Source organism: Scyliorhinus torazame, chromosome 6, assembly GCF_047496885.1.
Source record: "Scyliorhinus torazame isolate Kashiwa2021f chromosome 6, sScyTor2.1, whole genome shotgun sequence".
In the NCBI taxonomy this organism is placed as follows: domain Eukaryota; kingdom Metazoa; phylum Chordata; class Chondrichthyes; order Carcharhiniformes; family Scyliorhinidae; genus Scyliorhinus; species Scyliorhinus torazame.
The window spans coordinates 257,467,889-257,539,977 of NC_092712.1; the positions used below are offsets into that span (position 1 = coordinate 257,467,889).

At 48.1% G+C, this 72,089-nt stretch overlaps 1 protein-coding gene across 1 annotated transcript; it reads right to left on the reverse strand.

The window, feature by feature from the left end:
• Positions 1 to 10,396: 10,396 nt before the first annotated feature.
• smim13 (small integral membrane protein 13) lies at positions 10,397 to 55,100 on the reverse strand. Its single transcript, XM_072509583.1, has 2 exons — positions 54,811 to 55,100; positions 10,397 to 15,086 (listed from the first exon to the last, which is right to left on the reverse strand). The coding sequence occupies exons 1-2, from the start codon at positions 54,884 to 54,886 to the stop codon at positions 14,893 to 14,895; spliced, it is 270 nt and encodes an 89-aa protein (XP_072365684.1). The 5' UTR covers positions 54,887 to 55,100; the 3' UTR covers positions 10,397 to 14,892.
• Between the last annotated feature and the right edge of the window lie 16,989 nt (positions 55,101 to 72,089).

Here is a 72,089-nt window from a genome sequence, read left to right on the forward strand (position 1 = left end):
GCTCCGCCCCCTCTGGCGCAGCTCCTGTCGCGGCCTTGTCTCTCTCCCCCAGCCCCATGTAACATTTCCTGCGCGTGATTGACCCCTTATATACAACAACCATCACACATCAAACCCCAAAACATCCCCCCATCCTCACAAACCCTCAGTTAGAGTCCAACTTTTCGGCTTGTACAAAGGTCCATGCCTCTTCAGGCGTTTCGAATAGTGTTGGCCCTTGTATGTGAACCACAGTCGCGCTGGCTGCAGCATTCCGATTTCACTTCTTTCCGGTACAACGCCGCTTTGGCCCGGTTGAAACCCGCTCTCCGCTTTGCAACCTCCGTGCTCCAGTCCGGGTATATTCGGATCTCTGCATTGTCCCACTTACTGCTCCGCTCCTTCTTGGTCCATCTCAGGACCCACTCTCTGTCCGTGAACCGGTGGAACCTCACCACCATCGCCCTTGGCGGCTCATTTGCCTGGGGCTTCGTCGCCAGCACCCGATGTGCCCCGTCCAACTCCAGCGGCCTCGAAGGGGCCTTTGTGTCCATCATCGCCTCGAGCATCGTGCTCGCGTATGCTCCGGCATCAGCCCCCTCCACTCCCTCAGGGAGACCCAGCATTCGCAGATTCTTTCTCCTCGACCTGTTCTCCAGGTCTTCGAGTCTTCCCGCCCACCTCTTGTGTAGCGCCTCGTTCTGCTCCACTCTCACCGCCAGGCCCACGAGCTCGTTCTCGTTCTGACTGACTCTTTTCTGTACCTCCTGGATCTTAGCTTCGTGGGCCTTCTGGGTGATCCGAGTCCTTCAATTGCCGAAAGCATAGGCGCCAACATCTCCTTGCGCATCCCCTCGTGCTGCTCCTCGAAGCAGCGCTTGATGAACTCCTGCAGCTCCCCTTTGTCCCTGGCCGCCGCCATTTGTTTTCTTTCCCTCGCTTCTCCCGTTGCTCCAGTACCGCTCCTTTGGCCGTTACACTTCTGGTCCGTTTCATAGAAGTTGGAGGGGGACCTCTCTCTTCCCTTCCCCACGGGCTGCGTCCACAAAAAAAGAAAAAAAAAGTTCAGTTGGGTCTCCTCTAACGAGCCCGAAAAGTCCGTGGTAGCGGGAGCTGCTGAATCGTGCGGCTTAGCTCCGCATAGCCGCAACCGGAAGTCGAGAGGGAATCCTTTTGGCAGTGTTCGCTTCACCAGTCTGCCCAAAACGTCTATGGAAAACTCCTGAAAAAGGTCTGAGAGTCCGTTCCAGACGGGAGCTGCCGAATGCGCGACCTACACCTCCATGGCCGCAACCGGAAGCCTCGTCCCTGCTTCTTCAAAGGCCTTGGTAGATCTTTTCACAGTTGTTCCCTCTGCTGCTAGAATTCACCTTTGATAGAGTCAAGTTAGATTGCAGCTGTAAGCTTGCCCTTCCCCCACCTGCATGCTGGAAGAGGCCTTTGTCTATTCCTGCAGCTCAAGCCAAATCTTTTACTGTTTCTGCCGGGGTCTGGTAGCCAAAAGACATAACATTCCTGGGGGACACTATCAGGGGAATGCTGCTTCTTCCCACACCGGGAAATGTCAAACAAATGCCGTGGGGCCCCTGTAAAGAGCTCAAAAGTCCGTTCCAAGCGGGAGCTACCGAATATGCGACCTAGGCTCTGCATAGCCGCACCCGGAAGTCCCATGGCAGCATCTTCAAGACGTACCTGTAGCACTTGTGCCTTCCACTCCTTCAGGCAGGCCGACGATGCGCAGGTTTGCCTTCTCGATCTAGTCTCTTGTTCGCAGCATCGTGCAATGGTTTTCTAAGAGCCCCACCTCCTCCTCAATGCCACCACTCGATTGCTGTGGTCTCACGTCACCCTCTCAATCTCTCGATCTGCGACCCTGTGCCTCCAGACACATAGAACATACAGTGCAGAAGGAGGCCATTTGGCCCATCGAGTCTGCACTGACCCACTTAAGCACTCACTTCCATCCTATCCCTGTAACCCAATAACCCTCCTGACCTATTTTTTTGGACGCCAAGAGCAATTTAGCATGGCCAATTCCACCTAACCTGCACGTCTTTGGACTGTGGAAACCGGAGCACCCGGAGGAAACCCACGCAGATAGGGGGGAACGTGCGGACTCCACACAGACAGTGACCCAGCAGGGAATCGAACCTGGGACCCTGGCACTGTGGAGCCACAGTGCTATCCACTTGTGCTACCGTGCTGCCCACTTTTCGGCCCTTTCCATCAAAACCCTTCAGGGGTGCCACAGACCCTTCGATGGCCTTCGACTGGTCCTCCTGCAGCTCTTTCCTTTGTTGAGGAAACCCTTCCCTGATGAAAGCCATCAACTGTACCATCTGGGGCTTTCCCCCTCAGTCTTCCTTTCAATAACTACTGGGCCGCAGGTCTCTCCCAACTCCTTGGCCAGATCTTTCACCTTCATGTGCCAGGTTTGGTAATCTGCAGACATGCCACACCTGGGGGGAACTTCTCTTCCAAATTTTAACTATACTTTTCATCAAAGTATCTCCCGTTTTCAGGTAAAAGGAGCTCTTTTCTATGCCTTCGAGCAGGAGCTGCCCTGTGTGTGACCACTCACACCATTTCCGCCACTGGAAGTCCACGGGAGATGTTGAACGATTCACTGTCTAAGGGGGCCCTACCGCCCATGCCTCGGCATCGATAAGACCCGTCGGAGTGCGGTTCATACAGACCCATCTCTCTCCTGAAAACTAACGCTAAAGTGCTGGCGAGGCGACTGGAGAGCTGCCTGCCAGAAATGATCACGGAAGATCAGACCGGGTTTGTCAAGGGCAGAGAGCTAACAGCGAACATCAGGCGACTGCTGAACATAATTATGACATCCATCCAGGGAGGAGACACCAGAGGTAATCGTCCTTCCTGGACACTGAGAAAGCCTTTGACCGAGTGGAATGGAGGTTCCTCATGGAGGTGCTTGAATGGTCTGGGTTTGGACCAGGGTTCAACATGTGGATGAAACTTCTGTACTAAGGGAGTTGAGAGCCTTCTAAGGTTACAAATGCAACCTGGAAGAGTGAAATCTTCATGGTGAACCCCCGAGGGAGAATAGAGCTGGACCAAGTTTAAGTACCGGGAGAATACAGGTAGCTCACAACTGAACGAGACTCCACAAGTAGAACCTGTCCAGCCTGGTGAAGGAGGTGAAGAGGGACCTAGAAAGGTGGGAGTCACTCCCACTATCACTAACGGGAAGGGTGCAGCCAATTAAAATGAACGTACTGCCCAGGTTCCCCTTCTTATTCAGAACACTCCCGATCTTTGACCCCAAATCCTTCTTCACCAGGGCTGATAAGCTAATCAGGGGCTTTGTCTGGGTGGGTGGGGGGGGGGGGGGGGGGGGGGGGGGCGGAATCTCAGGGTACGGAAAGGCATCCCACAGAGAGGGTGACATGTGGGAGGCCTGGCCCTGCTGAACCTCCTATTTTACCACAGGGCGACAAATGCAGAGAGGGTGAGGGGGGTGGGTGGGAGAGCCAGAGGCGGAATGGGTCCAAATGGAGGCCTCCTCTATGGGGACGTCTCTCTGGCCACTAGTCACCGCCTCGACAGTAGATTAGTGACCCTGGGGGAGCTATGAGAGAAGTTCCAACTCCCGAAAGGGAATGAACTTCAACACCTGCAGCTGCGAGACATTCTTTGCAAGGGGAACAAGACATTCCCAGATTACCGGACACATCCTGCTGGACAGAATGCTAGAATGGGACTGGCTGGGGGGAGACAAATGTTGCAAAATATACAGACATCTTTTGGAAGAGGTCAGGACCCCACTGGATGAAACGTGACAGAAATAGGGGGAGGAGCTAGGAGCAGGACTCTGGATCGAGGTGCTGCACAGGATGAATGTCTGCGAAGAATGTCTTGCAGCTGCATTAGGCTACGGCTAATGCAACTCAAGGTGGTGCACAGAGCGCACCTCACCAAGGTGCGGATGAGTGGATTCTTCCTTGGAGGTGGAGGGCCAGTGCGAGTGGTGTCAGGTCAGCCCGGTCAACCACTCGCACATGTTCTGGTCCTGCCCGAAACTCAATGGGTTCTGGACAGCCTTCTTCGAGGCCATGTCCAGAGTGGTGGGAGTGAAGGTGGAGCCATGCCCATTTGTGGAGGTCGTCAGGGTTCCAGAGCATCCAGAGTTCTACATGGGAAGAGGGGCAGACGCCCTGGCCTTCACCTCCCTGATCGCCCAACAGACGTCTGCTTGGATGGTACCACCAGGACCTCAGACAGGCTCTGCGGCCTAGCCGATTTCCCGAAGCTGGAAAAAGTAAAATTCACAATCAGGGGATCTGATGAGAGATTCTACTACACGTGGAAGAAATTTACCAGCCTCTTCAAAGACCTGTTTGCAACCAGCGACTGGGTGAGGGAGCAGATAGATGGGGAGTGCGGATGGGGGGAGGGATTTGGGGGGGGGGGGGGGGGGAGAAGAAGGAACAAGGGGGGAGAGGGAGCACACACGCCGTAGAGGAAACAAAAGGAAATAGACCCTACCCTCTGAGAGGTGCAGGCCCCCCCCCACACATAAAAGACCGGGGAAAGAGAGGTACAGTAGGTTGGCCCAGGAAACACTAAGAAATGAAAGAGGACTCAGAGAATAAAGCCATCTGCCTAGCCTGCACCATAGCCAATCAAGGGAAAGTAAATAGTCCACAGGTCAACCATGGCTTTAGTAGAAGCACCAATATTTGTATAATAACTTATTAGCCTGTCCCATGTGTATTCTATTTCGCGTTTTCCATCCTCTGTATTCGATGATCAGTATTGTTATGTTTCTCTCCGTTAAATATTATATGCAGGATTCTCCGTCGGCCGACACCGAAATCGGGAAAGGTGAACGGGCGGGGAATCGTTTTTGATGCTAAAATCGTGGTCGGTGCCGGGTTCACATCAAATTGCGATTCTCCGGTGCCTTGACAGAAGTGTCAATGTGTTCCACTCCGCACGTACAGTAAACGCCATTTACATATCATTAGCGGGTCTGACCCGGTATTCTCCAGGGCCTCCGCGAGTCGCTGCCTTCACTGGGGGGAATTCCCGGGTGCAAGTTTCACTTGTGCTTTTAAAAATCGACAACAGACGCCGTGGCTGATGAGGGAGAGAGGCGTGACCGTGGGCTGCTGGTCCTAACACTGGCCGGGGCTGGCTGGGAGGGATGATGGGGGACAGGCCGTGAGACCAGGGTGACCCCCCACAGGACTGGGGCGGTGTCCAGGCACGGACTCTTGCCGTGCACCCCTCTGACCACCCAACATGGCCTATGGTCCTGCAGAGTGCCACCGACCGTATGGGTGCCCCCATCCCCGCATCCCACCCTCTGCAATACCACGCCCCCCCCCCAACCGCTGCTACCCGCCAGCGGGGCACCATGCGGTCCACCCAAGGGCAACGCTCATAGTAGCCCCCTACAAAGGGCGGAAGACGGGGGCGGCAGAGTGTACCGCTGGCAAGGACCTCGCCAGCTGTACTCTTTGCAGCAGGGACAGGCGCTAAGGCCAGAGATCCCCATGGTGCCGGGCACCAACCGGGTCAGGAATGCGGAGATGGGGGGCAGGGGAGGGGGACATGTGGGAGCAGGGTCCGCTGTGCCAACAGGGCCACCATGTAGCCCATTGGGACCTGGTTGGGCAGGGGGGTATGCACCATGCTAAAATGTCGGCCTAACACCCCCTGCAGACAATGGATATTGGAATACAACCAGCAATGGTGGCCTTCCCCCTAGTTGCCGCAGCCCTGGGGGATGCATTGCGGCTTTACGAGCTGGAAGTGCCCCAGAGGAACTGGGGATGCAGCAGCTACATGAGCGGGGGGGGGGGGGGGGGGGGGGGGCGGTAGGGATCTGAGGTGCTGCAGTGGTCCAGCACCTACCCTGTGGGAGTCACCACCACAGGCCCCATCATCTTTTCCTTCCCCTGAGTGTCTGGTGGCCCCCGGGCTCCTCCATGGGATGAGGGCGTTGCGCAGACCACCATTCGCTCTCAACGGCAGCATTCGACAGCCAACAACAACTGTGACCCCTTCACCAGCAGGAGGGAGACCATCCACAGAGAGACCACTGCTGAGGACACAGACAACCAGCAACATATTTTCAGCACTACCAGGCGACGGATTTGAGGTAAAGCCATACCTGTTCTGTACTTGCCAGTCACCTGGAAGTTAAGGTGTTTCTTGTGTATTACCTTAGAGTTCAACTTGCATGCGTGTGTGATTGATTAACATTAACTTTGTGTGTATTAGGACAGCACGGTGGCGCCGAGGTCCCAGGTTCGATCCCAGCTCTGGATCACTGTGTGTGGAGTTTGCAAATTCTCCCCGTGTTTGGCTGGGTTTTGCCCCCACAACCCAAAGATGTGCAGGGTAGGTGGATTGGCCACGCTAAATTTCCCTTCAATTGGAAAATATGAATTGGGCACTCTAATATATTTTTAAAAAACACTTTTGTGTATGAAATAAAGTATTCTTGCATTAAACAACTTGTGGCCATTTGTCCATCGCGTATACGGGTTAAAGACACACTGTGGTTTAGAAGGTACAACATTTTCAACAGTCTTCCAAATGAGGAATAGGATACTAATCTGATTTCAAACTGCATTGAGTTCCCTATAGTCCACACAAAAACTGTGCGTTCCATCTGGTTTGGTACTGTTACACTAGGTGGTCCATGTGGAGTTTGCACATTCTCCCAGTGTCTGCATGGGTCTCACCCCCACAAGCCAAAGATGTGCATTGGAAAAAATGATTTGGGTATTATAATTTTTTTATTTTTAAAACTGTTACACTAGGTGAGCTCCAATCACTACAGCTCACTTCAATAAATTCTTACGCATGCTTTCAATCTCCTTTTGAACCAGTGAACTTTAGTGGATTGAGTCTATACACATTTGTTTAATTGGAATAGAATTTTCTACATCTCCATCTTGTATAATCACCTTTGTACTTCCTTGTTTGTTCCCACATATAGCACTATGTGACCAATAACTCTTTCAGGTCACTTTGATTTTTCCACCGAAAGGTAACTCAATAATTTATCCCAATTTCCTATTACTTCCTCATTGATTGATCTAATTTGAGGAATGTCAAATTCAGAATAGTCAGGGTGTATCTCTTCTCTGAGTTATAACTACTAACACATCCACCTTCTTTCCTTCCCTATCAAAATACCTTTTGAGCATATTAACATGACGTACTGAGTTTTCCATCTATCTGGCATTCTTATCAAATGCCAGTTTACCTCACTCAATTTCCTTTCAATTTAATAAGGCCCATTAAGTCTTGCTTTCAATGGTTTATCTACCACTGGTAATATTAATACTTTCTCCCCACTAACAAAATTGATTTTTTGATTTCTTATCTGCTTCTTTTTTTCATCATATGCTGTGACAATGTTCTTTCCTACTTAATCTCTCCCTAAAGTTTGACATATAGTCCAACAAGGTAGCCTCAGACAGTTGACTCGTCAATTTCTCCTTAATTAATTTAAGCGGTCTCCTTGGACTGAATTTAGTTGATTCATTAGGTGCATCCCTAATTGCAAATACAACAAATGGAATTCCTTTATCCCAATCCTCTGGATAATCCTGACTATAGGCCCTCCACATGGTCTTTAAAGTTTAGTGCCACATTTCGAATGCTCCCTGTGATTCTGGACGATATGCAATTGATTTAAATTGCTTTACCTCGAAGTAATCCATAAATTCCCTGAATAACTTCAACATAAAATTGGCTTCTCGATCTGATTGAAAATGAAAAATGAAAATCGCTTATTGTCACAAGTAGGCTTCAAATGAAGTTACTGTGAAAAGCCCCTAGTTGTCACATTCCGGCGCCTGTTCGGGGAGGCTGTTACAGGAATTGAACCATGCTGCTGGCCTGCCTGGGTCTGCTTTCAAAGCCAGTGATTTAGCCCTGTGCTAAACAGCCCCTAGGCTTTTTGTTTTCTTTTGGTAGTCCGTATTTCTTTTTTCTTTTGGAAGTCCGTATCTGGTATTCTCTACAACCCTGAGCTGTAATATTTCGTAATGGAATGGTCTCCAGAAATCTAGTAGACATGTCCATTATGGTCAACAAATACCAATTCCCACTTCTCACCTTAAGAAGAATCATAGAATCCCTACAGTGCAGGAGGAGGACATTTGGCTCACTGAGTCAGTCAGTCCCCGTCCCCTCCCCATAACCCAGCTGAACATTTAGACATAAGGGGCAATTTATCAGTGGACATCGGAATGTCTGGAGGCATTTGACAATCTGAAAACTGTTAACCACCGCGCCAGTTTTGACAACACCGAATTATGACAAGCAATTAAAGGTGGCCATTGACGCGAGCTATGTGGACATTGGTGCTGTCCCGTTACAAGACAACAAATGTATAGAAAGACCTGTTGGTTATTTTTCCAATGTGTCAAGTGAATTAAACATGGTTGTCCCGTAGGAAATCAGTGGTGGCTTTCCTTCATTAATAATAATAATAATAATAATAATAATAATAATAATAATCGCTTATTGTCACAAGTAGGCTTCAATGAAGTTACTGTGAAAAGCCCCCAGTCGCCACATTCCGGCACCTGTTCGGGGAGGCCAGTACGGAAATTGAACCCATGCTGCTGGCCTTGTTCTGCATTACAAGCCACGTTTAGCCCACTGTGCTAATTAACGCACATTTCCTCAAGTGACAATTTTGTCTCAAATTATACTTTCCTTTTTAGTCTTTCACGAGACACGGGCGACTGTGGCTCAGCCAACATTTTTATTGCTCATTCCTAATTATGCTCGAGAAGATGATGGTGAGCTATCTTCCTGAAGTGCTGGAGCCCGTGTCTGGAACATCTTGAAATTTTCCCATCGCCGAGATCAAATTGGCTGGCTTGTAGTTGCTGGGTATCTTTACACCTTTTCTCCAGTCCTCTAGCACCACCCTAGAGTCCATGGAAAAATGAGCTAATGTTAGGGTAGATGTTCGCCGAGTGTCAAACAGCATTGCATCCTGAAAGTTGTTTTCTAAAACTAACAGGATCTTGGATGGCATGACTGGCATAAAAATACTGCCATGACAAATAAAAGGTTAAAGAACATCTAAGAACAATTACTACCTTCTGGAATGAATCTTCAGAACTTTATTTATTTTTTGGGCCTCCATGTTGAAGTATCATAAATGTGGTTACTTACAGGATCCTTAGAACTTGAATTACCAGCCTTAAATGGCAGAGTTGAGATGAATTGGCATTTGTGGCACAAAGCCAGCAATTTCATACATGTAATTCATTTCAACAAGGAGGTTTCAATTTTTGGGGTCTTGCCAAGGATAATGCCGGAATGGCACAAAACAGCCAGCAATTTGTGAAGAGGTAGAATTCATGGTCTGGTTCCACTTTGCCACAAATTACTTTTTTTTGGCAAACTAATGTTAAATTTGCCATTATTTTTCCAGCAATTTCCGGTCATTATTTTCAGAAAATCTGACCAATTTGAATTTGAAGCATCTCCCAAGTACATCTGTTCCACAGATTTACCACTCATAAATTGAAATGTTTCCACTCATTAGTTTTTGAATTTAACCCTTTAATAACACATTCTGTTAAGTGAAAGTCGCCATTACGTCTGTGACATGTGAACATAGCTATGTGTGAACATAGATTTTAGAACATATCTAATGTCCTAACTCCGTGACATGCCAAATAAAATGATATTGTAGTCAGTTGAAATCAAATTAACAAATGCTAGAAGCATAATTAATAAAGTCAAAATCAAACAAAATCAAAAACTTCAAACTAATATGCCTGGTTTTGACTGTACATTCCAGTCCCTTTGCACTAATGGTATTCAGGTAAATTAAATGCAAGATGGAATCAACCTAACATTTAATGTTAACCAGAAATGTTCAATTTGTAACTATGATGCTTTTGCTCTTTAGCACATTACTCCGCATTTATAAAAAATATTTTGAACAAGGTTTTTGCAATGAAAGTACAGCACTTACCTTTGAGTATCTTAAAATAACGTGACATTTTTGTACTATTACAAATGTTTTCTTTAAATGTGCATGGCTGGCTATATAAGAACAGCCATTACTAGAAAAGTTAAAAATCTTAGCATTTGTTTCATTGCTGTTGGGCAATTTGCTGATTCCTGATCAATAGTGGTCGTCTTTCCTACCTCTCTTCTGAGCCAGACTTAGGAGCACATCAGTGTAGTTAAATTAGCATAGTTTTCATAGATGCAAGATCATTTCCGACCAGGATTATGCAAAAGAGTTTAGAATTGATAAATGTGCAAAAAGAAATGTTTCACTGCCTCAATGATTTAGAGCATGTATCCCAGAAAATGGGGAAGGGGTGTTGGAGGAAGGAAGGAGGTGAAAAGAAAGTTGAAAGGAAGGCACCAATAAAAACTTGCACAATCACAGTGGTGTTCTCAACTTTTAATTTTATTCCATTGTTTCAATCACAGCAGTCAGTTTAAGAACCAGAAAACATATTAAGGGTTTTAATAACACTCATCTGCACTGTTAAGTGAAAGCAGCACCTATCTCTTGTCTATAATACTGTATCTGAGCATGACCATACAATCTAATGTACTCAGAGATTTCTGCAGTCAAATAAACAGTCCAACTTGCATTCTAATAACTTAATGTAAAAGCGATGTTCAAAAGTAACCAGAAACATGAAATCTGTAACAATTTATTCATTTTTATATTATAACCATTATATTTTTCAACCTAAAGCAAACATCCAAGAGTGGCATAATGCCCTGTATTTATGACAAATGTATTTTGAGTATAAAGTTATTACCATGAAAGAACAAGCACCTACCTATTACAATGTTTGAGGTAGCCTATTTGATTCAGGTTCGGTAAGATGAGGAAACAGCTCTCCCCATTACAATTGTTGATACAATGGCCTTGATATGAACCCACCGCATACGCCACTCCAAAATTGATGGGAAAAGGGGATTAAAAACTTTGAAGCAAGAAATTCACCCCCAACTCACTGCATATGCAAGAGGCTGGACAATTCAGTAACATATTCAAATCAGGTTCTCATTATACAATTGGGCATCTGAGTTAAATTTAACAGGAACCTTGCCGGTTCCCTGGGCTAAGGGAGATGGGAGCTCAAAAAAGGTGAATGCCTTTTAAAGTACACCTTGTGGACAAGGATACCCCCCACTCCCAAGGGAAGCCGCTGGCCTCCTCTTGGTCGATCATGGCCACTTTTGTCCCACTGCTGTGATCGCAGACCCCACTTCAAGGCCTGATGTTTAATTTTCTCCCTCTTGCAACCGTCCACCCACTCATCCACAAATCCATTCCATCATTCTGTCCCCTCCACAAGTTTCCTGTTAAAGCCTTCTTCTCGTGGTCTTCCTGCCTGGCATGGCTAGCCTGTCAATTTGACCAGTGCTAGGCGGGGCATGGAAGAAAATAATAATGAGGCCCTGCCATTAAATTGAGCAAGACATCCACATCCCCAGCCTTGCCAGGTTTTCCCCATGCCCCTCCGCAAAATATCAGGCCAAATACCTTTTGAAACTAAAGTCGAAGGTATGCAAAATCATGAGTGCACATCAACAAGGATGGAAGTGTTTGGAATGTAGCAGATGTTAAAGAAACCAAGCTGAAAAGTTACAATCATTTGGAGATTTAAGTGATTGTGCACTTTAGCTAGAGATGTAAACCAAAGATGCTGTAATGGTAAAGTAGGCAGAGTTGGTGAATGGTCTGGATGTTGGATCTGAAGTTCAGTTCGGAGGTTCAAAGAGGATTGAGTGCTTAGGTTCAGCCGAAGTGAACTGCTGGATGGAGGTTGGAATTGCTAACTGGGAAATATGATTCTGGTGAAAGCCAAACAAGTCTCATTTTTAGAACTGAGAGAGGGCAACACGGTGATGCACTGGTTAGCGCTGCTGCATCACGGCGTCGCGGGCCCGGGTTCAATCCCAGCCCCGAGTCACTGTCCATGTGGAGTTTTCACATTCTCCCTGTGTCTGCGTGGGTCTCACCCCCATAACCCAAAGGTGTGCAGGTTAGGTGGACTGGCCACGCTAAATTGCCTCTTCATTGGATGGAAAAAAAATGAATTGGGTACTCTAAATTTTTTTTAAAACGTTTAGAACCAAGAAGAACAGGAGGTTTACAGCACAAAACGAAGTCATTTGGGGTCTTTGCCAGCTCTATACAGTGGCAATACAAAGCAATTCTACTGCCCTGCTCAGTATATTTTTCTCCTTCCAATGCATTATATGCAATGGTTTCTGCCTCAGCTGCACTGCCGGAAAATATTTCACATTCCAACAAAACGTTCTGCAGAAATAAATTTCTCGAGCTCTCTCCTTAAACTGTTAGTAATGATTTCAATAGTTACTGTTACTGTTCCTACAATGAGACAAGATAGTCTTTTCCTTTTCATTCTATCAAGGCAATAATAATTATGACACTGTTCAGCTGTCGAAAACTTTAGCTAATTGAGCATTTGATTTTGAATACCGCCATGACAGTTGTGGGGTTATAGACTGTAGATAGGTGTCCTCTTTTTACATACGAGAGCTGATCCAGTGTTCACAGATAACAGATCACCAAGAACCACCATCTAAATGAAAGATAGAAGGTGGCAGGGGATTGAGCCTTTAGACAAGCTAGAGATAATGCTGAAAACGGGGGCAATCATTGCAGTGTTGGGGTTGTAGGAATGGAGCCTTGATATGGTGGTGCAACAGATAGACCATGGATGTGACTATGGATGTGAGCTGATGGAGCAGCATCCATAGGAGATTAAGTATTAGCTGTGTTAGAATGGTGGAAAGTGGGACCCTGATACAATGCAGAAAACAATGTACAGAAAATAACTCGTATAGGTAAATGGAATGACTGATTGTGCCAATGACCACAGAGATTGCGATGAGGGAAAACAGGCTATGGTCACAAATACACTGGATATCAAAGATAAGTGCCTGATCATTTTTACGGTTAGTGCAATATGATCAGTCGAGACCATATATTTATTACGTGTGTGACACATGCCTAAAGACGTCAATAGTATATGATCACATATATACATCATTAAAGCCCTCTTTGTAATTGTTCAGTCTTTACAATTACATTTCTGCTGCATCATCTGAGATACCATGCAATCACAATATTCTTCTGGTGATAGAATAAAAGTAAAATGCCACATAAGTCAACATTATTTTTTGGTATAGTCAATTCAAGAAATAAAACATTTATTTCCTGCTATGATGCTTCAGAGAGGTAATTTGCGGATGTTTGAAAGACGATACAGCATATAGAAGAAAAACAGAAAAAAACACCCAAATATCCTGGCCCCAAAGGACATTTACAAACTGAAACTCAAACTGACTGCTGCAAACTCAGTGGAAAAGTCAGCTCTTAGCAAGACCTGCTTGATTTTGTCATTTTAAAATCAACAGTCCCAATTATCTTTCCGCACCAACCCACCATACATCTGCCTGATCCCACCTTTTATTCTTTAGTTTTCAGATGAACTCCTAAAATATTATTTTCATGCACAGATCTGTAACAGCAGCCCAGTCAATAGCACAACCTTATAATGCCTGGAAGAAACACAGTAGTTTATGACAATTGGGGGTCATTCCAACATTCTTTTTTTTTTCATTAAGGGGAAAGAAAAAAAGTGAATCTCTGCACTCATCACAAAGAATGTCAGTGCTGTGGAATGGAATATTTCCATTATAAGCAGCCAGAATTAACACTAAATATTCTAAGTCAGTGTTGCAAAGCCCAATCCCAAATAAAACTCTCTGTTACTCTAGTTTAGTGTGAATCAACGTCAAAGATGTTTAACTTCCACCAGAGTTCAAACTGTTTCTGTTTTCCACAACAGTTATTCCTGCTGGCAGCTCATGTTCCCAGGAAATGGCCAAACATTATTTCACTTAACACCTTTGTTACTGACACAGTGACGTGCCTGCCATCCTACCACTCTGGCTGCTATTTGAATGAACCTTGCTCTCAAAGGTGAAAATGACAGTGTCTTAACCGACTGTGCTGCCCAAATAAAGCAGGACACAAATAAATCAGCCTCAATCTGCATAATTGTTATGAAACTCCCCTATACAATTTACAAGGAACATCATTTTGTTCAGAAGCGGGTAGGTGGGGCGATGCAGGTTTTGTCAAAAATAGGTGAAGATTGCAAAAAGTTCAGAATCTATAAAAAAATAGCCATAGTGCAATTGGTGAAACCAGGAGGGAAACTAATTATAAAATATGTCAGTTACAGGGTAGTAGAAATTAGAATCCTATCATTAAACTCTAAATAATCTCTCATGAGATCTTCACTATTTTGATATGGCGAAGTTTGTAGTCCTTATACAAGAATCTACATGAAAGTAAGTCAGGTTGTTTCTATTGACATGTTAGAACAGGAGAGATGCAGTAGAAAATGACTTTGTATAATGTAAACATGTTTAATATGTGTCTTCATAATTATGCGACAAGTTTTTTAAAATGAGCAAGATCAAATAATAAAAAATATTACAAAGTGCTACTTCACAACATAAACTCAGTACTTAGCTCAGTTATCCAGAAACCAGAAACATATTCAATAACATTTAGATTATAGTTGGTAGCACAATTTGATCCAGGACCTAAGCAATCGAGGATCGAATGACTGACCAACTAATATGCAAATTGTTTTTCTCAGCACGGTGAGAAAATTAGATGATGCAACTCTGGTAAATTAATTAGCTCCATGCACTGCTGTATGACCCGAAGCTTACAATTTCTTCAAATTCGAGAGAATGCCGTTTTAGAAAGTTAATCATACAGTCAAATAAAGTACGGCGAACCAATCACAGGCTGTAATGGTGCTTAAAAGCTGGTGAGTGATTTCAAATAATGGAGCAAAGCTCCAATTTGGTTCTCTATGTTGTTCCTTCGATTGGTGCCCTCCGTACACGTGCTGATTTGGGTCTGTGACGTAGAGGTGTGGGTGGCGAGTCCCCTACGCTTTCAGTCTCTGATGGTTCAGTATCTCCCTGCAGTGAGCTGGTGTCGCCGACAAGTTCACGAAGGAATTTAAACTTGGACAAGAACAGCTGCCATACCACGTACCAACCTGCAAAGCAACCAAACACGACTCTTTATTCAGGACAGTGATCCAACTAGTCTGTCTTAACACACGCTGCATTTACAGAATAAGTGTTTGTAACCCAATTACAGCAGAACTGTGGGATAAGTAGAGATTTCATTACGTCCTGAAGACTAGATAAATGTATAATTGCCTTCAGTATATGATTCAAGTTCATAGGAGAAGATTGCTCATCTCTTTGTGCCTGCTCTTGGAAAGAACAATATAATTTCATCTTTGAATGCGAATGCCTTGTGAACCACTAGTGGGAAACTTGCCTTGGAATCTTTAAGGTACCCTCAAATTCCATATTTGCTATCGGAGGCACTTAAAATTGGCACAAATTGTCCTGTTCTCCAATTCCCATGCCCAACCTGGCTGAAACTGTGAACTTACCTCAGAGCTATCTACACCCCACCATTCAAAATATTAGTTCAAAGAGGATGATCACACCCCTCTATCCACTCACAAACACACTCTATACTTTGATAGTCTGGTAGAAATTGAGACAGTGGACACAATTCACCGGTTTTGAGTCCATGTACTCCCAGCAGCGGGGAATCAGGACTATTTCCTGCTGGCGTTGGGAGCGCTGCTCAGCTGGCATTCAATGGCAGTTAGAATTTTTATTTTTTTTCCCAGAGGATTGGATTTTACCTTGCACTTGACGGACGGGGCCTAAATTCACCGGCAGACCCTGCTCCTCAGAGATCAGCAAGCGCCCCACCCCAAAACTTTTTTCAGTGGATTGTGTTTTACATTGGAGTTCGGAGGGACAGAGGCAGGGCCTTAACCCGCCCCCCTCCCCGTAAAGTGAGTAATAGCCCATTATGGGCTTGCCAAATGCCCTGCTCGATGAAGCTCTTCAGAACAAGGAGCCAGCCTCTTTAAAAGAAACTGTGGTTAGAAAGAACAACTACGCAGAAGAGGAAATAGCTCAGAATTAATAAGGCCCCTATAGAGCTATAAAAATAAACAGTAATCTTGTCTTTGAAATTGCCTGGATCTCTCAAGAGGCATGCAAAAGGCAATGGACTGTGAAATTGAATGTAAACAGTGCAGTTCAAAGCTTTTAGGCATCTAGCATGCAGAGGCTTAAAAAGATTAAAGCCAATTAAATTGATACAGTGCACTTCAAAGTTTTCCACCGCATTAAAGACTTCCACTTCCTCTGACAGATCACCGAGATTGGCATACTAAGAGAGACATCAAAGAGTTCAAACACATCATAGGGAAGACTTTGAACTGAAACTTGACATACTGAAGACAGCTCACTGATTTTCAAGGCTAAAGCTGTGAAGTGCTGCCAAATGGTCCCCATCCCAGGAAGGGCACCCGACCTGAGCCCCTCCAGACCAGCCCAAGCCCGCCCCCTCAGAGTACAAGGCGCCAGGTCCCAGTTTGTCAGGACTTGCACCAAAATTCACGCCAGGATAATTCCAGGCTTGCGGGGGGGGGGGGGGGGGGGGGGGGGGTGTTGGACTATCCCAGGGGCTGGTGAATCAGGCTTCCTGCCCGGTATGATATCGAAATGAAGTTTAATTAGGTGTTCGCATGTTAATGTTCCCGTCTCCTCTGGGTGGGAACCTCTTCAGGGTGGACCCAGCGGGAGGCTCGCAATGGGCTCCATTTTTGCCCTCATGCTCCATTCTGCGGGCCATCGTGATTCCCGCCTGAGTCTAGCTGCCCTGGTGAATCGTCTCCGATGCCTCTAAACCAGCCAATTAAAACAAAAACGTTCTTCATACGAAGAATGAGAACTACACTATGGTGGACTGTAAGTGTTGTCACTGTTCAGGTAGAAAGCATGTCAGCAACATGTGGATCATCAGGATCTTCAGCAAAAGGGCAATTCATTGTGACACATCAGTCAGCAAGATCTTTCACCCCCCCCCGCCAATTCATTCTTGGGATGTGGGTGTAGCTGGCAAGCATTTAATGTCCTTCCCTAGTTCACCCAAGGGGGTGATGAGTTGATATTCCTAAACCTCTGGCAACAGTTTAACACAATTGAGTGACTTGCAAGACCATAGGTCGAATCTTCTGATATTTACTTGCATCGCCAGTTTCAGTGAGAAAACCAGCGCATAGCTCTCCAGCTGCATAGCCGCGTTTTCTCTCTGGATTCTCTGGTACTCTGTGCTCAGAGAATCTGGGGCAATGGTTTTTACCGTCACTCTGATGCGGCAGGACCTGATGGAGCTGGTTAGCTGGCTCCGCAGAGATCAGGGCACCATCTTTAAAGGGCACCCTTAGCTGTGTTAAAAAGGAACCACCCCCAGCAAAGGAGTGTTCCCCCCACAACACATAAAGGGAACAACCCCAATGGGGATCCCCGGAGGGTCTGCCTCAGCACTGCCAGGTTGGCATGTCCCTCTTCCCCCCCCCCCCCCCCCCCCCCCCCGGGGACTAGATTTAACTTTGCACCCCAATGGGTTTCCCTTGACTGCTTCAAGTTTATAAAAACCTGTTGTAAACCTCACTAACATGACGTCATGTCAGCAAGGTATGAATAATCAGTGAGGGGGAAACATATTGCGGGGAAGCCCTATAACCATATTTAAATGTATTAACATTTATTGAAACGAGGTTGAGGTTGAGGTTGAACCCGGTTACGTCACAGGCGAGGGTATGTGGATAATGAGGGAACTAGATCTCACCGGCGTGAATCTCGTTTCCCATCTGTAGAGATTTTGGACCACCGGCGCCGTTTACGTTGACGGCAAATGCGGGCTCAAAATTGCCCCCCATCTCAGAGAGCGGTTAACAGTGAACTATTTTGGTGGAGTCTCAGATAGGCCAGACCGATCTGGCAAGAGTTTCATTTCCTAAAAGGCATTGGTGAACCACCTGGATTTTTTGAACATCTACTGATGCCTTCTTTGTATCTTCAGATTTCATTTGAATGGAATTTCAAATTCTGAACTGCTATGGTGGGATCTGAGCTCATCTTCGCTGGTTTACTAATCCTATAATCTAATATTGCACCAGTTAAAATGAGCTGAGAAGTTATGATGGGAGAAGGGGCAGAGTTCACATGCCACTTCCAGTTGCAATTGGGGCGACATGAGAATTTTACAATATTGCTTGCTGACAATGAATGAGGATACAAATGATCAGAAGCAATACATCAGCATGACACCTGCATCACACAGTGGCACCTGCGCTCCCACTTCCCAACCAAACCATATTCTATGCTCTCCCACTCTGGGGAATTTGGAGAGCTAAATTCTCATGGGGGGTGAAAATTGAAAAATTGAAAGTTTGATATTTGCTGTTGTGGACTGTCTGCTTCTTTGAAAATAAACAAAAGAATTTCATTTGATTACTTTGTGTTACAGAAAGTGCATTCTGGGGACTTCTGGGTGCGGCGATGACCAGCTGAGTCGCACGTTTCGGCACCTCCCGTTGGAAGGGACTTTTGGGCTCTTATTAGGAGCCCCAACGGCAATTTTTAACGGCCAAAATCACTGTGCGGTGAAATAGAAGGGAATCCCCCGGATATATATGGAAAAAGGAGAGGATAGCGGCCGGATTGCAGTGGATCCTTTGGAGCAGCGGCAAGGAAGGGAAGCTCGAAGCAAGATGGCGTCGGAAGGTGGCCGTTTGGTATGGGGCCCGGAGCAACAAGAGTTCCTGCGGCGCTGTGTGGAAGAGCTGAAGAAGGAGGTGTTGGTCCCGACGCTACAGGCGATTGAAGGGCTAAAGGAGGCGCAGAAGACCTAGGAGCTGGAGCTTCAGGTCGTGAAGGCAAAGGCTGCTGAAAATGAAGATGAAATACAGGGCCTGGTGGTGAAGACAGAGACACACGAGGCACAGCACAAAAGGTGTGTGGAGAGGTTGGAAGCCCTGGAGAATAATTCGAGGAGGAAGAATTTAAGAGTCCTGGGTCTTCCCGAAGGCGCAGAGGGGGCGGACGTCGGGGCATATGTGAGCACGATGCTTCACTCGCTAATGGGATCGGAGGCTCCGACGGGCCCTTTGGAGGTGGAGGGAGCTTATCGAGTTCTGGCGCGAAGACCAAAGGCTGGAGAAATACTTCGAGCCATAGTGGTGAGGTTCCACCGCTACAACGACAGAGAGATGGTCCTAAGATGGGCGAAGAAAACTCGGAGCTGTAGGTGGGAGAACGCGGTGATCCGCGTATACCAGGATTGGAGTGCGGAGGTGGCGAGAAGGAGGGCAAGTTTCAATCGGGCTAAGGCGGTGCTTCACAAAAAGGTTAAATTTGGAATGTTGCAACCGGCGAGATTGTGGGTCACACACCAAGGGAAGCACCACTACTTTGAGACGGCAGAAGAGGCGTGACAATTCATTGTGGACGAGAAGCTGGAATAGTCTGGCGAGAGAAAGAGCTTCTGGGATAAAGTGGTGGGGTGAATATGTGGGGCGAGGAAGGGGAAAGGAAGGGGGGGGGGATGATTTTTCAAGTTGTTAATTTTTCAATCCTGTAACTTTTCTCTCTTCCCCTCGTTGGGGGGGGGGGGGGGGGGGGAAAGAGTATGAGGAACTGTGGGCGCCGGTGGGCAGGAAAGGGGAAGGAGAAGGGAACTGCGCCAATTGGGGCAGGGCAGAGTGGGAAACGCAGGAGTTGCTCCCGCGCTATGGTAACTATGGCGGGAACAGGGACGCAGGAAGGAGGGGGCCTCACACAGTGAGGGGCCGAGGGCAAACGGGGAACCCGAGGTCAGCCAGAGTTCGCTGACTTCTGGGAGCAACATGGGAGGTGTAATTACGCTAGAGGGGGATCTAGCGGAAGGGGGGGGTGAGTTAACTGGGTTGCGGCTGCTAAGGGGAAGGGGGAGCTGTTATGGGGCGGGATGGTCGAGACGGGAGGGCACCGTCGGTGGGATATACGGGTACGTGGGAACCGGGTAAGGAGCTGGGTTAAAAAAGGGGATGGCTAGTCGACAAGGGGGGTGGTGGTAAAGAGCCCCCCAACCCGGCTGATCACGTGGCATGTGAGAGGGCTGAATGGGCCGATTAAAAGGGCACGGGTACTCGCACACCTAAAGAAATTAAAGGCAGATGTGGTTATGTTGCAGGAGACGCACCTGAAACGGACAGACCAGGTTAGACTACGTAAAGGATGGTTGGGACAGGTGTTTCATTCAGGTTTAGATGCGAAGAACAGGGGGGTGGCTATTTTAGTGGGGAAACGGGTACTGTTTGAGGCAAAGACCATAGCGGCGGACAGTGGGGGTAGATACGTGATGGTGAATGGCAGATTGCAAGGGGAGGCGGTGGTTCTGGTGAACGTATACGCCCCGAACTGGATGATGCAAACTTCATGAGGCGTATGTTGGGGCGTATCCCGGACCTGGAGGCGGGAAAGTTGGTAATGGGGGGAGACTTCAATACGGTGCTTGATCCAGGGCTGGACCGGTTGAGGTCCAGGACCGGGAGGAGGCCGGCAGCGGCCAAGGTGCTTAAGGGCTTCATGGAGCAGATGGGAGGAGTAGACCCCTGGAGACTTATTAGGCATAGGAGTAAGGAGTTCTCATTTTTCTCCCATGTTCACAAGGTATATTCACGGACAGACTTTTTTGTCCTGGGAAGGGCACTGATCCCGAAGGTGACAGGGACGGAGTATACGGCCATAGCCATCTCGGACCACGCTCCACATTGGGTAGATCTGGAGGTAGGAGAGGAAAAAGAACAGCACCCACTCTGGAGAATGGATATGGGCTTATTGGCGGATGAGGGGGTATGTCTAAGGGTGAGGGGGTGTATCGAAAGGTACTTGGAGCTTAATGACAACGGAGAGGTTCAGGTGGGAGTGGTCTGGGAGGCGTTGAAGGCGGTGGTCAGAGGGGAACTGATATCCATAAGGGCACATAAAGGGAAGCAAGAGAGTAAAGAAAGGGAGCGATTGTTGAGAGAACTTCTGAGGGTGGACAGGCAATATGCAGAGGCACCGGAGGAGGGACTGTACAGGGAAAGACAAAGGTTACATGTAGAATTTGACCTGCTGACCACGGGTAAGGCAGAGGCACAGTGGAGGAGGGCACATGGTGTACAGTATGAGTATGGAGAGAAGGCGAGCCGGCTACTGGCCCAACAATTGAGGAAGAGGGGAGCGGCGAGGGAGATAGGTGGGGTGAGAGATGAGGAGGGAGAGATGAAACGGGGAGCGGAGATTGCGGAGGGGTGTTCAAGGCATTCTATGAGAGGTTGTATAAGGCTCAGCCCCCGGAAGGGAAGGAGGGAATGATGCATTTCCTGGATGAGCTGGAATTCCCGAAGGTGGAGGAGCAGGAGAGGGCGGGACTGGGAGCACAGATTGAAGTGGAGGAGGTGATAAAGGGGATTAGGAGCATGCAGGCGGGGAAGGCCCCGGGACCGGATGGGTTCCCGGTGGAATTTTATAGGAAATATATGGACCTACTGGCCCCGCTTTTGACGAGAACCTTTAATGAGGCCAGGGAAAGGGGGAAGCTGCCCCCGACTATGTCGGAGGCGACAATATCGTTACTTGTGAAGAAGGAAAAAGACCCGCTGCAGTGTGGGTCCTACAGGCCCATTTCCCTTTTGAACGTAGATGCTAAGCTCCTGGCCAAGGTGATGGCGACGAGGATAGAGGATTGTGTCCCGGGGGTGGTCCACGAGGATCAAACTGGGTTCGTTAAGGGGAGACAGCTGAACACGAACATACGGAGGCTGCTAGAGGTGATGATGATGCCCCCACCAGAGGGGGAGGCGGAGATAGTGGTGGCGATGGACGCCGAGAAAGCATTCGACAGAGTGGAGTGGGACTACCTGTGGGAAGTGTTGAGGAGATTTGGTTTTGGAGAAGGGTTTATTGGATGGGTACAGCTGCTATATAGGGTCCCGGTGGCAAGTGCAATCGAACAGGCAGAGGTCTGACTACTTCCGTCTTTATAGAGGGACGAGGCAGGGGTGCCCCCTGTCTCCGTTACTGTTTGCATTGGCAATTGAGCCCCTGGCCATAGCATTGAAGGGCTCCAGGAGGTGGAGGGGAGTACTCAGGGGAGGAGAAGAACACCGGGTATCATTGTATGCAGATGATTTATTGCTGTATGTTGCGGACCCAGTGGAGGGGAAGCCTGAGATAATGCAGACACTCGGGCAGTTTGGGGAATTCTCGGGGTACAAATTGAATATGGGGAAGAGTGAGTTGTTTGTGGTGCATCCGGGGGAGCAGAGTAGGGGAATAGATGATTTACCGCTGAGGAAGGTAACAAGAGATTTCCGGTACTTAGGGATTCAGATAGCCAGGAGTTGGGGAACCTTACATAGGCTAAATCTAACATGATTGGTGGAACAGATGGAGGAGGATTTTAAGAGATGGGACATGGTGCCCCTGTCACTGGTGGGTAGGGTGCAGGCGGTCAAAATGGTAGTCCTCCCGAGATTCCTTTTTGTGTTTCAGTGCCTCCCGGTGATGGTCACGAAGGCTTTTTTCAAGAAAATCGAGAAAAGTGTCATGAATTGTGTGGGCTGGGAAGACCCCGAGAGTGAGGAGGGGGTTTTTGCAGCGTAGCAGGGATAGGGGGGGACTGGCACTACCGAGCTTAAGTGAGTACTATTGGGCCGCCAATATCTCAATGGTGAGTAAGTGGATGGGAGAAGGGGAGGGAGCGGCGTGGAAGAGATTGGAGATGGCGTCCTGTAAAGGAACCAGCCTACAAGCACTGGCGATGGTGCCGTTGCCGTTCTCCCCGAAGAAATACACCACAAGTCCAGTGGTGGTGGCAACACTGAAAACTTGGGGGCAGTGGAGACGGCATAGGGGAATGACGGGAGCCTCGGTCCGGTCCCCGATAAGAAATAATCATAGGTTTGTCCCTGGGAGAATAGATGGGGGATTTAGAGCATGGCAGAGAGCTGGGATTGTGCAACTGAGGGATCTGTTCTTAGACGGGACGTTTGCGAGTCTGGGAGCGCTGACGGAAAAATATGGGTTGCCCCAAGGGAATGCATTTCGGTACATGCAACTGAGGGCTTTTGCGAGGCAACAGGGGAGGGAATTCCCGCAGCTCCCGACGCAGGAGATTCAGGATAGAGTGATCTCAGGGACATGGGTGGGGGATGGTAGGGTGTCGGATATATACAGGGAAATGAGAGACGAGGGGGAGATCATGGTGGATGAGCTGAAGGGAAAATGGGAAGAAGAGCTGGGGGAAGAGATCGAAGAGGGGCTGTGGGCAGATGCCCTACGTAGGGTAAACTCTTCGTCCTCGTGCGCCAGGCTTAGCCTGATACAATTCAATGTTTTGCACAGGGCGCATATGACTGGAGCAAGGCTCAGTAAATTTTTCGGGGTAGAGGATAGGTGTGGGAGATGCTTGAGAAGCCCAGCAAACCACACCCACATGTTTTGGTCATGCCCGGCATTGCAGGGGTTCTGGGTGGGGGTGGCGAATGTGCTTTCGAAGGTGGTGGGGGTCCGGGTCGAGCCAAGCTGGGGGTTGGCTATATTTGGGGTTGCAGAAGAGCCGGGAGTGCAGGAGGCGAGAGAGGCTGATGTTTTGGCCTTTGCGTCTCTAGTAGCCCGGCGAAGGATATTGCTTATGTGGAAGGAAGCCAAACCCCCGGGCGTGGAGACCTGGATAATCGACATGGCAGGGTTTATAAAACTAGAACGGATAAAGTTTGCACTAAGGGGTTCGGCTCAAGGGTTCACCAGGCGGTGGCGAATGTTCATTAACTACCTCGCAGAACGATAAAGGAAATGGGAAGGTAACAGCAGCAACCCAGGGGGGAGGGGGGGGGGGGGGGAGTGAGGGGGGAGGGCTCGGGTGGGTCCTCAGGGGTGTTTTTGTATAGATATTTGTACTTGGTTATGTATATTGGATTGCTAGATTTTATTATTTGGGAGAGCTATTATTTGTGTTATGGCAGTTGCCATTTAGTTTATATATTATTTATTTATTTGTTAAAAACGGTCACTGTTATTTATACTGTTTTATTGTTGTAAAAAGGGAAAAACCTTTGTACTGTTTTGTTTGGCCGAAAAATTTGAATAAAATATATTTTAAAAAAGAAAGTGCATTCTGGGCATGATGACACATACATGCACTGAACAATTCGATTTCATGTTACGCTTTTTAGAACATAGAACATAGAAAAATACAGCACAGAACAGGCCCTTCGGCCCACGATGTTGCGCCGAACCTTTGTCCTAGATTATCATTGAATTTACAGTGCAGAAGGAGGCCATAAAATATATTTTATTCAAATTTTTCGGCCCATCGAGTCTGCACCGGCTCTTGGAAAGAGCACCCTACCCAAGGTCAACACCTCCACCCAACACGAAGGGCAATTTTGGACACCAAGGGCAATTTATCACGGCCAATCCACCTAACCTGCACATCTTTGGACTGTGGGAGGAAACCGGAGCACCCGGAGGAAATCCACGCACACATGGGGAGGATGTGCAGACTTCACACAGACAGTGACACAAGCCGGAATTGAACCTGGGACCCTGGAGCTGTGGAGCAATTGTGCTATCCACAATGCTGCCGTGCTGCCCTTAAGAACAAATAAATCTACACTATATAATTTTACCGTAATCCATGTACCGATCCAATAGCTGCTTGAAGGTCCCTAATGTTTCTGACTCAACTACTTCCACAGGCAGTGCATTCCATGCCCCCACTACTCTCTGGGTAAAAAACCTACCTCTGACATCCCCCTATATCTTCCACCATTCACCTTGAATTTATGTCCCCTTGTAATGGTTTGTTCCACCCGGGGAAAAAGTCTCTGACTGTCTACTCTATCTCTTCCCCTGATCATCTTATAAACCTCTATCAAGTCACCCCTCATCCTTCTCCGTTCTAATGAGAAAAGGCCTAGCACCCTCAACCTTTCCTCGTAAGACCTACTCTCCAGGCAACATCCTGGTAAATCTCCTTTGCACCTTTTCCAAAGCTTCCACATCCTTCCTAAAATGAGGCGACCAGAACTGTAGACAGTACTCCAAATGTGGCCTTACCAAAGTTTTGTACAGCTGCATCATCACCTCACGGCTCTTAAATTCAATCCCTCTGTTAATGAACGCTAGCACACCATAGGCCTTCTTCACAGCTCTATCCACTTGAGTGGCAACTTTCAAAGATGTATGAACATAGACCCCAAGATCTCTCTGCTCCTCCACATTGCCAAGAACTCTACCGTTAACCCTGTATTCCGCATTCATATTTGTCCTTCCAAAACGGACAACCACACACTTTTCAGGGTTAAACTCCACCTGCCACTTCTCAGCCCAGCTCTGCATCCTATCTATGTCTCTCTGCAGCCGACAACAGCCCTCCTCACTACCCACAACTCCACCAATCTTCGTATCGTCTGCAAATTTACTGACCCACCCTTCAAATCCTTCATCCAAGTCATTAATGAAAATCACAAACAGCAGAGGACCCAGAACTGATCCCTGCGGTACGCCACTGGTAACTGGGATCCAGGCTGAATATTTGCCATCCACCACCACTCTCTGACTTCTATCGGTTAGCCAGTTCGTTATCCAACTGGCCAATTTCCCCACTATCCCATGCTTCCTTACTTTCTGCAGAAGCCTACCATAGGGAACCTTATCAAATGCCTTACTAAAATCCATGTACACTACATCCACTGCTTTACCTTCATTCATATGCTTGGTCACCTCCTCAAATAATTCAATAAGACTTGTAAGGCAAGACCTACCCCTCACAAATCCGTGCTGACTATCCCTAATCAAGCAGTTGTCTTTCCAGATGCTCAGAAATCCTATCCCTCAGTACCCTTTCCTTACTTTGCCTACCACCGAAGTAAGACTAACTGGCCTGTAATTCCCAGGGTGATCCCTATTCCCTTTTTTGAACAGGGGCACGACATTCACCACTCTCCAATCCCCTGGTACCACCCCTGTTGACAGTGAGGACGAAAAGATCATTGCCAACGGCTCTGCAATGTCATCTCTTGCTTCCCATAGAATCCTAGGATATATCCCGTCAGGCCCGGGGGACTTGTCGATCCTCAAGTTTTTCAAAATGCCCAACACATCTTCCTTCCTAACAAGTGTTTCCTCAAGCTTACCAGTCTGTTTCACACTGTCCTCTCCAACAATATGGCCCCTCTCATTTTTAAATACAGAAGAAAAGTACTCGTTCAAGACCTCTCCTATCTCTTCAGACTCAATACACAATCTCCCGCTACTGTCCTTGATCGGACCTACCCTCGCTCTAGTCATTCTCATATTTCTAACATATGTGTAAAAGGCCTTGGGGTTTTCCTTGATCCTACCCGCGAAAGATTGTTCATGCCCTCTCTTAGCTCTCCTAATCCCTTTCTTCAGTTCCCTCCGGCTATCTTGTATCCCTCCAACGCCCTGTCTGAACCTCGTTTCCTCAGCCTTACATAAGTCTCCTTTTTCCTCTTAACAAGACATTCAACCTCTCGTCAACCATGGTTCCCTCACTCGACCATCTCTTCCCTGCCTGACAGGGACATACATATCAAGGACACGTAGTACCTGTTCCTTGAACAAGTTCCACATTTCACTTGTGTCCTTCCCTGACAGCCTATGTTCCCAACTTATGTGCTTCAATTCTTGTCTGACAACATCGTATTTACCCTTCCCCCAATTGTAAACCTTGCCCTGTTGCACGCACCTATCCCTCTCCATTACTAAAGTGAAAGTCACAGAATTGTGGTCACTATCTCCAAAATGCTCCCCCACTAACAAATCTATCACTTGCCCTGGTTCATTACCAAGTACCAAATCCAATATTGCCTCTCCTCTGGTCGGACAATTTACATACTGTGTTAGAAAAGCTTCCTGGATACACTGCACAAACACCACCCCATCCAAACTATTTGATCTAAAGAGTTTCCACTCAATGTTTGGGAAGTTAAAGCCACCCATGACTACTACCCTGTGACTTCTGCACCTTTCCAAAATCTGTTTCCCAATCTGTTCCTCCACATCTCTGCTACTATTGGGGGGCCTATAGAAAACTCCTAACAAGGTGACTGCTACTTTCCTATTTCTGACTTCAACCCATACTACCTCAGTAGGCAGACACTCCTCGAACTGCCTTTCTACAGCTGTTATACTATCTCTAATTAACAATGCCACCCTCCCCACCTCTTTTACCACCCTCCCTAATCTTATTGAAACATCTATAACCAGGGACCTCCAACAACCATTTCTGCCCCTCTTCTATCCAAGTTTCCATTATGGCCACCACATCGTAGTCCCAAGTACCGATCCATGCCTTAAGTTCACCCACCTTATTCCTGATGCTTCTTGCGTTGAAGTATACGCACTTCAACCCATCTCCGTGGCTGCAAGTACTCTCCTTTGTCAGTGTTCCCTTCCCCACTGCCTCACTACACGCTTTGGCGTCCTGAATATCGGCTACCTTAGTTGCTGGACTACAAATCCGGTTCCCATTCCCCTGCCAAATTAGTTTAAACCCTCCCGAAGAGTACTAGAAAACCTCCCTCCCAAGATATTGGTGCCCCTCTGGTTCAGATGCAACCCATCCTGCTTGTACAGGTCCCACCTTCCCCAGAATGCGCTCCAATTATCCAAATACCTGAAGCCCTCCCTCCTCCACCATTCCTGCAGCCACGTGTTCAGCTGCACTCTCTCCCTATTTCTAGCCTCGCTATCACGTGGCACCGGCAACAAACCAGAGATGACAACTCTGTCTGTCCTGGCTTTTAACTTCCAGCCTAACTCCCTAAACTTGTTTATTACCTCCACACCCCTTTTCAAACCTACATCGTTGGTACCAATGTGCACCACGACATCTGGCTGCACACCCTCCCCCTTAAGGATCCTGAAGACACGATCCGAGACATCCCTGGCACCCGGGAGGCAACATACCTTCCGGGAATCTCGCTCGCGACCACAGAATCTCCTATCTATTCCCCTAACCATTGAATCTCCTACTACTATTGCTTTTCTATTCTCACCCCCTTCCCTTCTGAGCCCCAGAGCCAGACTCAGTGCCAGAGACCTGGCCGCTAGGGCCTTGTAGGTCATCCCCCCCAACAGCATCCAAAACGGTATACTTGTTTTGAAGGGGAACGGCCACGAGGGATCCCTGCACTGTCTGCCTGTTTGTTTTCTTTCCCCTGACTGTAACCCAGCTATTCTTGTGTAACCCAGCTATTCTTGTCCTGTACCTTGGGTGTGGTTACCTCCCTGTAACTCTTCTCTATCACCCCCTCTGCCTCCCGGATGATCCGATATTCATCCAGCTTCAGTTCCAGTTCCCTAACACAGTCTTTGAGGAGCTGGAGTTGGGTGCACTTCCCGCAGGTATAGTCAGTGGGGACACCGGTGGTATCCCTCACCACCCACATCCTACAGGAGGAGCATGCAACTGACCTAGCCTCCATCCCCTCTTACCTTACAGAATATAGCTGCCCTGTGGACCAACTGGACCTCCACCCTCCGACTCTGCTCCCAGTCAGCTGCACGCTCTGTAAACTCCTGGCTCCCTTCACGCTCTTTGAGGAAATGTAGGAAATGGAAATGAAAGGAGCACCTTACTCCCTCCTCACCTAACTCTCACTATAGCACTCAAATGCACCAAATTCAGCACTCAGTGCAAAAAAATTTCATGTAAGGTCAGGAGTAAATACATTCCTCCAGATAAAGGCTAATGTGTGTTATTCCAACAACTGATAGAAAGCAATTTAAACTTTATTACAGTGTATGGGGAGGCCATGGGCAACGGCAGACAAGCTTAATACTGGGCAATTTTGCCATATTTAGCTAATTCCTGTTACCTTACCTGAACAAGCACAGTTGTGTTTCCAGCTATGAGTTGCAATGCATATGATGGTCTCTGGTTCCGACTCATGGGATGTTAGCATCAATGTCAAGACCATTGACAAGAGGGGAGCTTGGAGGAGCGGGTGCACATACCTAGAAGAAAAGGGTTGTGATAGCGGGTATGGAAGGCATTATCGAAGCAGCCTTGGTGTGTTGCTGCAGTGCATCTTGTAGATAGTAGACATTGCTGCCACTGTGAGCTGGTGGTGGAGGGTGTGAATGTTGAAGTTGGTTCCAATCAAGTGGGCTGTTTTATCCTGGATGGTGTCAAGCTTCTCGAATAAGAAAGTGGGGAGTATTCCTTTGTACATAGGGGACAGGAATTTTGGAGAAACAGGAGATGAGTCACTCCCTGCAGCATTCCCGGCCTCTCACATATTCTTGTAGCGACAGTAGTTTATTGGCTGCTCAGTTAGGTTTCTAGTCAATGGTGGCAGGATATCGATGTTGGGGGAGTTGCTGATGGCCGTGTCACAGAACATCAAGCGAAGATGGATAGATTATCTCTTGTTTGAGAAAGCCATTGCCTGGCATCCGTGTCCAAACGTAGCCTCACTATGTGATGGTTTTTTGCTAGGAGCTTCAGCCACGAAGTAGCGCTATAATTGATTCATCTGGAACTGTGGGTTATTTTGTGTTTCATCTCATTTAAGGAACCTTTCATTTGAATACAATTAACAGAATCTTTTCAAATTTTAAAATGTATTTTTATTTCCCCTCATGCCCCAAATCAGGTCTTGGTTTTACACCACGCCACTAGAATGCAACTAAATGCCAGTCTCAAGCCTATAGTTCCTCTCCCCATTCAACTTCATCTCCCAGCTACACAAGCTTTTATTGAACTAGGCCCAAGCTTTCAGAGATGGAAGGGCTCCGTGCCTTAACCAAAATAGCGCGCGAGCCTGATTCCAGAAATCCCATCCCAGAACCCAGCATACACCATTTTACTGTGAGGAGAACAAGATACTTCACACATTTGCAGCTCTTGGAGGCACCAGCACATTTAAAAGTTCAGCTGTCCTTAATCAGAATCAATTTATATCATCCAGTTTTCTGAAATACGACTCTTGGGATTTACAAATCTGAGGAAAAGTTCTAACCCTACTGACATTCTTGAGAAGAGGTCAGGTACTCTTTTGGAGAGTTTCTGGTACCCTTTTGGGATTGGTAAACATAGACATAAATCTGCTTAAAGGATGAATAACCTCTGTGGAACTGTCAAGTCATTTAAATCTCCTGTCCTTCAGATTTTGAAAAAAAAAAACAGCCTGCTGCGACTCCCATTTGAAAAAAAGAAATCAGTGCTTGCAATTTCAATTTGTTAAACAAAGCCAGGGGGTCATCATTATAGGACTTGTACTGCTTGGCTGCTTCCACAACCTATTATTAATGGGAGGCCTGTAAGTACACAGTTTGACTGACAGGTCCAAATTGTCACAAAGGGATTAGCTGCCTTTCGTGTAAGGCTAGGAATACAAATGTTTGTTTTCATAGTGGAATAATTTACTTGAAGGATTTATCTTTTGTGAATTATTTTTTAAAATATGGTGGTGTGTAATAGATACTTCAAACTTTATTTTATCTCATTATATCACAACCCAAGATCTGCCGTGTTGAATACTGGATCAGTTGGCATGGAGGGTGTATGGGCAAAGGGTATTGGGAGGGGTCATGGAGACTACCTTGGGGAGGTGTAGAAGGGCACTGGTTGGTATGCAGTGTATGGGGGACATGGTGAGCGAGTGGAGGTGCATGAAGTAGCATGGATGGTATGACGGACCATGGGTGTTGGGTACAGGACATGAGGTGGCTCGAGGTGTTTTGGAGGAGGCTTACGAAGTGGGTGAGGGTGCCCCTGTGTGAAGGGTATCACAGAATCATAGTGTACAAGAGGCCCTTCGAGTATGCACCGACGAATGAAAGATACCTGACCTGCCTCCCTACCTAATCCCATTTGCCAGCACTTGGTCCATAGCCTTGAATGTTATGATGTGCCAAGTACTCATCCAGGTACTTTTGAAAGGATGTGAGGCAACCTGTCTATACCGCACTCCCAGGCACTGCATTCCAAACAGTCACCACCCTCTGGGTAAAAATGATTTTCCTCAAATCCCGCAAACCTCCTGCCCCTCATCTTGACCTTGTGTTCCCTCGTAACTGACACTTCAACTAAGGGGAACAGCTGCACCCTATCCACTCTGTCCATGCCCCTCATAATCTTGTACACCTCGATCAAGTCGCCCCTCCGTCTTCTCTGCTCCAGCGAAAACAACCCAAGCCTATCCAACCTCTCTTCGTAACTTAATTATTCCATCCCAGGCAATATCCTGGTGAATCGCCTCTGCACCCTCTCCAGTGCAATCACATCATTCCTATAATGTGGCGACTAGAATTGCACACAGACTTCAGCTGTGCCCTCACCAGAGCTCTACACAACTCCAACATGACCTCCCTTCTTTTGTAATCTATGCCTCGATTGGTAAAGGCAAGTATCCCATATGCCCTTTTCACCACCCTATTAACCCGCCCTTACACCTTCAGAGATCTATGGACAAATAGGTCCCTTTGTTCCTCGGAACTTCCCTTTGTCAGGCCATTCATTGAATACTTGCTTGTCAAATTACTCCTTCCAAACTGCATCACCTCACACTTTTCAGGGTTAAATTCCATCTGCCACTTTTCTGCCCATTTAACCATCCTGTCTATATCATCCTGTAACACAAGACACTCAATCTTACTGTTAACCACCCTGGTGGAACCCAAATGAGTGTCTGTGAGCAAGTTATTGCTGAATAAGTACTGTTGATGACTCCTTCCATTACTTTGCTGATGATGGAGAGTAAACCTGATTGGGTTGGATTTGTCCTGTTTCTTGTGTACAGGACATACCTGGGCAATTTTCCACATTGCCGGGTAGATGCCATTGCTGTAGTTATTCTGGAACAGCTTGGCTAGGGGCCGGAAAGTTTTGGAGCACAAGTCTTCAGTACTTTTGCCGGACTATTGTCAGGGCCCATAGTCTTTGCAGTATCCAGTGCCTTCAGCCATTTCTTGATATCATGTGGAGTGAATCGTATTGGCTGAAGACGGATATCTGTGATGCTGGGGACCTCCAGAGGAGACCGAGATGGATCATCCACTCGGCACTTCTGGCTGGAGATTGTTGCGAATGCCACAGCCATGTCTTTTGCACAGATGTGCGGGACGCCTCCATCATTGAGAATGGGGATATTTGTGGAGCCTCCTCCTCCACTGAGTTGTTTAATTGTCCACCACCATTCACAGCTGGATGTGGCAGGACTGTAGAACTTGGGTCTGATGTGTTTGTTCGAGCTCCTGACCTCATTACAGCCTTGGTTCAAACATGGACAAAGAGCTGAATGCCAGGGGTGAGGTGAGACTGACTGCATTTGACATCAAAGCAGCATTTGACCGAGTATGGCATCAAGGAGCTCTAGCTAAACTGGAGTCAATGGGAATCAGGGGGAAAACACTCAGCTGGTTGGAGTCATAAGTGGATGAGGGTAAAGCAGTTGATGTGGTGTATATGGATTTCAGTAAAGCGTTTGATAAGGTTCCCCACGGTAGACTACTGCAGAAAATACGGAGGCATGGGATTCAGGGTGATTTAGCATTTTGGATCAGAAATTGGCTAGCTGGAAGAAGACAAAGGGTGGTGGTTGATGGGAAATGTTCAGAATGGAGTCCAGTTACTAGTGGTGTACCACAAGGATCTGTTTGTCATTTTTATAAATGACCTGGAGGAGGGCGTAGAAGGATGGGTGAGTAAATTTGCAGATGACACTAAAGTCGGTGGAGTTGTGGACAGTGCGGAAGGATGTTACAAGTTACAGAGGGACATAGATAAGCTGCAGCGCTGGGCTGAGAGGTGGCAAATGGGGTTTAATGCAGAAAAGTGTGAGGTGATTCATTTTGGAAGGAATAACAGGAAGGCAGAGTACTGGGCTAATGGTAAGATTCTTGGCAGTGTGGATGAGCAGAGAGATCTCGGTGTCCATGTACATAGATCCCTGAAAGTTGCCACCCAGGTTGAGAGGGTTGTTAAGAAGGCGTACGGTGTGTTAGCTTTTATTGGTAGAGGGATTGAGTTTAGGAGTCATGAGGTCATGTTGCAGCTATACAAAACTCTGGTGCGGCCGCATTTGGAGTATTGCGTGCAATTCTGGTCGCCGCATTATAGGAAGGATGTGGAAGCATTGGAAAGGGTGCAGAGGAGATTTACCAGAATGTTGCCTGGTATAAAGGGAAGATCTTATGAGGAAAGGCTGAGGGACTTGAGGCTGTTTTCGTTAGAGAGAAGAAGGTTAAGAGGTGACTTAATTGAGACATACAAGATGATCAGAGGATTGGATAGGGTGGACAGTGAGAGCCTTTTTCCTCGGATGGTTATGTCTAGCACGAGGGGACATAGCTTTAAATGGAGGGGAGATAGATATAAGACAGATGTCAGAGGTAGGTTCTTTACTCAGAGAGTAGTAAGGGCGTGGAATGCCCTGCCTGCAACAGTAGTGGGCTCGCCAACACTAAGGGCATTCAAATGGTCATTGGATAGACAGATGGATGAAAAGGGAATAGCGTAGATGGGCTTTAGAGTGGTTTCACAGGTCGGCGCAACAGCGAGGGCCGAAGGGCCTGTACTGCGCTGTAATGTTCTATGTTCTATGTGTACAGGACCCACGGATGGACAGGTCGAATCCCAAAACAGGAAAGACCTCCAACATGGTGAAAGAACTCAGCTTATTTATGGAGCAGATGGGGCAGTGGACCTACAGATCAAAAACCTCTCACAAAGAGAAACGAGGACGGATCCACAACCTCCACGACAATCACTGTTCAAGCACCTACTGGACGCAGACATCGTAGGGAAAGGGAGCTGTGGTGACATGCATGGACGACTGCCAAGGGGAGCCAACACCCAACTGGACAAGAGGAGGCAGAAGTGGAAGGAGGACTTGGGGTTTGAAATAGGGTGGGGACTCTGGAGCAAAGCACTGCACGGGGTCTACTCCACCTCCACATGAGCAAGGCTAAGCCTAATGCAGCTAAAAGTGGTTCACATAGCTCAGTTAACGAGAAGCCGAATGAGCAGGCTCTTCCCAGAGGTGGAGGATAAATGCGAACAGTGCCAAGGAGGCCCAGCCAACCACACCCATGTGTTCTGGTCTTCCCCCAGACTTGTTGGGTTCTGGACAGCCTTCTTTGAGGCAATGTCCAAGGTGGTGGTGGTGAGGGTGGAGGGCTGTCAAGAGGATACAGCAGGATTTAGATTGTTTGGAGACTTGGGCGGCGAGATGGCAGATGGAGTTTAATCTGGACAAATGTGAGGTAATGCATTTTGGAATGTCTACTACAGGTAGGGAATATACAGTGAATTGGAGAACCCTCAAGAGTACTGACAGTCAGAGAGATCTTGGTGTACAGGTCCACAGGTCACTGAAAGGGGCAACACAGGTGGAGAGTGTAGTCAAGAAGGCATACGGCATGCTTGCCTTCATTGGCCGGGGCATTGAGTATAAAAATTGGCAACTCATGTTGCAACTATATAGAACCTTAGTTAGGCCACACTTGGGAGTATAGTGTTCAATTCTGGTCACCACACTACCAGAAGGATGTAGAGGCTTTAGAGAGGGTGCAGAAGAGATTTACCAGGATGTTGCCTGGTAAGGAGGGCATTAGCTATGAGGAGAGGTTGAATAAACTTGGTTTGTTCTCACTGGAACGAAGGAGGGTTGAGGGGTGACCTGATCGAGGTCTACAAAATTATGAGGGGCATAGACAGAGTGGATAGTCAAGAGACTTTTTCCCAGGGTAGAGGGGTCAATTACTAGGGGCATAGGTTTAAGGTGTGAGGGGCAAGATTTAGAGGAGATGTACAGCTACGTTTTTTTACACAAGAGGGTAGTGGGTGCCTGGAACTCGCTGCCAGAGGTGGTGGTGGTGGAAGCAGGGACGATAGTAACGTTTAAGGGGCATCTTGACAAATACATGAATATGATGGGAATAGAGGGATACGGATCCCGTAAGTGTAGAAGATTTTAGTTTAGACGGGCAGCATGGTCGGCGCAGGTTTAATGCTAACAGAAAAATGTCTACATTATTTTGTACAGATTAATTCAAAGTTTCCCAACTAGTCACAGCAACAACTGAAGCATAGGCAATTTTGAGTATGCTTCACTTCAAAAAAGCTATTACAGAATTTGAATAATATTAAGATTTATTCAAAGATGAAACAATTACTTTTGGAGTGATACATGTGTAATACTTAAAACATTTAGTCTATCATGCTTTGTTAACCGTGTTGACAAAAACAATGTACGTTTGTCTGATTAGGGCCTGTCCCTTTAGGTCCAGGCAATGACAATCTCCTACAAGAGAGTCAATAGTATTACCATCATTGAATCTGCCACAATCAATATCCTGGTGGTTCCCATTGATCAGAAACTGAACTGGACTATCCATAGTGATACTGTGGCTACCAGGGCAGGTCAAAGACTAGTAAGCCTTCAGTGAGCAGTATAGCCATCTGGGATGGCCACTTACAGAATACAAATTGGACATTTGCAAAGATTGCAGGGAAAAATGGACAATGCTAAGAAAGCAGGAAGGCACAGAGCCTGTTTGCATATTGGAGAAACAGCTCCCAGACGAGACCGAAACTATAGGCCCATTAGCATATGGATGGCCCTTCTCCGGGAACAAGGGAAGATACTTAAGTAACCGATCTGGCCCCAGACCTCGCGGCGCCAGTTCCCCAAACCGAAAGCAGAAAACAAAACAGGCGAACGGCCACCTAGGACACATCCAGCCATCTGGGCACCCACCCCTTTATTGATCAGGATCAATGCGAATGATCAAGAAATGGCCCAATTGATTGGGGCCAAGTTCAAGGCCCGCCCAAAAGCGCGCGAAGCCCCCTTCGGGTATAAGAAAGCCCCAAGAGAGAAACGCTCTCTTGGAATCGGCTCTCAAAGCGGAGAGAACCTTCCACCAGCTACACCAGAAGCAAGTAAGTCCAAGGTCAATGCTCGCTACCAGACGGACGACCTTAGCTGTTCCCCTCTACCACTTTGACCCCGGCAGCCTCAGAACCGAACAGCGGCCATTGTTCCTCTGACTGAGTGGGTGCCCGAAGCTAAGTATAGGCTTCAGCAGTAGTGATAGTTTAGTCTGTAGTATTTCATGCACGAGTAGATATTGCTATGTGTGTAAATAAATAGTATTGACTTTGAACTAACTAACTGGTGTACCGGCTCTTTGATCAGTATTCGGATTTGAACCTTGTGGCGGTATCGAAAGATACCTGGCGACTCTAAAGCAAACGTAATTAGAATTAAAGAAGGCAACCATATTGACCGCCATATTTAGGAACAACCAAAGAGAGCAACAACAACTTATCTCCTGACCCCCAAGGCCTCTCCACCATCTGCAAGGCACAGGTCAGGTGTGTAATGGAATACTCTCCACTTGCCTGGGTGAATGCAGCTCCAATAACACTCAAGAAGCTCAACATCATCCAGGACAAAGCAGCCCGCTTGATTGCTCCCCCCTCCACAAATATTCAAACCCCCCTACCACCGATGAACAGTGGCAGTCATGTATACCATCTACAAGATGCACTGCAGTAACTCGCCAAGGTTCCTTAGACAGCACCTTCCAAACCCAGGACCACTACCACCTAGAAGAACAAGACCAGCACATACCTAGGAACCCCACCACCTGAAGGTTTCCCTTCAAGTCACTCACCACGCTAACTTGGAAATATATCGCCGTTCCTTCACTGTCGCAAAATCCTGGACCTCCTTTCCGAACAGCACAGTGGGTGTACCTACACCTCAGGGTAGACAGCCGTTCAAGAAGGCAACTCACCACGACCGTCTGAAGGGCAACTTGGGATGAGCAATAAATGCTGGTCTAACCAGCGCGCCCACATCCCATAAATGAATAAAAAAACAGTGGGATATTCAAAATTCTAGACTACAAAGAAGCTGCTTTATTCAAATCTACAAATATTTTTGGGGAATTCAAGTTTGATAGGATCAGTTTGAAACAAATATTCCCAGTTTAATTTATCAAGAAAGTGTAATCATGTAGACTCCCAGGATAGTGGGAAACTTTCTTAAAAGATCAATGCATATTTCTTAATAATAATTTACAAATAACCTAATTTTTAACATTTTAATTTGTTCATTTTTCCAATCAAGGAGATAAAGGAAGATGGTCTACCAAATATGTAACAGTGACTAAGATATTACTTGTGTGTTGTTTCACCTTTGGTACAACAAATCTACTTGATATTTTAAACTTAAAATTAAATCTAATCTGATGATCTATTACTTTTGCTGAGTGGAATGAGAATGTACAACAGCCAAAGACAATCCACAGACAGGATTTCCTGTTTCATTATCCATGCATGTTATCCAGAGGCAAGGATAGAATTGCTGAAAAGTCATGGGAGTGGTCTAAAATACAAGAGCTAAAATAATCTAGGATAGGACCACAAAAAAAAATACATCCCTATACTTATCAAGCAGCATATCCTCCAATTGTCAGGGTAATGCTGAGAAAGATTTCAGTATAGCTATCAAGACATAGAACAAATAAGATACAAATATGATAGCATATAGATGTAATCAGACAACTATCTATGCACATTAAAACTCTGTCTGCACCCATTTCCTGTTTACAAACATTGCTTCCTGTTGTCACTTCAGCTTGTCAATTTTTCCCATTATACATTCCACATAGTTATCCTTCAGACAACATCTAAATATAGAACATTTGATAGTTATGTTGAATTTTGTGCGTACTTGATGTGCATGGGACTTTGTTGTGCACAAATTGACTCCCATATTTCCTACATTACAAGTGCCTTCAAAAGCACTCACTGGCTCTGGGTCATCCTGGGTGATGAAGGACGGCACGGTAGCACAGCGGTTAGCACAGCACCAGGGTTCCAGGTTTGATATCCCGGCTTGGGTCACTGTCTGTGCGGAGTCTGCACGTTCTCCCTGTGTCTGTGTGGGTTTTCTCCGAGTGCTCCAGTTTACTCCCACAAGTCCCGAAATATGTGGTGTTAGGTAATTTGGACGTTCTGAATTCTCCCTCTGTGTACCCGAACAGGTGCCGGAATGTGGCGACTAGGGGCTTTCACAGCAACTGCATTGCAGTGTTAATGTAAGCCTACTTGTGACAATAAAGATTATTATTATTAAAGGCATTGGGTGAGATCTTCCAGCTTTTCATGCTGACGGGATCTTCCAGTCCCTCGGTCTCCCGGCGGTGTGGGATGGATTAAATAGGAAATCCCATTGACAGTGGCGGGACCATAAGATCCCGCTGCCAGCCAACATCTTGCGGTAGGTCAGAGAATCACACCATTATATAAATGCAAGTAATTTTTTCAACGTCTTCATTTCCTATTGAATTTTCCAATCCAAATCTCATAAAAGTAACTGCATGCTCTGACCATTAGGTGGCCTCCTAGTTCAAGTTTTTTTGAAGTGTTTCTTCAACATTCATTGCTTGCTTGCTTTTATGTAGGTATTGTAAGCTACCAGTTTATTTTCAATCTGTATGTTTAATATTATTTTATATTTTTATATATATTTTTTAATAAATTTAGAGTACCCAATTATTTTTTTCCAATTAAGAGGCCAATCACATCTTTTGGGTTGTGGGGGTGAGACTCATGCAGACACAGGGATTTAATATTATTTAATTGCATTTATTTAGTTGCTTGCCCTTTTTATCCTCTTGCCTACGAGCTCCTGCCCTGGATATTTGGTTAAGAGCTCACTAACATCTCAGTGGCTTTGTAAGCTTACAGCTCTCAATCCAATTCTTTAGCCCTTTGGCCTGCCTTTATATCTTCATATTCTATCCTGCAGTGTTTGGTCATGTCCCAGCCTCTATTCAGAAACAGAGACCGTAACTTGCCCACTTCTGTGGTGGCTCCAGTGTTCGCCACTGCTCCCATTTCCCTCTTGTTGATCCCTTCTCAAATTCCGCTCACAAGCTGCTCACATTCAGTCACTCCCCACACACTGTAACCCACTTACATGATGCTCAGCAAACATAACAACCCATACATGAACAATTTTCAATGCAACAGGATTTTGTAATAATAGGCAAATGAAGGCATAGTAGTGTGAGGAGGGAGGGAAGTACTAAGTAACAAGGAGTGAGACAATACAAACACAAACAGCAAAGCTACAAGAACAGAAATCAAGAGACACTAAGAAAGAACCGGCTCAAAATAACAATGAAACAGACAAAATATAAACAGAAATTATGATTCCAGATCAGAACCCAACATTTGCTAGGATACCGGACAGGAAGCCAATCACTTTTTAAAAAAATTATAAAACTGTGAGGAACGGATACTTGGCTCCAGGAGTGATTCCACGCACAAATTGGGATATGGTGTATTAAAACAAATTTTATTAACACAGTATTAAAGTACTTTAACATTAAAGAAATGTAGCTTCCAAGTACCAGTTAAACAATGCTTAACAATAAAATAAAACACTAACTCCTAACTGATACATCCGTCATCTCAAATCAAGCAAAACCCATCATAGGTGAAAAAACCACTTAAATAAAGTTGGCAAACAGGATTATTTGCTGGCCTCTGGAAAAAGAGTTTTTTTAAAAGACTGCTTGGAGAGAGAGAGAGAGAGAGAGAGAGAGAGATAGATCCTTTCAGTAAACAACTTGCAGAGCCCTGTCTATCAGGTTAATGCTGAATCGGACAGCCTTCTGCAAAAGTTATTGTTCATAACACAGCTTCCAGAAACTAATTGAGAAACTGGTTGCCACAGACCTGGCTCCTCCCATCGCTGCATCATTTTTATCCCACTCAAATCCCATTACCGAGTCACTTAAGTTGAAACACAACGGGCGCGATTCTCCACTCCCACGCCGGTTGGGAGAATCGCCTGGGCCGCCGAAATTTCCGGGGACGCCGGTCCGACGCCCTCCCGCGATTCTCCCGCGGGAGCGGCAGGAACGGGCCAGTCGAGTTTCGCGGGCCGCAGGCCGGAGAATCGCCGTAGATACCCAAAATGGCGATTCTCAGGCACCCCCGCGATTCTGAGGCCCGGATGGGCCGAGCAGCCAGGCCAAAACGCCGGGTTCCCCTCGGCGCCGCCCACACCTGGTCGCTGCAGTCGTAGGCGGTGTGTGAACGCTGGGGGGGTGGCCTGTGGGGGGGCGAGGGGGGATCCTGCACCGGGCTTCACCTTGAATGTGGCATGGCCCGCGATCGGTGCCCACCGATCGTCGGGCCGTCCTCTCTGAAGGAGGACCTCCTTCCTTCCTTCCGCGGCCCCGCAAGATCCGTCCCCCATCTTCTTGCGGGATGGATTTGGACAGGACGGCAACCACGCATGCGCGGATGACGTCCATTATGCGGCGCCGGCCGCGTCATCTATTCGGCGCCGCTTTTACGCGGGCGACAAGGCCTGGTGTGGGTAGATGACGCGGCCCCGATACTGGCCCATTGTCAGGGCCTGAATCGGTCGGGACCGGGGCCGTTCCGCGCCATCGTGAACCTCGACGGCGTTCACGACGGCGCGGCCAATTCGGCGTGGGGGTGGAGAATCCCGCCCAATGTCTCTAATTAACCCTCTGATATTTGTTTCTCTGCAGTTTGTCCTTTCACACCTTTTGTTCTCTATGGGGACTGCCATTAGCACTCTTTTCCCTTGGTTTCTGTGGCTATTAGCATCCTGCTTCCATGGGTTTGTGTGGCTATGACTCATCTTTCATTCTCACTCCTCAGTATAAATATTTCCCACTTTCTCTGTCTTTAGCTTTGACAAAGGGTCATCTGGACTCGGAACGTTAGCTCTTTTCTCTCCCTACAGATGCTGCCAGACCTGCTGAGATTTTCCTACATACAAAGGTATCTTAAATAATGTTACAGGATATCTAAAAGTATGTAGACCAAAACAAATCTCTTATTCCCTTTGACTCCAATCACACTAAATTGTTGGGCATCCAACTTCCCTTGCCAGTTCGCATTGGAAATGATTTATTTTCCACAGATGACACCTCACTACTTGTGAACTATCACCAACATCCAAACTCTCTTTCCTTGCCAAAGTCCTTAAACATATTGTCACCTCCCAAATCCATGTTCATCCATCCCAGTAGTCTCTATCTGTATCTTTTCAATCTCCCCTACTACATAACCGACCTAACCAAAGTCATGAATGATACCCAATGTACTTGGACCATGGTGCAAGGTCAAGTTGGTCTCCTTAGCCACCTTGTAACCTATGACACAACTGACCATGACATCTTCCTCCAAACCCTTCTTTCAGCTCTGTCAACTGTTCTCAATTCATCCCACTTTTACCTGTTCAGTATCAGCTAGAGCATCACTTTTATTAATTTCTCTACCTTTCGAATACTCCAAGAATCTATCTTTGGCTTCCTCCTCCACATGCATCGTGGTATAATTTGTAGACATTAGATCAACTGCCATTTGTACGATGACTCAACTCTATCTCCCCATTTCTTTTGAGTCCTCTGCTCAAGTCCTAGTGTTGTATCCTGCATCTAGTTCTCAAAGAAATAAATGGTTTCAATTTGTGACTCTACAACAGTGATGGACACCTCGGCTAGTGGGTGGGCTGCACGAGTTGTCCCCCTTCATCTCAGTGAGCCACAAAATCAAAATCAGGCATTTGCACTAACCATGAGCCCATTAATAAGATTAAATACATTTAACACATGCAGAATATTTCATAAGGAGTTACAGGAAATGCTTAATCATTCATTAATAGAAGTATCAACTTCAAACAGTAAAAGCAAAATATTTATGCTTACCTTACTTAAGGTACAACAGTAACATTTAAAAAAAAGCAAAGTCCATCAATGCCGTAACCAAGATGGTCGCCCAGGAAAGGGTAAATCTGCTCATTGTGCTTCCGTACTACAATTTGCAGGTTGTACGAATTGAACTGTAGCAGTGCTTTGGACGCAGAGGGAACGCACAATTCTCACAGTCATTGTGTGTGATCAGCAAGGACATTACTTCACATGCTCTTGCTTTACTATCATTTTAGTAATGCCGGAAGGGAAAAAGCTAGGATGGAAACAAACAGAATCTGGCAACCCCGAGTGTGGGAAACAGTCAACAAAATCTCTTGCAGGCCGCACTCAGAACCCTGATGGGCCACATTGTCCACCACTGCTCTACAATCTATTTAGTCTTTATTTCAAATAAAAACGGTTATCTCACCATCAGAATCAGAAAGTATAATCATCTCACCTTCCTTCATTTTTGCATATTTAATAGTGGTTGAATCACTTATGCTCTATGTTATTGAAATCCTGATTCAGGTGTAAACCTGATCCATGTCTTTATTACCTCCAGACGTAACTATTCCAATGCCCCCTTGGATAACCTCCTAACCTACAACTTCACTTCATCCAAAATTCTGCTGCCTTATCCACACATCCATTACTCAGGGGAGGTGGTGGCAGTTTGGTATTGTCGCTGGACCAGAGACCCAGAGTCATGCTCTGGGGACTTGAGTTCAAATCCCACCATGGCAGGTGGTGAAATTTGAGTTCAATAAACATTAGGAATTAAAAGTCTAAAGATAGGGTGGCACAGTGGCTAGCGCTGCTGCCTGCAGCGTTGAGGACCCAGGTTTGATCCCGGCCCTGGGTCACTGTCTGTGTGGAGTTTGCACATTCTCCCCGTGTCTGCATGGGTTTCACCCTCACAACCCAAAGATGTGCAGGTTAGGTGGGATGGCCACGCTAAATTGCCACTTAATTGGAAAAAAAAATTGGGTCCTCTAAATTTTAAAAAAAAGTCTAAAGATGACCATGAAACCATGTCGATTGTCGTAAAAAGCCATCTCATTCACTAATGAACTTTAGGGACAAAAATCTGGTCATGCTTACCTGGTCTGGCCTACATGTGACCCCAGACCCACAGTAATGTGGTTGACTCTCAAATACCCTCAGGGATGGGCAATAAATGCTGGCCCAGCCAGCGATGCCCACATCCCATGAACAAATAAAAAAAATACTCGTCTTTTACTGACCTATATTGACTCTGATAAGCTCAAATTAAAAATTCTCAACCTGATGTTCAAACTGTTTTATGGCCTCACCCATTCCTATCTTTCTAACCTTTGCCAACCTCAGAACTTTCCAAGAATTCTGTTTTCCTACAGTTCTAGCCTCTTGTTTATTAGTGGTTATGTCTTCAATTACCTTGGCCTCAAGCTTTGAAATTACCTCTTTAAACCCCATAGTCTTTCTACCTCCCTCTCATCATTTAAGGCGCTCCTTCAAACCAATCACTTTTCCCAAGCTTTCCACTCTTATTATTTTCTTTGGCTGGTGTCTACTTTTTTATTACATTTCTTTGAAGTATCTTTAAAATTATTTATATGGAATATGCTTTTTAAATGAAAGTTGTTGATACACACATATGCTGAAGACACAAACACACAGATACAGTAAAATAACATTGAATAAACATACATAGAAACAAAATACTGCAGATGCTGGAAATCTTAAAACCTCAGCAAAGGCCTCAGCTTCTTCTACTACCACCCCCACCCTTGTGAATTATGAGGACAGCATGCGCTGAGCTCTTCCTTCCATCACCTTCACCTTGGCACCCACTTCTTTGGTCTCTTCCTCCTTGTAAATTGGACCCTTTCTTTGATTTTCAAATTTGCATTCCACAGGAGGCCTCCCTCTGGCCTCTTACCCTCTCCAAATCTTTTTATTGAGCATAGCTAGCATGACATTAGCCACCTCCATTTCTCTGCTCTCCTCACTCATTCTAACCAATCTCAATGCAAACTTGCAGTGCTCCATTCTCTCAGGTCCAATCTTAACCTTATCACTAAATGTGCTGACCAGGGTGACACTGATCTTTGGCGAATCAACCACTCTCAACTCTTCATATTCCCTACTATCCCCCCTCTGGACCATTGCCCCTTCACCAAACAGCAAGTCATTGTTTTGAAGACTGTCAGTGACCTCACCTCCATTGGAGATCTTCCATCCAGGATGTCCAACCTCAATCCCCTGATCCAAACAGCCTGGTAGACCCATTGTTTCAACCTATTCTTGTTCTGAATAACTGATTTCTTTCTATCTCTATTTTTTCTCCCTTTTGTACAGTCTCTTCCCAACCACATTCATGGCTCTTTGTCACTTAAAAATGTTTTTTTTAAATGTTTTAAAGAGAGTATCCAATTCATTTTTTCCAATTAAGGGTCAATTTAGCGTGGCCAATCCACCTATCCTGCACATCTTTGGGCTGTGGGGGCGAAACCCACACAAACACGGGGAGAATTTGCAAACTCCACATGGACAGTGTCCCAGAGCCGGGATCGAACCTGGGCCTTGGGCGCCGTGAGGAAGCAGTGCTAACCACTGTGCCGCCCTCTTCTCTTTGCCACTTGTAACAACTTTCAGTTTCCTAGCTCGCGCAATCTCCCTTTCACCATGGCTATCCCATCCCGTCAGATCTCCACCCCTGACCAGGACGGCCTGAGGGTTCCCTCCTTGAATGGAGAGACCTGCCAGTCCCCACCCATCACCATTCTAGACTGCCTCACATTGAACAACTTCTCCTTTGACTCAACTTCAAATTCCCACTCTTTGCTCACCTCCGACTTTCCCGTCTTCATTTCTGTGGATAAGCTATCAACCACTATCTTCTATAAGCCCATCGTTACCCTGACTGCACTTCCTTCCTTACACCAGTTTTTCTGTTGCATGTATTCTGACTCACCACCTTACGTACCAGTGTTTGCAATATATCTTCCAATTTCCTCAACAACGAATTCCCCTTCACTGTAGTTTACAACAGTCCTCAACTGTGTCCATTCCCCATCCCACATTTATAACATAGAACATAGAACAGTGCAGCACAGTACAGGCCCTTCAGCCCACGATGTTGTGCCGACCATTTATCCGAATCTAAGATCAACCTAACCTACACCCCTTCAATTTACTGCTGTCCATGTGCCTGTCCAAGAGACGCTTAAATGTCCCTAATGACTCTGACTCCACCACCTCTGCTGCATTCCACACACCCACCACTCTCTGTGTAAAGAACCTACCTCTGACATCTCCCCTATACCTTCCTCCAATCACCTTAAAATTATGTCCCCTCGTGGCAGCCATTTCCACCCTGGGAAAAAGTCTCTGGCTATTCACTGTATCCATACCTCTCATCACCTTGTACACCTCTATCAAGTCACCTCTCTGCCTTTTTCGCTCCAGTGAGAAAAGCCCTAGCTCCCTCAACCTTTCGTCATAAGACATACCTTCCAGTCCAGGCAGCATCCTGGTAAATCTCCTCTGTACCCTCTCCAAAGCATCCACATCCTTCCTATAATGAGGCGACCAGAACTGGACACAATATTCCAAGTGTGGTCTAACTAGAGTTTTATAAAGCTTCGGCTCTTAAACTCAATCTCCCTGTTAATGAAAGCCAACACACCATACGCCTTCTTAACAACCCTATCAACCTGGGTGGCAACTTTGAGGGATCTCTGTACGTGCACCCCAAGATCCCTCTGTTCCTCCACACTTCCAAGAATCCTGCCTTTAACCCTGTATTCAGCATTCAAATTCGACCTTCCAAAATGAATCACTTCACATTTATCAAGGTTGAACTCCATCTGCCAGTTCTCAGCCCAGCTCTGCATCCTGTCAATGTCCTGTTGTAACCTGCAACAACCCTCAACACTATCTACAACTCCCCCAACCTTCATGTCATCGGCAAAACTTACTAACCCACCCTTCCACTTCCTCATCCAAGTCATTTGTAAAAACCACAAAGAGCAGAGGTCCCAGAACAGATCTTTGCGGGACACCACAGGTCACCAGCCTCCAGGCGGAATACTTTCCATCCACTACCACTCGCTGTCTTCTTTCGGCCAGCCAATTCTGTATACAGACAGCCAAATTTCCCTGTATCCCATGCCCCCAAACTTTCTGAACGAGCCTACCATGGGGAACCTTATCAAATGCCTTACTGAAATCCATATACACTATATCCACTGTCCGACCTTCATCAATGTGTCTCGTTACCTCCTCAAAGAATTCAATGAGGCTTGTGAGGCATGACCTGCCCCTCACAAAGCCATGCTGACTATCTTTAATCAAACTATGTTTTTATAAATAATCATAAATCCTATCCCTCAGAATCCTTTCCAATGATTTGCTCACCACAGACGCAAGACTGATGGGTCTGTAATTTCCAGGGATTTCCCTATTCCCTTTCTTGAACAGGGGAACAACATTCGCCTCCCTGCAATCATCCGGTACTACTCCAGTGGAGAGTGAGGACGCAAAGATCATTGCCAATGGCGCAGCAATCTCCTCCCTCGCTTCCTGTAGTAACCTTGGGTATATCCCGTCAGGCCCAGGGGACTTATCTATCCTGATGCTTTTCAAAATTTCCAGCACATCCTACTTCTTAATATCAACCTGTTCGAGTCTATTAACTTGGTTCACACTGTTCTCATGGGCAACAAGGTCCCTCTCTCTAGTGAATACAGAAGCAAAGTATTCATTTAGGGCCTCCCCCATCTCCTCAGGCACTAGGCACAAGTTCCCCCCACTATCCCTGATCGGCCCTACTCTCACTCTGATCATCCTCTTATTTCTCACATAAGTGTAGAATGCCTTGGGGTTTTCCCTAATCCTTCCCGCCAGGGCTTTTTCATGCCTCCTTATAGCTCTCCTCAGTCCATTTTTGAGTTCCTTCCTGGCTACCTTGTAACCCTCTAGAGCCGAGTCAGATCCTTGCTTCCTCAACCTTACGTAAGCTTCCTTCTTCCTCTTGACTAGAAGCTCCACTTCTCTTGTCATCCAAGGCTCCTTCACCTTACCATTCCTTCGTCGTCTCAGTGGGACAAAACTATTCAGCACTCGCAGCAAGTGCTCCTTAAACAATCCCCACATTACTGTTGTGCATTTCCCCAAGAACAATTGTACCCACTTTATGCTCCTTAGCTCCTGTTTAATAGCAGTATAATTCCCCACCCCCCCCAATTAAATACCTTCCCATCCTGTGTGTTCCTATCCCTCTCCATGACTATGGTAAAGGTCAAGGAGTTGTGGTCACTGTCACCGAAATGCTCTCCCACCGAGACATCGGACACCTGGCCTGGTTCGTTGCCGAGCACCAAGTCCAATATGGACTCCCCCCCCCCCCCCCCCCCCGAGTCGGCCTATCTACATATTGAGTCAGGAATCCTTCCTGTACACACCTGACAAAATCTGCTCCATCCAAACCATTTGCACTAAGGAGGCTCCAGTCAATATTAGGGAAATTGAAGTCACCCATGACAACAACTCTGTTACTTCTGCACTTTTCCAAGACCTGCCGCCCAATCTGTACCTCAATCTCTCTGCTGCTATTGGGAGGGTCAATAGAAAACTCCAAATAAAGTGACTGCTCCTTTCTTGTTTCTGACTTCCACCCAGACTGACTTAGTAGACAAACCCTCCTCAACTACTGCCTTTTCTGCAGATGTGATGCACTCCCTAATTAACAATGTCACTCCCCCTCCTCTTTTACCTCCCTCCCTATTCTTCTGAAAACATCTAAACCCCGGAACATCTAACAACCATTCCTGTCCCTGTGAAATCCATGTCTCCGTAATGGCCACAACATAGTCGTTCCAAGCACTGATCCATGCTCTAAGTTCATCTCCCTTATTCCTGACACTCCTTGCATTGAAACAGACACACTTTAACCCATTCCACTGAGTGCAACTTTGCCCTGTCAACTGTCTATCCTTCCTCACAGACTTGCTGCATACTATATCTGCCTGTTCAACAGCTATCCTATCTCCATAGCTCTGGTTCCCATCCCCCTGCCAAACTAGTTTAAACCCTCCCGAAGAGTTCCAGCAAACCTCCCACCCAGGATATTGGTGCCCCTCCAGTTTAGGTGCAATCCATCCTTCATGTACAGGTCCCACCTTCCCCAGAAGATATCCCAATGATCCACTTCTGTTCCTCCAGTGCAGAAGGATGCCATTCGATCCATTGAGTCTGCACTGATCCTCTGAAAGAGCACCCTACCTTGGCCAAATCTCCTGCCCTATCCCTGCAACCCCATAATCCCACTTACCCTGCACATCCCTGGATCCAAAGGGCAATTTAGCACGCCCAATCCACCTAACCTACACATCTTTGGACTGTGGGAGGAAACCAGAGCACCCGGAGGAAACCCACATAAGACACAGGGAGAACGTGTAAACCACACAGACCGTCACCCAAGGCCAGATTTGAACCTTCAGGACTCAAGATTGAGTTCAATAATTTCAGATCATAAGTTCTGCCTCCATTTTTCCCTCAGGTGATGATGATTTTTCTATTTCCATTAACACCTACTCTCCTTCCATCATTTATTTCTTTACTTGTCCCATCTCCTTTTACCTTACACTAGGGAAACAGTGAGGGACGGCGATAATGTCACTGAACTAGCAGTCCAGAAGTCCAATCTAACACCCTGGTCCCACAAGTTCAAATCCCACCATGGAAATTAATAAATTCAAATAATTAATAAAAATATGGAACTGAAAACCAATCTTAGTAATAGTGCCATGAGACGATCATAATTTTTTATAAAACCCCATCTGGTTCACTTATGCCTATTAGGGAAGGAAATCTGCCATCCTGACCTAGCCTGGCCTACATGTGACTCCAGATCCATAGCAATGTGATTGACTCAGAAATGTCCTCTTAAACAGCCTTGCAAGCCACTCAGTTGTGTCAAACCATTACAGAATATCTGAAGAGGCATAAAATCGGACAGACCATCCAGCATCAATCTAGGCACCGGAAATGATGAAGGCTTGTTGACTTTGCTTACTAGGGAGAAGTATCTCACAAACTAATCAAACAGCCTGACACAGTTATACTCACAGAATCATACCTTAAAGCCCATATCCCAGATACCAGCATCACCATCCCGAGGAATGTCCTGTCCCACAAACAGGACAGACACAGATGAGGTGGCGGCACAATAGTAGACAGCAAGGAGACAGTTTCCCTGGGAGTCCTCAAAATTGATTCCGGACCAAATGAAGTTTCATGGCATCAAGTCAAATATGGGCAAGGAAACCTCCTACAGATTACCATCTACTGCTGATGAATCAGTACTCCTGCATATTGAACACCAAGCACTGAGGTTGGCAAATGTATTGAATATACACGGTGTGGAGGGTACTTCAACGTTCATCACCAAGAGTGACTTGGTAGCACTACTTCTGATTGAGCTGGCTGAGCCCTAAAGGACATTGCAGCCTGATTGGGCCTGGGGCAGGCGATGAACAAACCAAAGAGGGGGGGGGGGGGGGGGAAACTACTTGCACTTGTCCTTACCAATCTAACTGTCATCAATGCATTTGTCCATGACAGTAATGGTGGGAATGACCATTAAGAGTCCCTCACTCGCAATCTCCCAAAGAGGGCTCAAGACCTTTGACAGGCACTGAATTACATCCCTTTCCTGGTCAACTGGGCCCTGCGAGATAAATCATACGATCACAAGGGTTGCTTACCCCTCCAATGTGAAAGCAGAGACAGGAAGGAGGAGCCCTGCACGTGCTCAACATTGATGAAGTCTCATGGCATCAGGTCAAACACAGGTAAGGAAACCTCTTGCTGAGTGCCACCTTTTGCTCTGCCTCAGCTAATTAATCAGCACTCCTCTATGTTGAATATCACTTGGAAGTAGCACTGAGGGTAGCAAGGGTACAGAATTTACTCCAGGCACAAGGGGCGGGATTCTCTCAGCCCTGGGCCGGGCCGGAGAATCCCCGCAACCGGGCCACGCAGAGCGAAGAATCGGTGCCATTGGTGCCGGTGTGGTTGGCGTGGCGCCGGTCGCTCTACAAGGCCGGCCCGCTGATTCTCGGCCAGGATGGACCGAGCGGCCATCTTGTAAATGCTGAGTCCCGCCGGCGCCGTCCACACCTGCTCTCAGCCGGCGGGAACTCCGCGTGGAAGGGTCAGGTGGCGGCGGCCTATGGGGGGGGGGGGGCTCTGATGATGGGGGGGGGGGGGGGGGGGGCTCTGATCCCAAGGCAGCGCCTCCGATGTGGCCTGGTCTGCGATCGGGGCCCCCCGATCGGCGGGCCGGCTTCTCTGGCTGGGGGATTAATTTCCTACACACCGGCCCCTGTAGTCCTGCGCCATGTTGCGTCGGGCCGGCGCATTGAAGGGAGCCACTGCGCATGTGCACGTTGGCGCAGGTGCCACTGCGCATGCGCAGATCCCGCCGCGCCCAGTTCGCGCCTTCGGCCCTCGATGTTGCGCCGACCTGTGAAACCACTCTAAAGCCCATCTACACTATTCCCTTTTCGTCCATATGTCTATCCAATGACCATTTGAATGCCCTTAGTGTTGGCGAGTCCACTACTGTTGCAGGCAGGGCATTCCACGCCCTTACTACTCTCTGAGTAAAGAACCTATCTCTGACATCTGTCTTATATCTATCTCCCCTCAATTTAAAGCTATGTCCCCTCGTGCTAGACATCACCATTCGAGGAAAAAGGCTCTCACTGTCCACGCTATCCAATCCTCTGATCATCTTGTATGCCTTAATTAAGTCACCTCTTAACCTTCTTCTCTCTAACAAAAACAGCCTCAAGTCCCTCAGCCTTTCCTCATAAGATCTTCCCTCCATATCAGGCAACATTCTGGTATATCTCCTCTACACCCTTTCCAATGCTTCCACATCCTTCCTATAATGCAGCGACCAGAATTGCAGGCAATACTCCAAATGCGGCCGCACCAGCGTTGTGTACAGCTGCAACATGACCTCATGGCTCCGAAACTCAATCCCTCTACCAATAAAAGCTAACACACCGTACGCCTTCTTAACAACCCTCTCAACCTGAGTGGCAACTTTCAGAGATCTATGTACATGGACACCGAGATCTCTCTGCTCATCCACACTGCCAAGAATCTTACCATTAGCCCAGTACTCTGCCTTCCTGTTATTCCTTCCAAAATGAATCACCTCACACTTTTTTGCATTAAACTCCATTTGCCACCTCTCAGCCCAGCGCTGCAGCTTATCTATGTCCATCTGTAACTTGTAACATCCTTCTGCGCTGTCCACAACTCCACCGACTTTAGTGTCACCTGCAAATTTACTCACCCATCCTTCTACGCCCTCCTCCAGGTCATTTATAAAAATGACAAACAGCAGTGGCCCCAAAACAGATCCTTGTGGTACACCACTAGTAACTGGACTCCAGTCCGAACATTTCCCATCAACCACCACCCTTTCTCTTCTTCCAGCTAGCCAATTTCTGATCCAAACTGCTGAATCACCCTGAATCCCATGCCTCCATATTTTCTGCAGTAGCCTACCATGGGGAACCTTATCAAACGCTTTACTGAAATCCATATACACCACATCAACTGCTTTACCCTCATCCACCTGTTTGGTCACCTTCGCAAAGAACTCAATAAGGTTTGTGAGGCACGACCTACCCTTCACAAAACCGTGTTGACTATGTCTGATCAAATTATTCCGCTCCAGCGCCGTGCTGGCCCTGTAGGGGCCAGAATTAGTCCTGAAAGCGGCCCATTCACGCCGTCGTAAAACGTGACAGCGTTCACGACGGCTTGGACACTCTGCCGCGGGATGAGAGAATCCCGCCCCAGATTTCACCTGCCAGGAGTGGCTGGGTAGCAATACTACTGACTGAGCAGGTTCCTGAAGGACACAGCTGCTTAACTGGGTCGGCTGCAAGTAGCGAGAGAACTAAGAGGGAAAAAATAACTACTTGGCCTCACCCTCACCAATCTACCTGTCGCAGATGCACATATCCATGACGGTACTGGTAGGAATGACCAAGTCCTATCTGCTCAAAGCGGGGCACCTATGAGGCATTGTGGGTTAACAGCAGGTGTACAATCGTATTCTACCACAATCTGTAACCTCAGGGCCTGGCATATGCCTCACTCTACCATTAACATCAAGCCAAGGGATCAACTCACCTTCAAAGAGCACTAGAAGATATGGCAGGAGTAGCACAGAGAATAAATAAAAATGAGATACCAACCTGGCGAAGCTATAACATAGGTCTACTTGCATACTAAATAGCCACTTGTGGAAGTGGCTGGATAGTTAAACAACTAACTGGAGGAGGTGGCTTCACGAACACCCCCATCCTCAGTAATAATACAAAAGCAAAATACTGTGGGTGCTGGAAATCTGAACTAAAAACTAAATGCTCAAAATATTCAGGCGGTCTTACAGCATCTGTGGAGAGAGAAACAGAGCTAATTTTTTAGGTCTGTGACCTTCCATCAGAAATTATGGAAGAGCTCAGCACATCAGGGCAAAAGACAAGGTTGTTGCATCTGCAACCATCCTCAGGCAGAAGTCCCTGTGTGAATGGTCCATCTGAGCATCCTTCAGATGTCCCCAGCATCACTGATGCCAGTCTTCAGCCAATTTGATGCACTTCACATGACATCAAGAAACTATTCAGCACACTGGATACAGCAAAGACTGGCTCTGATAAAATCCTGGTTATAGTAATGAAGGCTTGTGCTCCAGAATTAGTTGCACCCCTAGCCAAACTGTTCCAATAGGCTACAATACTGACATATACCCAACAATGTGGGAACTTGCCCAAATATCCATTCCACCAAAATCCAGTCTGCCCAATTATTGCACCAACAGTCTATTCGCATTGATCAACAAAGTCATAGAAGGTATCATCAACATTGCTAACAAGTGGCATTTACTCAGCATTTGTGAGCAAGTTATTGCAAAGTTTTGGTCCTCTCCTGGCCAATCAATTTAAGAGGTGAGAGTGACTGCCCTTGACATCAAGATAGTATCTAACAAAAAGTGGAATCTAGGAGGGGGGGTCCATACCATATAGAAAATGCACTGCAGTACTTTGTCAAAGCTCATTTGAACAGCAAATCTTTTTAAAAGATTTTTTAAAACATTTATTAAGAGTACCCAATTCATTTTTTCCAATTGAGGGGCAATTTAGCGTGGCCACGCCACCTACCCTGCACATCTTTGGGTTGTGGGGGCGAAACCAACACAAAGATAGGGTGAATGTGCAAACTTCACATGGACAGTGACCCAGAGCCAGGATCGAACCTGGGACCTCGGCGCCGTGAGGCAGCAGGGCTAACCCACTGCGCCACTGTGCTGTCTAACAGCAAATCTACGACCTCTGCCACCTAGAACAAGGGCAGTCGATGCATGTGAACATCACAACTTGCAACTTTTCCTCCAAGCCCCACATGGCTTCCTGACTTGGAAGTAAATCACCGTTCCTTCACTGTCAGAAGGTCGAAATCATGGAACGCCCTGTGACAAGGTTGAAGTTTTACTATTGGTGTACCTACACCACATTGATTACAGCGGTTCAATAAGATGGTCACCACCATCTCTCCAAGAGTAATATAGAGATGGTCCAGAAACACAGGCTTTGCTAGTGATACTCGCATTCCATGTACAAGAAAAAACAATAACTTCAAGTTACTGAAATGGAGGCAAAAGTGGATGAGTGCAGCTGTGTGACTAGCAGTGAGCCGAAGGAGGTGGCGGCCCCGTAATCAGTGCTGCGTGGACAGGACTCCACTAGATACTTAAGTATTTGTGACCTACTGTACACATTAGCATTAAATCGCTTTAAAATGAATCAGAATTCACAACATTTTCTCGGGACCCAGAACCTATTTAGATTTGGTATAAAAACTGAAAAGGAAAGGGAACAATCAATAATAAATGTATCTTACCGGGGCTAATTTCAATAAGTTACAAAGGAGAGTAGCCCAGCAATATGGAAAGAAAGGATAGCAAATAGGATAGGGTGCAAACCATGACATATGTTTAAACTGGAAATGATTATGGATTGAAATGTCACACAATTACAGAAATACACTGACCAAAATACACAAATAAAGACATTTATAAACAGCACTGAGACTGATACAGCGATAACTAACCCAAGAGCTCTCAGAGACATTAAAAATATTTACAGTGTAACTAATTTAAGCATAAAAAGATACATCGATCTAACAGATACATTTGAATGCTTTAACACTTTGATGACGATGATGAACCCTCTCTATTCTCTGAAAATACTGGACAATCTCAGCTGTGGGGCTGTGACAGAGCTATCCAAACTCAAAACGTTAGCTCCCTTCTCTCTCCACATATGCTGTCAGACCTGCTGAGATTGTCCGGCATTTTCTGTTTGTGTTTCATACTCCAGCATCCGCAGTAATAATGTGCTTTTATCCTCCCCATTCTCTGCCTGACATTCAACACCCCTGGGGCCTGAATTCCGCACGTGGTGCCTTTATCTGCAGGTATCAGCCTCACCGACTCAGGTGGGGCCTCGATCACACTCGAGAAACAGGTGGGATTGTAACGCATTCTCAGATGCAGCAAGATACTAGTTTGTGTAGGGGCAGCACGGTGGCGCAGTGGATAGCACTGCTGCCTCACAGCGCCGAGATCCCAGGTTCAAGATCACTGTCCGTGTGGAGTTTGCACATTCTCCCCGTGTTTGCGTGGGTTTCGCCCCCACAACCTAAAGATGTGCAGGGTAGGCGATTGGCCACGCTAAATTCCCCCTTAATTGGAAAAAATTAATTGGGTACTCTAAATTTAAAAAAAATACTTGTTTGTGAATAAGCCATGATTGACGTTCGTAAACCAACTGTCGGTTCATATATTGGGTTGTATTTGGAATCATGATTTTTCTTTTGCAGCAAATCTCTTGATATTTTATACTTTGTCTCGAAGGTGAGGCGTTACTCCCCTGTACAGCTGCCATCGCCTGCCGATGGTTTTATTCCTCCTCCACTCTTGCCCGCGAGTTTCTTACTCACCGAAAAGCATGAACAGGAGGACGCACAAGAGAGTGGCGACCAAGACCAGCAGGGTCAGACCGATGCTCTGTAACATTGCGCGCCTGGAGGCGGGTGGGGAGGACGGGTGTCAGTGACAGCTGCAGGACTCACTCAGCGACACCACTGGGCCCAACATCGGCTTCGAGGTGGCAAGAGGCCTGCGCTACCCGCCCGCGACACCCGGCCCGCTGTCCGGGACCCGGCGATGGGCCACACACCGACTAACAGAGCCTGCCGGTTCCCACCGCGGTCGTCCGCAATCTTTGCGAGCACATTGACAGCCGCTCTGCTCCTCCCGCGATCTGCGCCTGCGCCGCCCCGGAGCATGCCGGTGGTTGTAGTTTTGCAGCGGGCTGGCGGGGCCCGGCCGGGCGGAGCGGAGACCACAACTCCCGGCATGCAGCTCCTTCCGGCTTGAAGACCAGAGGAAAAAAATCAAAGCTAATCATTAAATTCAGAATTATTTACATTTACTCACGGTGTGATTTCCCCAGTTCACAATTAACACTTGTTTACTCAATACTTGAATATTGAATTGTCTTTTATGTACGGTCTTCTTTCTCTGATCTGCTTTTTCAATGTTGCCGGGTTGCTAGGTGATGCCAGTAACAGAAGCCTTGGTGGAGAGTGTCCCAGCAATGAGACTAGAGAGAGGTGGGTGTCAGCAAGTATGGCATTACCAGTTGATCGGCTGAAGTTTACTTTTCAGTCTCTTAAAAAGTATGGACAATGTGTTGCCTACTTCGCTCAATCTGCAACTCAAAAATCAAGGACTAGGGGCTAAATTAGGGAAAAAATAAAGAAAAGCTGCAAATGCCGCATGGAAATCTAAAATGTCAGTGGCTGGCAATGCAAACAAGTCGCCCCGCATCAGAAAAGTTAAAAGGCAGGGCTATGTAGTTTCAGAGTAGAATCTCCAGCAGCAGCACACCCCTCCCTGATGAACTCAATGCATTCTATATTTGTTTTGAGCAGGACACCGTCAAACCATTGGCAACTGCCCCAGCAGCCTCAGACACACCAATACCTACAGTCACTACTTCCGAAGTCAGATCGGCCTTCTTGAAAATGAACCCTCAGAAAGCAACGGCTCCTGACGGAGTCCCTGGTCGTGTACTTAGATCATGCGTGGACCAACTGGCGGGTTTGATCACGGACATCTTCAATCTCTCCCTACTCCGTTCTGAGGTTCCCACCTGCTTCAAGAAGACCACCATCATACTAGTGCCAAAGAAGAACCAGGCAACGTGCCTCCATGACTACGCTCCGGTGCTCTTGACATCTTTCATTATAAAGTGCTTCAAGAGGTTGGTCATGAGACTCATCAACTCCATACTCCCAGATGCCTGGATCCTCTGCAATTTGCACACCGCCACAACCGATCCACAGCAGACGCTACCTCCCTGGCCCTACACATCCCTGGAGCATCTTGACAACAAGGACTCCTACATCAGACTCCGTCAGGAAACCAAGGAAATTCGGTACGTCCACATTTACCCTTCCCAATTTTTACAGATGTACCATGAGGAAGCCTTCACCTGAACCATACAGAGCACAGGCTTTGGGAAGTCAGGAGGTGAGTTACTTTCTACTGGGGGTGCACCTGGACCTGCAGTCCATCGTTCTCGACAAGGGTAAGCTTTTACAGTGGCGACACAAGAGAGGAACAGGGAACCTTGACCTCTCTCCAGGTGTACCTTCTACTCGAGAACTCAGGGAGAAGCCCTTGGGCACCCAAAAGGTGGAGGAGCATCAGGTGTGCACCCCAGGGGCATCCATCCAGGACACTCCATGGGTGACTAGTAATTCCCAATTCCTTCTGCCTGTGACCCCATCAGATGAAAACCATAACTGAACTCAGACCCTTTCACCCAACCACTACTCGCTTGCTCTCTCACAGTCACCATCTCCTCCTATCACCAGCAACCCCAATTCTCCCACCAGGGTGGCACGGTGACGCAGTGGTTAGCACTTGTCTCACAGCACCAGAGACCCGGGTTCAATTCTGGCCTTGTGTGACTGTCTGTGTCGAGTTTGCCCATTCTCCCCATGTCTGTGTGGGTGGGTTTTCTCCAGTTGTTTCGGTTTCCTCCCACAGTCCAAAGATTTGGTGGATCGTCCAGTCTAAATTGTCCCTTGGTGTCCGAAGGTTAGGCGGGGTTATGGAGTTACAGGATACTATGGCAGCACAGTAGCACAGTGATTATCACTGTTGCTCCACGGCGCCACAGTCCCAGGTTCGATTCCCGGCTTGGGTCACTATCTGTGCGGAGTTTGCACGTTCTCCCCATGGGTTTCCTCCGGCCGCTCCGGTTTCCTCCCACAAGTCCTGAAAGACGTGCTTGTTAGGTGAATTGGACATTCTGACTTCTACCTCAGCGCACCTGAGCAGGCGCTGGAGTGTGGCGACTAGAGGATTTTCACAGTAACTTCATTGCACTGTTAATGTAAGCCTACTTGTGACACTAAGAAAGATTATTATTATTAGGGCAGGGCAGTGGGCCTGTGTAGTGTGTTCTTTCAGAGGGTCGGTGTAGACTCAACGGGTCGAATGGCCTCCTTCTACACTGTAAGGATTCTGTGATTCCAACAACGACTCAACTGAAACACTCTTGCCCCACCCCATCCCCTCGGTCCCCCTTCCCTCCTACTTCTGTCCCTTCTCCCCTTCATGTTTTTGTTCTCCACCCCACCCACATACCCCACCCCTCCTTCTCATCTACCCACCCCTCCCCACTTTTGGACAACACCCCTCCTTCATGTCTTCCATCCCATGCCTTTTCTTCCACCTTCCCCCATCCCCCCCCCCCCCCCCCCCCCCACTTCAGGTCTTGCCAGGCCTTGCCCACCTTTGTGTCTTCACCTGCACCATACCTGTGGTCAGCTCCAGTGGTGCAGCCAGCTTCGACTGATCGTGAGTGCTTTAAGATTCGTTGCCACAGGGTGCATCCCACGAATCTGCAGTCGTGTACAAGAACTGCGGAAATTTCCGTAAGATTTGACAAGGGCAGATTGGGCTTTTAATAAGCATGCATGAGATGCAAACTGGATTCCCGCCAAGCTTCAGCAGGAAACCCGACCTGCTATCTCGGAGGGGATGTTCCTGGTCTGATTTACCGTCGTCGGGAAACTGATCTTTTGCCCCCCGCAGACCTTCTGCCGCTGATGATGGGAGGGACAATTCCACCCTAAGCTTTTCTTTGTCCTACTTGCAAGGGCAATTTTTCCACTGGGGGAGGAATGGGCGAAGTATTACTGCACTTAATAACAGTTGTGTTGAGTGTAATGCTCAACTTCTATCCTCATTTTGAAATCCCCAGTACATTATTATTAGTGCTGTACACAGTGTCAAGTAACAATGCTGTAAATGTCATTATGAATTTAAAAGCAATATATCTATCTCATAGTATTTGATATATGCATTCCTGCTGATCAGTAAAATGTGAATATATTTGTAGTATCACTAACGCGGGTACTTGTTAGATTACTTGTTTGTAATATGCCGTTACTCTTTGCTTTACACTTCTAGAATGGTCTGATGGTTAGACTCAAAAGAAACTACCAATCTTCAACTTAAAGCAAATAGGTTTAATTGAATAACAAATTAAATAATGTTGAGTTGAGTTTGTTCACTCTTACAGAACTATAACTGGTGATAAAGTAATTCAGAATAAGTATCAACTATATTTAACTACATGTGCTAACTATGCTATATCTCTCTAACACTCTGCTGTCTAGTCACTCCTGATTCAAAGAAACCAAGATCCTTTGAGTCCACATATATACATGAATCTAGTGCTGCCATCTAGTGGTTGTCTTACACTATGATGTAGTCATTAACCTTTTATATATTTTCAGATATACATATCACTACAGTACTGAACCCAGATTTTAATTTTAAATTAGATGGGATCCCAGCACAAGTTGCTAGTTTCCTTTTTTTGTATAAGTGTTTTTATTAACGTTTTGCAGAATTTTTCATAATAAAACAGTAGTAACAATAATAACAAAACAAACTAGAGTGAACATTAACATAGTGCAAAAACAGAATATACAATAATAATTAAATAGACATTACCCCACCCGACTCAGTCTTACCACACCATCCCAATGAAGCACTCACCCCCCCTCCACCCCCCATGGATTGCTGCCGCTGACATTTTAATTTTCCCCGAGAAAGCCGACGAACGGCTGCCACCTCCGAGAGAACCCTAGCGTAGACCCTCTCAAGGCAAACTTTATTTTCTCCAGCTTGAGAAACCCAGCCATGTCACTGACCCAAGTCTCCACACTCGGGGGCTTCGAGTCCCTCCACATTGATAAAATCCATCTCCGGGCTACTAGGGAGGCAAAGGCCAAGACGTCGGCCTCTTTCGCCCCCTGAACTCCCGGGTCTTCTGATACTCCAAAGATCGCTATCTCTGGACTCGGCACCACCCGTGTGTTAAGCACCTTGGACATTGCCCTCGCGAACGCTTGCCAGAACTCTCTAAGCTCCGGGCATGCCCAAAACATGTGGACATGGTTTGCAGGGCTGCCCTTGCAACTCATACAACTGTCTTCTACCCCAAAAAACGTGCTCATCCTCGCTGCCGTCATGTGTGCCCGGTGGACCACCTTAAATTGAATTAGACTGAGCCTGGCACATGATGAGGAGGAATTAACCCTGCCCAGTACCTCTGCCCGCAGACCCGCTTCCAACTCCTCACCTAGCTCCTCCTCCCACTTGTCCTTGAGCTCCTCCACCAGGGTTTCCTCCGCCTCCTGTAGTTCCTGGTAGATATTCGACACCTTCCCCTCCCCCACCCAGGTGCCGGAGACCACCCTGTCCTGTATCCTCAGTGGTGGCAGAGTTGGAAAGGCCACTACCTGTTTTTTCAGGAAGGCTCGTACTTGCAGATATTTAAAGGCGTTTCCTGGCAGCAGATTAAATTTGTCCTCTAATGCCTTAGAACATAGAACATAGAATGATACAGCACAGTACAGGCCCTTCGGCCCACGATGTTGCACCAAAACAAAAGCCATCTAACCTACACTATGCCATTATCATCCATATGCTTATCCAATAAACTTTTAAATGCCCTCAATGTTGGCGAGTTCACTACTGTTGCAGGTAGGGCATTCCACGGCCTCACCACTATTGCGTAAAGAACCTACCTCTGACCTCTGTCCTATATCTATTACCCCTCAGTTTAAAGTTATGTCCCCTCGTGCTAGCCATTTCCATCTGCGGGAGAAGGCTCTCACTGTCCACCCTATCTAACCCCCTGATCATTTTGTATGCCTCTATTAAGTCTCCTCTTAACCTTCTTCTCTCTAACGAAAACAACCTCAAGTCCATCAGCCTTTCCTCATAAGATTTTCCCTCCATACCAGGCAACATCCTGGTAAATCTCCTCTGCACCCGCTCCAAAGCCTCCACGTCCTTCCGATAATGCGGTGACCAGAACTGTACGCAATACTCCAAATGCGGCCGTACCAGAGTTTTGTACAGCTGCAACATGACCTGACTCCGGAACTCAATCCCTCTACCAATAAAGGCCAACACTCCATAGGCCTTCTTAACAACCCTATCAACCTGGGTGGCAACTTTCAGGGATCTATGTACATGGACACCTAGATCCCTCTGCTCATCCACACTTTCAAGAACTTTACCATTAGCCAAATATTCCGCATTCCTGTTATTCCTTCCAAAGTGAATCACCTCACACTTCTCTACATTAAACTCCATTTGCCACCTTTCAGCCCAGCTCTGCAACTTATCTATGTCCCACTGTAACCTGCTACATCCTTCCACACTGTCGACAATACCACCGACTTTAGTGTCGTCTGCAAATTTACTCACCCACCCTTCTGCGCCTTCTTCTAGGTCATTGATAAAAATGACAAACAGCAACGGCCCCAGAACAGATCCTTGTGGTACGCCACTTGTAACTGAACTCCATTCCGAACATTTCCCATCAACCACCACCCTCTGTCTTTCAGCTAGCCAATTTCTGATCCAGATCTCTAAATCACCCTCAATCCCCAGCCTCCGTATTTTCTGCAATAGCCTACCGTGGGGAACCTTATCAAACGCTTTACTGAAAACCATATACACCACATCAACTGCTCTACTCTCGTCTACTTGTTCAGTCACCTTCTCGAAGAACTCGATAAGGTTTGTGAGGCATGACCCACCCTTCACAAAGCCATGCTGACTATCCCTGATCATATTATTCCTATCTAGATGATTATAAATCTTGTCTCTTATAATCCCCTCCAAGACTTTACCCACTACAGACGTGAGGCTCACCGGTCTATAGTTGCCGGGGTTGTCTCTGCTCCCCTTTTTGAACAAAGGGACCACATTTGCTATCCTCCAGTCCTCTGGCACTATTCCTGTAGCCAATGATGACATAAAAATCAAAGCCAATGGCCCAGCAATCTCTTCCCTGGCCTCCCAGAGAATCCTAGGATAAATCCCATCAGGCCCCGGGGACTTATCTATTTTCAGCCTGTCCAGAATTGCCAACACCTCTTCCCTACGTTCCTCAATGCCATCTATTCTAATAGCCTGGGTCTCAGCATTCTCCTCCACAACATTATCTTTTTCCTGAGTGAATACTGACGAAAAATATTCATTTAGTATCTCCCCTATCTCTTCAGACTCCACACACAACTTCCCATCCCTGTCCTTGACTGGTCCTACTCTTACTCTAGTAATTCGCTTGTTCCTGACATACCTATAGAAAGCTTTTGGGTTTTCCTTGATCCTACCTGCCAAATACTTCTCATGTCCCCTCCTTGCTCGTCTTAGCTCTCTCTTTAGATCCTTCCTCGCTACCTTGTAACTATCCATCGCCCCAACTGAAACTTCACACCTCATCTTCACATAGGCCTCCTTCTTCCTCTTAACAAGAGATTCCACTTCTCTGGTAAACCACGGTTCCCTCGCTCTACGCCTTCCTCCCTGCCTGACCGGTACGTACTTATCAAGAACACGCAGTAGCTGTTCCTTGAACAAGCTCCACTTATCCAGTGTGCCCAACACTTGCAGCCTACTTCTCCAACCTATCCCCCCTCAAGTCACGTCTAATGGCATCATAATTGCCCTTCCCCCAGCTATAACTCTTGCCCTGCGGTGTATACTTATCCCTTTCCATCACTAACGTAAACGTCACCGAATTGTGGTCACTGTCCCCAAAGTGCTCTCCTACCTCCAAGTCCAACACCTGGCCTGGTTCATTACCCAAAACCAAATCCAATGTGGCCTCACCTCTTGTTGGCCTGTCAACATATTTTGTCAGGAAACCCTCCTGCACACACTGTACAAAAAACGACCCATCTAATGTACTCGAACTATATCTTTTCCAGTCAATATTTGGAAAGTTAAAGTCTCCCATAATAATTACCCTGTTACTTTCGCTCTTATCCAGGATCATCTTCGCCATCCTTTCCTCTACATCCCTAGAACTATTTGGAGGCCTATAGAAAACTCCCAACAGGGTGACCTCTCCTTTCCTGTTTCTAACCTCAGCCCATACTACCTCGGAAGATGAGTCCCCATCTAGCATCCGCTCCGCCGCCGTAATACTGCTCTTGACTAGCAGCGCCACACCTCCCCCTCTTTTGCCTCCTTCCCTGAGCTTACTAAAACACATAAACCCCGGAACCTGCAACATCCGTTCCTGTCCCTGCTCTATCCATGTCTCCGAAATGGCCACAACATCGAAGTCCCAGGTACCAACCCATGCTGCCAGTTCCCCTACCTTATTTAGTATACTCCTGGCATTGAGGTGGACACACTTCAAACCACCTACCTGAACACTGGCCCCCTCCTGCGACGTCAAATTTGTGCTCCTGACCTCTATACTCTCATTCTCCCGTACCCTAAAACTACAATCCAGGTTCCCATGCCCCTGCTGCATTAGTTTAAACCCCCCCAAAGAGCACTAACAAATCTCCCCCCCAAGATATTTGTGCCCCTCAGGTTCAGATGTAGACCATCCTGTCCCACCTTCCCCAGAAAGAGCCCCAGTTACCCAGAAATCTGAATCCCTCCCGCCTGTACCATCCCTGTAGCCACGTGTTTAATTGCTCTCTCTCCCTATTCCTCGTCTCATTATCACGTGGCACGGGCAACAACCCAGAGATAACAACACTGTTTGTCCTAGTTCTGAGCTTCCATCCTAGCTCCCTGAAAGCCTGCCTGACCTCCTTGTCCCCTTTCCTACCTATGTCGTTAGTGCCAATGTGGACCACGACTTGGGGCTGCTCCCCCTCCCCCTTAAGGACCCGAAAACACGATCCGAGACATCACGTACCCTTGCACCTGGGAGGCAACATACCAAACGTGAGTCTCTCTCGCTCCCACAAAATCTCCTATCTGTGCCCCTGACTATCGACTCCCCAATTACTAATGCTCTGCTCCTCCCCCCCCTTCCCTTCTGAGCAACAGGGACAGACTCCGTGCCAGAGGCCCGTACCCCATGGCTTACCCCTGGTAAGTCCCCCCCCCACAAGTATCCAAAGCGGTATACTTGTTTCTCAGGGGAACGACCGCAGGGGATCCCTGCACTGACTGCTTCTTCCCAGTCCCTCTTACAGTTACCCATCTATCTCCAATCTTTGGTGTAACTAATTCCCTGAAGCTGCTATCTATGACCCCCTCTGCCTCCCGAATGATCCGAAGTTCTTCCAACTCCAGCTCCAGTTCCCTACCTCGGTCTTGGAGGAGCTGGAGATGGCTGCACTTCCTGCAGGTAAAATCAGCAGGGACACTAACGGCATCCCTCACCTCAAACATCCTGCAGGAGGAACATTGCACTCCCTTCCCTGCCATCCCTCTAACTTTCAACCAAGATCTGGCTAATAAATAAATAAAAAATAAAAAAAATAATAATAATAAAATATGGCACTTACCTCACACCATTGGGTTTTATTATTAGGTTAGAGGAGGAGGGCGGGTGGGAGACACTACACGTGTAGTGTCTCGGGTTTCCTCTCCACTAGAATTTACTGGTGAGGGGAGGGAGGGGAAACCTTCCCAGAAGTCCTCGGGTCGAACTTCCTGTTCCCGCCTTAAAAAATAAACTTAAAAAAAAAATACAACAGCAAAGAGCAAACAGCAAACTGGGAAAGTTCCGTCTATGAACAGATCTCCCATCCTTCTGATGCCTGCCCTCTGCCAGCTCTGGAACCCACCATCCAGCCTACCCGGGACAAATCTGTGGTTGTTACATATCGGGGTCCAGACCGACACTCCCTCCACCTTCTTGTACCTCCTCCACTGTCCCCAGATCCGCAGTGTCACCACCACCACCGGACTTGTGGAGTAACGGGTCGGCGAGAACGGCAAAGGAGCTGTTATCAAAGCTCCCAGACTAGTACCTTTACATGACGCCACCTCCAGCTGCTCCCACGCCGCCCACCCCCCATCGCCCACTTCCTAATCATAGCTATATTGGCCGCCCAGGGCATCCCATTTCCTGGCCACCTGTATATCCAGGCAACAAAAACTTTTGTCTACCATCCTGAGCGGCAGCTCTTTCAGCCACTCCCCCTACCCCTTGGCCTGGATCACAAACAGCTCACTCTTTCCCATGTTCAGTTTGTACCCTGAAAAACTACCAAAATCCCTCAGGATCCGCAGAACCTCCCCCATCCCCTCCACAAAATCAGAAATGTACAGGAGCAAATCATCCGCGTATAGCGAGACTCGTGGCCCCCACCCACCCCCCCGAACCAGTCCCCACCAGTTCCTCGAGGCTCTCAGCGCCATACCTAGCGGTTCTATAGCTAGGGCAAATAGTAACGGGGAGAGGGGACACCCCTGCCTCATTCCCAATGAAGCTCGAAGGACCCTGACCACAGCCGGTTTGTACATTCACTTGCTATAGGCGCCTGGTACAGCAATTTCACCCAGCCAATAAAGCCCTCACCAAACCCGAACCTCCCCAGCGTTTCCCACAGGTACTCCCACTCCACCCAGTCAAAGGCTTTCTCTGCGAGCATCGCTGTTACCACCTCCGCCTCCCCTCCCTCTGAGGGCATCATAATAATATTCAAAATCCGGACATTGCTATTTAACAAACTGTGGTATTATCATGTATTGCGGTACCTAAGAGGCTGGTGACCATTGGTTAAACCTAGGAGTTTACCATTGGCTGTTGATACGTAGCTCCGCCCTGACAGGCAGAGTATAAGAACCAGTGGCATCCCAGCAGCCTTCACTTTCTGTACCGAACCTGCTGGGGAACAAGTTCTAGTCGATTAAAGCCTTCAGTTATGAAATCACTTTGTCTTGAGTGTAATTGATCGTGCATCAATTTAATCGACCAGACTTAAGCTGGAAGGATGGATCTACAACTCAGCCCCCACGCGGCGAACTCGGCTGCAATATTTAAACACTGGCTGGTGTGCTTTAAAGGTTACCTCGAGACGGCTGTGGCACCCCCTCAGAAGGACAGAAAATGCATCTCCTGCGCTCAAGGGTCAGCCCTGGGATCTACACCCTTATCGAGGAGGCGGAGGACTATGATGCCGCGATCGAACGGTTAAAAGGACATTATATCCGCCCTGTAAATCAGGTCTACGCACGTCACCTGCTTGCAACTAGACGGCAAAGCCCCGGGGAATCGTTGGAGGATTTCTACCGGGCGCTACTGGTGCTGGGCCGAAACTGGCTGCCCGCAAGTTTCGGGGCGTGAGCACACGGAACTTTTTAGCGCCCGACCGCGCGGCGGCCCCCTGGGCTGCGTGGCACCCCGCAGCGGAAGCCCCACAGACCTTCCCCCTGACCCCGCAGGCCTGCGCGGCGAGATGGCCCGCTAACGCCGCCGGGCCCCGCTGTTTCTTCTGCGGGCAGGCGAATCATCCCCGCCCACGCTGCCCGGCCCACACCGCCACCTGCAAAGGGTGCGGCAAGAAGGGCCACTTTGTGGGGGTCTGCCAGGCCCGCGCTGTGGCCGCGGTCTACAGCGACTCCGGACCGCCGCGGCAACCCCCCCTTCAGGCCCCGACCGGCCAGTGCTCACCGCCAACTCCCTATCCTAGGGCCACGTGCGGCCCACGGGCGCAGCCATCTTGCCCCCCGGACACCACGCTGGACAGGTGGGCGCCGCCAGTTTCTCCATCCCCGCCGCCATCTTGTCCATCCCCGGCCACCATGTGCCACCCATGGGAGACGCCATCTTGGATGGGGTCCCAGGCCCCCAGCACGGCCGACTACACGCTGCTCGATCAGAACTCGCAACTGCTTCATCTGGCCTCGGTGACATTGGACCAAAGTCGACCTCGGACACTCGCAACAGCAACAACGACGGTCTTCATCAACGGCCACGAGACGTCTTGCCTGATTGACTCTGGGAACACGGAAAGCTTTGTTCACCCCGACACGGTAAGGCGCTGTTCACTTGTTACCCACGCTGTAAACCAAAGGATCTCCCTGGCCTCCGGATCACACTGTGTGGAGGTAAAGGGGTTCTGCCTAGCGAACCTCACCGTCCAAGGCAGGAGATTAAACAATTTCCGCCTTTATGTCCTGCCGCACCTCTGCGCGGCTACCCTCCTGGGGTTGGACTTCCAATGTAACTTGCAAAGCCTGACCTTTAAATTCAGCAGCCCTATACACCCCCTTACTGTCTGCGGCCTCGCGACCCTTAAGGCCTTCCCTGTTTGCGAACCTCACCCCGGATTGCAAAGCTGCCGCCACCAGGAGCAGGTGGTACAGTGCCCAGGACCGGACCTTCATCAGGTCAGAGGTCCAAAGGCTGCTGAGGGAAGGGGTCATCGAAGTGAGCACCAGTCCCTGAAGAGCTCAAGTAGTGGTGGTAAAGACCGGGGAGAAACATAGGATGGTCATTGACTACAGTCAGACCATCAACAGGTTTACGCAGCTGGACGGTTACCCTCTCCCCCGTATAGCCGACCTGGTAAACAGGATTGCGCAATACAAGGTCTTCTCCATGATGGATCTCAAGTCCGCCTACCACCAGCTACCCCTCCGTAATAGTGACCGCAAGTACACTGCCTTCGAAGCAGATGGGCGGCTCTATCAATTTTTAAGAGTTCCCTTTGGTGTCACTAATGGGGTCTCGGTCTTCCAGCGAGAGATGGACCGAATGGTTGACCGGTACGGCTTACGCGCAACGTTCCTGTATCTGGATAACGTCACCATCTGCGGCCATGACCAGCAGGACCACGACACCAACCTCCGCAAATTTCTCCTGACCGCGAAAATCCTTAACGAAACGTACAATAAGGATAAATGCGTATTTAGCACCGACCGTCTAGCCATTCTAGGCTACGTAGTGCGAAATGGAATTATAGGCCCTGACCCTGAGCGCATGCGCCCCCTTATGGAGTTCCCCCGCCCTCACTGCCCCAAGGCCCTGAAGCGCTGCCTCGGGCTTTTCAGTTATTACGCACAGTGGGTCCCCAACTACGCAGTCAAAGCCCGACTCCGAATCCAGTCCACAACCTTCCCCCTGTCGGCGGAGGCCCGCCAGGCCTTCAGCCGCATCAAAGCAGACATTGCAAAGGCCACGATGCGCGCCATTGATGAGTCTCTCCCCTTCCAGGTCGAGAGCGATGCGTCCGACGTAGCTCTGGCGGCCACCCTCAACCAAGCGGGCAGGCCCGTGGCCTTCTTCTCCCGTACCCTCCATGCTTCCGAAATTCGCCATTCCTCAGTCGAAAAAGAGGCACAAGCCATAGTTGAAGCTTTGAGACATTGGAGGCATTACCTGGCCGGCAGGAGATTCACTCTCCTCACGGACCAACGGTCAGTTGCTTTCATGTTTGATAATGCACAGCGGGGCAAGATTTAAAACGACAAGATCTTGCGGTGGAAGATAGAACTCTCCACCTTCAACTACGAGATCTTATACCGTCCGGGGAAGCTAAATGAGCCTCCTGATGCCCTGTCCCGCGGCACTTGTGCCACTGCACACGTGGACCGCCTCCGAGCCCTCCACGAGGACCTCTGCCACCCGGGGCTCACTTGTTTCTTCCACTTCATCAAGACCCGCAACCTGCCCTACTCCATCGAGGAGGTCAGGACAGTCACCAGGGACTGCCAAATCTGCGCAGAATGCAAACCTCACTTCTACCGGCCAGATAGGGCGCACCTGATAAAGGCTTCCCGTCCCTTTGAACGCCTCAGCATGGATTTCAAAGGCCCCCTCCCCCCCACCGACCGCAACACGTATTTCCTGAACGTGATTGACGAGTACTCCCGGTTCCCTTTCGCCATCCCCTGCCCAGACATGACCGCAACCACCGTCATCAAGGCCCTCCAGGGGGTTGTTCGGTTTCCCCGCGTACATACACAGTGATAGGGGGTCCTCCTTTATGAGCGACGAACTGCGTCAATTCCTGCTCAGCAGGGGCATTGCCTCAAGCAGGACGACCAGTTACAACCCCCGGGGAAATGGACAGGTGGAGAGGGAGAACGGAATGGTCTGGAAGACTGTTCTACTGGCCCTACGGTCCAGGAATCTCCCAGTCTCCCGCTGGCAGGAAGTCCTCCCGGTGGCCCTCCACACCATCCGGTCGCTGCTCTGTACAACTACCAATCAGACAACTCATGAACGTCTCCTTGTTTTCCCCAGCAAGTCCTCCTCTGGGACCTCGCTCCCAACCTGGCTAGCGACACCCGGATCCAGCCTGCTTCAGAAGCACGTGCGGGCGCACAAGTCGGCCCCGTTGATCGAGAGGGTCCACCTGCTGCACGCTAACCTCCAGTACGCCTACGTGCCGTTCCCTGACGGCCGGCAAGATACGGTCTCCCTAAGGGACCTGGCGCCCGCCGGAACCCCACGCGCACCCGAACCATTACCCCCCCCCCCCCCACAGCACCTCACTGGAGGGTCAGTACTCCCTCCGCTCCTGCCTAGGCCCACCCTCCCACCGACGCCCCCTACAGGCGGCGCCCCCCTCCCCCCCGTGTCAACTGTTTGCCCCAACAGCGCCGCCTAGGGTGACGAAGCTGCCAGGGAGGCCGAAACCACGCTCCCGGAGTCACAACCACCTGGACCCCCACCAGAATCACCACCGAAGCCCAGACGATCCAGAAGGACGACCAGGGCACCCGATCGACTGATTGTTTCGCTGTGACTTTAACCGTGAATGAACACTTTGTAAATATTCTCGACAGCCCTGTAAGGAGGTATCATGGTACCTCCATATCTGATCATACCATGTTAAAGGCGACTGTTACCACTGGCCACCAGCCCCGCCGGACTCTTTTTTTAACAGGGGGTGAATGTGGTATTATCAGGTATTGCGGTACCTAAGAGGCTGATGACCATTGGTTAAACCTAGGAGTTTACCATTGGCTGTTGATACGTAGCTCCGCCCTGACAGGCGGAGTATAAGAACTGGTGCCGTCCCAGCAGCCGAAGCTGCTGGGGAACAAGTTCTAGTCGATTAAAGCCTTCAGTTATGAAATCACTTCGTCTTGAGTGTAATGGATCGTGCATCACAAACCCAGTCTGGTCTTCCTCTCTCACCCCTGGGACGCAATCCTCAATTCTTGTGGCCAGAATCTTAGCTAGCAATTTGGCATCCACGTTTAAAAGCGAAATCGGCCTGCATGACCCACAATGTTCCGGGTCCTCCCCTCGCTTAAGAATGAGTGAGATCAAGGCCTGTGACATTGTTGGGGGGAGGGTTTCTTTCTCTCTAGCTTCATTGAAGGTCCTCATCAGGAGTGGGCTCAATATTCACAAGTTGCTATTTTCAGGAGAGAAATATAAATTCTAATCAGGAAAGAGCTGGTGTGCTAGATGCCCGATAAGAAAGTACCCTTAAGGAAGCAATATCCATGAGCACAGTTTTGATCTTAAAAGCAGTTGTTCTGCTACTGATCCAGGAATGCTGATTACGCTTATGATAATTTGGTAACCCCTAGTGCTGTAACCAGCAGGAGGCCTTGGATGCTTAAAATTCACAAGATAGTTAGTTTCCATCTAACCTGGAGGCAGCAGCCATTAGAATGGGAATTATTTTTGTTTTCCAGTAGACCCAAAGTAACCAATGCTGCTGATACTTCACTATGTGCTACCCACATCCTGTCTTCCGGTCCATATGTATGACCAAACTAATACAAACTGAATTTGCTGGTTTAATGAAATGAAATGAAATGAAAATCGCTTATTGTCACACGTAGACTTCAATGAAGTTACTGTGAAAAGCCCCTAGACGCCACATTCCGGCGCCTGTTCAGGGAGGCTGTTACGGGAATTGAACCGTGCTGCTGGCCTGCCTTGGTCTGCTTTCAAAGCCAGCGATTTAGCCCTGTGCTAAACAAGCTTTATGCTGCAATAATTGCAGTGCTGCACAGCTTCAACGATCGCTTGGGCCTCCTTTTCGACGGAGGAGTGCCGAATTTCAGAGGCATGGAGGGTGCGGGAAAAGAATGCCACGGGCCTACCTGCCTGGTTGAGGGTGACGGCCAGAGCGACGTCTGATGCATCGCTATCGACTTGAAAGGGGAGCGTCTCATCGGCCGCGTGCATCGCGGCCTTGGCGATGTCGGCCTTGATACGGTTGAAGGCCTGGTGAGCCTCGGCCGTCAGTGGGAAGGCGGTGGATTGAATGAGTGGATGGGCCTTGTCCGCATAGTTTGGGACCCACTGGGCGTAATACGAAAAGAACCCCAGGCATCGTTTGAGGGCCATGGGGCAGTGGGGGAGGGGGAGCTCCATGAGGAGGCGCATGTGATCGTGGTCTGGCCCTAGAACTCCGTTCTGACCCACATAGTCGAGGATGGCTAATCGGTTTGTGCTGAACACACACTTCTCCTTGTTGTAAGTTAGGTTGAGGAGTGTGGCGGTGTGGAGAAATTTGGAAAGATTAGCGTCGTGGTCCTACTGGTCGTGGCCGCAGATGGTGACATTGTCCAGGTACGGGAAAGTGGCCCGCAGCCATTACCGGTCAACCATTCGGTCCATCTCCCGTTGGAAGACCGAGATCCCGTTGATAACGCCGAAGGGAACCCGCAGTGTATGGGCGGTTCGCCTTACGGATGGGGAGCTGGTGGTAGGCAGATTTCAGGTCCACTGTCTAGAAGACCCGGTACTGCGCAATCTGATTGACCATATCAGCTATGCGTGGAAGGGGGTACGCGTCGAGCTGCGTGTACCGATTGATGGTCTGACTGTAGTCAACAACCATATTTCTTTTCTCCCTGGTTTTCACCACTACCACTTGGGCTCTCCAGGGGCTGTTGCTGGCCTCAATGATACCTTCCCGCAGCAGCCGCTGGACCTCAGACCTGATGAAGGTCCTGCCCTGGGCGCTGTACCATCTGCTCCTGGTGGCGACCGGTTTGCAATCCGGGGTGAGGTTCGCAAACAGAGAAGGCGGTTCGACCTTGAGGATCGCGAGGCCGCAAACAGTAAGTGGTGGTAGGGGCCCGCCAAATTTCAGGGTTAGGCTCTGGAGGTTGCACTGGAGGTCCAGGCCGAGTAACAGGGCATTGCAGAGGTTGGGAAGGACGTAGAGCCGGAAGCCGCTGAACTCTACACCCTGGACGGTGAGGGTGGCGGTGCAGTAACCCCGGATCGCCACGGAGTGGGATCCAGAGGCCAGGGAGATTCTTTGGTTAGCGGGGTGTACCGAGAGAGCAGCGCCTTACTGTAGCGGGGTGGATGAAGCTCTCAGTGCTCCCGGAGTCCAGAAGGCAGGATATCTCGTGCCTGTCGACCTTCACCTTTGTCGAAGAGGTCGCGTGGATGTGCGGTCGAGACTGGTCGATCGTGACCGAGGCGAGATGCGGCTGGTCGTCGGCGGTTGCAGGCGATGAGCGGCACAATGAGGTGCCCGACGGGCGGGGGTCCTGAGGCAGGTAAGATGGCAGCACCCACGGGCCGCACGTGTCCTGGGGCAGGCAAGATGGCGGCGCCCTCTGGCCGCACGTGTCCTGGGGCAGGCAAGATGGCGGTGCCCATTGGTTCTGAGGCAAGCAAGATGGCGGCGCCCACGGGCCGCACGTGGTCTGAGGAGAGGAAGATGGCGGCGCCCACTGGCCGCACGTGGGGGTGCCGGGCCAATAGCCGCGATTGAGCGGGCCTGGCACACTGCAGCAAAATGTCCCTTCTTGCCACAGGCCTTGCAGAGTGCGCTCCGCGCCGGGCAGCGCTGCCGGGGGTGTTTTGTCTGTCTGCAGAAGTAGCACTTGGGTCCCCCGGGGTTGGTTGAGGGCGGTCGCTGATGGGATCCATGATGGGGTGGCCGCTGGCGGGGTCCACGATGCACAGGGGGTTGGGCCG

Coding starts and splice junctions, on each gene's coding strand:
- smim13 (XM_072509583.1), bottom strand. CDS start 54,886: ATGTTACAGAGCATCGGTCTGACCCTGCTGGTCTTGGTCGCCACTCTC. Junction 15,087..54,810: donor CCTCCTGTTCATGCTTTTCG/GTGAGTAAGAAA, acceptor GTTGCTTTGCAG/GTTGGTACGTGGTATGGCAG.